Below are 72,089 nucleotides of genomic sequence, written 5' to 3' on the forward strand. Positions count from 1 at the left end.
ATCTATGTGGTACAATACGACAAAATCAGAGTGAAAAATTCCAGTAAAAACAAGACAGCTTTAATGTAATCTGGGCAGGGATGTTCAAAGCTGGATTAAGATAACCCAGGGTAAGTAGGAAATTTGAATTCAGATAAGAAAGCTTAAAAATCAAATTCAGTTTAATAAATTTTGCTTACAATTTGATGATTGGATGTTCTCAAAAGTATAGATGAAATTATTCGGGGACATGCTTTTGATCAAAAGAAAAAGAAACCCGAATTAAAATTTAACCTTGGTTTAGCGCTAATTGGCCTTCGAATAACTGGGCCCTGCACATTAACCAATATGAATCACACAATCCACTTCCTTATGACCCTTTACAGACTTTTTGGCAATAACTTCACGGCTTAACGCTGATGTTCTATGTCAGTAAGAGCCTTAATGAAAACAGTGGTAAACAAATAATTTTTAGGTTAGGTGAATTTAACGTTGATCCCATTATTTAGCCTTCTCTTCCTACAAAGTTATTAGAGAGGGATGCGGTAGCCTGCGTTACTGGCAGGATGCTTGTGCCCGGGGTAATTTATTGGCGAAGCGAGCGGTAAAGCCGCTAGGGTTCTTAATCTTCACGCGGCTCCGCCGCCAAAAAACTACAGCACTCCCGCTAATCCCGCCAGCTGCGAAGGCTAAGGGATGCGGTAGAAACAGATGTTACATCATCTTATATTGAAGAGGACTCGTTCTACACAACTGCAACTAACAATATCCGAGCAACACGACAACCTTAAGTCCTGTAGCTTCAGCCGTTTTCTGTCCTGCCACTGTCTCACTATTTCTGAAACGAAGGACAAAATATTTCGCGTAATTCGACCACAAAAATCTTCACTTTTTCCATCTATTTATTTTATATAGGTGTGCACATTTACCTTCCCGACATATTACCCCGACTCTCTAAACGTTCACTGTCCTTTATTCTGCCATAACATCGTTGAGATCGAGCACTTAACGTTACGAGTCCGTTACGGGCGACCATTTTAGTTTCGAATGTAACGAGGGTCGGGTGGTGTCGGGGTTTTAGCGGTGGTGGGAGGCAGGGAAGAAAAACAGAAATTTTTCTCGTCTCCTCCTAAACTTTCCCCCGCCCCCTAAGTGGATTTGTTACTCGACGGAAATCCCCAGGCCAGACCCAGTACAATTGAAACCAAGCTGGATGCCCCCAAGGGTAAGTACTCGATCTCGACGATCCTACTGAAAAATAGGGGTCTATGAACAGTCTATAAATCAAGAAAAATAGAAGAACAAGGCCATGACGACAAGATGTAACAGGAGCTTTGCTTTTATCGTTTGAAATTCTCCTTTTATAACCGAGACCATTATAAGACATGGGTGATGAGAATTATGGAATTGATCGCGGATTAATTCAGGACATTTGCCTGGGTTTTAGCGTTCCAGAACAATTGTGTGATGTTAGACTGTTATCAGTCAACTATTTCTTCGTAAAATCGTCGAAATCAGGCGGCCATCTTGGTTTTAAATGTTCCGAGTCCAGTCTAGGGATGAGCGTGAAATCTACTTACTGCGCTTTTCACAAACATGCGAACTCCAAAGTTCAAAGGCCGCCTTCACAATTACGTTTTTGGCTGCCGTCAATCATAATTACGATTACAAGCAACGAACCTTGAAACAAAGAAACATACGAAACGGATCGAAATCCTCCCATCACAAATCAGAAACCATGACCTTTTGAACCCGTTAAAGTAAAGTTTTGTTTCCTAAGAGGTCCGTTAGGATGATTGGCGGCAGCGAAAAACGCGATCGTCAGTTGGCTTGTGAACTTCAGAATTCGCATGTTTGTGAAAACCGCAGTAAGGGGCGGGGACCCGAAGCCCGCCCCCTCGGTACATATGAGACCCAGATGGTCGCCCGTACCGGTGAGAGCTCGGCCCTTAAGATCTTACCAAAAATAGGGGACTGTGAACGGTCGAAGGAGATGTTAAATTAAAAGCATTTTTTATAGGACATTTTATTACCGCAGCAGGATTAGCTCAGTCCTTGACTGCAGAGCGGGAGGTCGCGGTCGTCGCGCGTTCGATTCCCGAGACCGGACCAACACTCAGGGTCTTAAATTGACTAAGAAATGAAGGTACTCCCTTTGCAGTGTGAGCGGCTAGACCGTTGGGTGGCTCGGATGACCACGTAAAATGGCGGTCCCGTCTCCAGTAAGAGGCGTAAAAACAGTGTCCCCTATGGTACTTTCGTTCTAAATACATTGACACTAAAATAAAGTGCATTTATTTATTTACTTATTTTGTTTCTTGTCTCTTTACCTTAGATGCACCAAGTCATCTTCATAAGAACCCAGAAGCTGGACTTTTCTTTCCATTCGATCGTTCATCTGTTGAACTTTAGTGACCATCAGTAAGTACTCTTCTTTTTCGAAATTTGACATTATTTAGCCAGGGACACCAAACGACCGTTTTCTGTAAAATATCAGTTCGGAGAAGACGGCTAAAAATTTCTAGATGAACGTTCCCTTCATGTACAATTTTCGAGGCTTCTCTGATAAATTCCCTACGATTTTCTGAAGTTTGATTTTTCATATTTTAAGACCACATGAGAAAATAATCTAAGTCCCCTTAATGAGATGCATATTCACCAATAGAACCATTGGAATAGGGTGCTTTTCCATTGGTACCAATCGTAGCATTGGTACCAATGGAGACCCTTCTTATCACCACTAACACCAATGGAGTCTATTTGTGAGTATTTGACAACCCTCCTCGTCAATTTTTGTGGCCAGTTGTTCTTTGTATTCAACCTGTTCAGTTCCCTTCTTGACCGTGTCCCGCTTTTGCCTTACTAACGCCTAGCAAAAGTTAAAAACACTAGTCTCAGGCTCTCAGTTGAGTTGCAACAATCGAATAGAAAAACTACGGTGAAAAAAGGACGGGCAAAGACTGGGGAGAGAGAAGGTAATCTGCGGAATTTATACTCTTTTTATTTTGCTGTTGCCCTTTCATTTCGCTCCTCGCAACAAGTTTGCTTTTCAGATTCTAATGCACTTTTATGTGTGGGTTCTTTAACGCCCCACAGTTTTCATAACAAAAAAACCAAAATTTAATTTAATTTTATATTAATTAAATTACGTTGTTGTACCGCTTTATTTCTTTTGCACTGTACTAATTCAACCATTAATTCAGTTTAAAAGTTTTTTCCTGTAGTACGGTAAATGTGATGAACAATAAAAAAAACGTCCCAGAGTTTACATGTGAACAAAGGCTGCGGCTATACAGAGCAAACGGTTTTTTCTCCTTACCCGTTTGCAGATGACATAACAAAGGCAGCACTTTCTCCTCGTTTATTTGACGAGTGTCGGTCCGGCCGGGGTGTGAAGCCGCTCGGCAGACCGTCGTTAAGCCAACCGAGCTAATTAAGCAGCGGCTGGTAACCCGAGGGATCTTGAATCATATTATCCTGATCTGGACAGCACTCAAGATATTTTAAACATAATAATATGTGGTGTATTCATGGTCTTACATCACCACCAATGAAGACTCTTAGCAATAGAATTACATATCTTACAAATGTCACATACCTTTTGTTGTTCACTAAGTTTGTCTTCCCTGGAGTTAATGTCCTTTTGCTGTTCATCCACCAATGCAGACAGCTGCACGAGCTGTTTTCTTTGTTCTTCCAGCTCAGCGTCTTGCTCTAGTATCCTCTCCTCGTATTGCTCCAGTTTCTGTTTCTGTTTATCGCTTAATATAACTCGCCGGCCATATCAGACATTTTATACTGTAAGCCGTTCTTGCGAGCCCTCAGTCTCTTAGTTTGCGGTATATGGAATCCGTAACAAAAATGTAACGCGATCAAAATAACCCATTTTTTCAGAGGTTTTCGACGGGTTTTGATGTTCTAAGGGACGGACCATTAAAAAACTTATGGGGGGGGGGGGGGGCGGGCGAAGTACAAAAAAAAAAATTCGCGCAAGGGAAAATTAAATGAAAAAAAAATTCTTGCACGCCACTTAACCCTAAAAAATATTCATGCTATGGCCTAAAAAAAATTCATACAAGGAATTTGATAACGAAAAAAAATTCCTGCGGCTCGAAAATTCCCTTCCCCCCCGCCCCCATAACTTTTCTAATGGTCGGTCCCTAACGACAAACACATCTCCTCCGGACCCTGTGAGGGAGAGAAGCGACGACCGGAAATGCGTCTGCTGTTCGCAAGCTACAATAAATGCTGCATTTTATAGAGACAATATACTTGAAAAAATGGTGCTTAAGGTATAGTTTGAGAGTGTGTAAGACCTGTAAAAGGTTATTTTCGAGTTGCCTCAAGCCTCTGTTTCAAAGCGAGGCTATGTGTGGAGCCACTGATATGAAAATAATATTTTATTCCCATGCACTGAAATAAAACCCTTAGGGTGCTTCCATTTGTCAAAACTGAGCGGCCAGCACCTTCCCGTCGTAAGGAGAATTTCACTTTTAATCAAAACTATCCAGCTAGATCAGTCAAATACTGAATAGTGTGCACGAAAAAGATGGTTTTTCCAGGAAAACTCTTAAAAGGCCATTTCGTTTTCAAACTGACTGGTCCGGCAATGGCCCGGCCGCCAAGTTCGGGCAAATGGACTGAGCGCCCTTAGCTTCGTTTTGAAAGTGAGAGTTTTTTGGAACTCGGAAATTGCTTGTGACTTTATTCCTTTATCATGAAATACCACAGCAACTGACATATCTGAAGACAACTTTTTTCAGGGGGTACTTTGCTTTGAACGCGTTAAAGGAAAATAGGATTCAAGTATTTCGCTTTGCATTTACATACGGTCCTGCAGTAGCTGTTACCTTAGTAGCAAGACCAGTTGTTCCAATTTGTAGACATCTGACTGCAGAGTGGCTTCCACGCTTGACTGGGGCACAGTCTCCGTCTCAACTGATCTCGTCTGGGGTTTAGGTTCTTTTCTGGGAGACTGAGGTCTAGAGAAGTTCATAGGATCTTTCTTAGGGGAGGAGGGTCGGGATGATTCTTTGCGCGGAGATGTTGGTCTGATTTTGCGTGCAAAAAATGATATCTTTCACTCTTCTGTCCATAAACTTACGTTAACCAAAACGTCCTTATCTAATGTTCGCATCCACTTTTTTGTTTTGCTTCATCAAACAAGCAGTAAATAAACAGAACACAAACATTTTCTTCGTGCACAAACCTACTGGCCTGTTCCAGGCTCTCAGCTAGTAAGAATGACGTGCAAGTGAAAGGCACGCGAAATGTGAGCGCGTGATTTCAATTTCGCGTACCCGACTGTCTCGGATCATGGAACAGGCCAGAAACCTACTGACAGACAAAATGAAAAGTATTTACACTGAAAACTAAAGTTATATACAAACCGAATTTGCATAGTTAACACTAATGTTATGCAACGATTCCTTCATAGGGACTGTCTTTTAAAATATACATCTTTCATGTTTTAATTTAAAAAAGACAGAATTCGTCTTTCCTAGTTTGAAAGAAAACGGAGAGAATACTTATATAACAAATGATGTTCATTTACCATCTAAGTTTCTCACTTTTTAGTAGAACGATCCTGATACGAAATTAATTTCTAACAATGCCTAAGTGATACATAACGATTTAAGTGCTAAATAGATTACCGTTAACAGCCATTAAAAAGTCGTGCGCAATCAGATCATTTAATGTACAAATGCAAAGCAACAGAGAACAAAAGAAAGTTCTCTGAATTTTGCTTTCAACGTTTTCCAATACCAAAAGGGAGATACTAATTTTTCATAAATAGTTTAACATACCACCAAAATAGTCAGTCAAGGCCTCTTACGATACTTACAAAAGTTGACGTTGAACACTGTTTAACAGATCTCGAGTGTCGATAAAAAGAAACAAAACAATTTATATCTTGAATGCTAAGTCTGTCCTTAATTATTCAAAGCTTGATTTAGAAGCAGTCTTCATTAAATTTAGAACTCAAACTCAGACGTCTGAAAATAAAGCAGCTATAAATAATCTAAGAACAGATCTTTTATTTTTCGCGAACTGAAAAGAAGGATAAACGTGTCTTGAACATTGGATTATTTTAACGACTTTTAAAAACGCGCCAGAGAATGTGAGCAGAAAGAAAATCAATACTACAAAAATTGAAAAGCAGAAAAATGCGTTCTCCGTAAGAAAACCGATATTTTTTTTCAAACTGTAAAAGGAAAACAGGTTCGCTCGAATGAACAATGTTGTACTACTTTTTTGACTTTTCATATCTAAAACGGACGCGAGAGCAGAAAATTTGTTACGATTTGAAGAAATAACACAACAGTTTTCAATTAACAAGACATGTTGCGGCAAACTTATGCCATCTTCAGGTGTAGAAGCTCGTTACAATGTTATTTCTTCAAATCATATCTAAAACCAATGACAAAACACTGGTTCGAAACACGTGGGCCAAGTTCAACAGCTTTAGGCCCTATCCACACGAATCCGGATATTTTTTGAAACTGCATCCTTTTTTTGGCACGACTAAGCTTTTTTTGTGCACACGAAACCAGTGAATCCGCCAAGCGAAATTAGCTCTTGTTCGGTGAAAACGCTCGCAGTTCGCACGAATCAGGGTAAGAAAATATGCGGTTTCAAAAATGTCAGGACTCGTGTAAACATGGCCTCAGTCACAGCTAATTGTGAAAAGCAATGGAGAAATTCAATGGAACGAGCATTTTACTAACCTACGGTCTGTTTAGCGAGGATTGCCTCCTGTTCCAACTGTCGATTTTGCCGAGTCAGTCTTAACAGCCATACTTCCATTGCCACTATCGTGACTGCGTGTTGTCGAGTTTGTTCCTATAAGTATACATGCATAAAACAAATGATGTAATCTCTGAAATCTATTGCTGTCTTTTCGATGTGAGTTTATCGGGTAATCGTGCGAGGTCGCTGGTACTCTAATGAGCGCGCGCAGAGCTCTGTTTTTCCTTCAAAGGTGTCTCACATGTAAGTGATGTAGCCTATTTGTTCGCTTGACCTAGAATTATGACAACAGCAAAACGTGTCGGCGAAATTTTTTTTTTCTCAAAACTTAAGAGGCATTTCTGTATGATCATCCGCCCTCTTTAGCTTGAGACAACAAATTGACTCTTAGAATTAAAAGACTAGAACACACGAAATAACTGAAAAACAAAAATTAGCTGTTGACAGATTCGGACGCTCGTATTAAAAAATCGTAAGAATATCGACAGTAGCCAGTGCAATAAGCTTAAATTTGTTCTAGGGTTTTATGTATCTGCAGTTTCACTGGAACGCCACATCACTTGCATGTGAGACATCCCTGAAGGATCAATTAACGAATTCAATTCCTTTCAAGAACTTCTTCTACTTCTCAATTCTACCTTGATTCTGTTTTGTTTTTTTCGTTTAACACTGGGGGGAAATAGTAATTGCAGGCTTAAATTCACATTTCCAACAAAATCACTGAATTGCTTCATTGGGGTATTGAGTTAACTTGGGTTTCACCTCACCATTTGGGATTGACCAAGGAACTAAAGCAGAAATTGCAGGTGTTATTAACAAGTGCTTAGGGAAGATCCGACGGCTTTGGTGGCCCAAAAGAATCTGAAATGAAGAGTTGTGGAGACAGGAAGGGCAGCGGCCGATGGAGGAAGAGATAAAAAAAAAACGAACATGGCGATGGATTGGCAAAACACTGTGGGGACCAGACGAACATGTGGTCAAGACAACTCTTCAATGGATCCCATAAGGGAAGCTTCAGAGAGGGAGATCCAGACACACTTGGACGCGCACAAGAAACTTGAGGAGAGAAGACTTACGTATAGCAAGAGGCAATAGTCACTGCTCAAAATAGAGTCAAAGGGCAAGAATTAATGGGGTTTAAAGGTTTCAAGACTCATTCATAGTGGAAAGTGCACTTAGTTTATTCAGCTACTTTACAGGCACTCCATTCAATACTTAGAAACAAAAAGATTCAAATCAGTACAACAAACGATTATTAGAAATCCCAACTGGCAGGAGGCACCAATTGGCTATTTCCAAGCGTGGCCGAGGATTTGAACTGGGGACGACCGAGAACAAATCCAGCAAGTGTCCAGAGCGGGACTCGAACCCGGGACCGCGGGATTGCGAGTCCGACGGGCTGACCACTCGGCCACGAAGAGGGCTGAACGAAGAGGACTGATGAAGATGATAAAAACCCTAAATGATCGATCGTTTACAGAGTATTAGCCAGTCACTATTTAACGATGATGTACTAAAGCTACTTGAAAGAAGCGACCTCGTCTTCTTTATAATTCTGCAGTTCTTCTTTCTCACGTTCAACACGAGCCAGCTGTTCTTTGTAGGCTGCGGATTGTTCCTGAAGCTGACTTCGTAAGTACGCCTAAGGAGAAAGTTCGGTCATTTCGTTATTAAACAGCGTCTTGTCGCGCGTAACAAACACATACAAAAAACCCCTTTCTTTCAGACCGCGACCGCGACCTCCCGCTCAGCAGACAGGCAGCCATCTGGGCTTTAAATATATCGAGGGGGAGGGCCCCGGGGTTTACAATGGTGAAACCGTCCCTCGTCCCCTAAATAGCGGTTATTTTACAGTGTACTTAATTTGGTGGCAGCCCCCACTGTTGTTTTTAATTTGATGGCTCATTTCCAGTGACTGACATCTCCGCAAACAGTCCTGGTTGTTGTCCCTCTAAACTTTTGCTTAAGCATTGCTTCAATTTCTCTTGGGGCGATTATAAGTCACAAGAGAAATTGAAAACAATGCTTATGCAAAACTTTGGAGGGACAACAAAGAGTATTATAGTATTTTTGAAGTTCAGTACCTGTTGTAATTGGGTAACGCTACCATGTTGTGACTCCATGATCTTTCTCTCCACATCCACTGCTGCTTGTATCCGCTCACGCTTATTTTGTTTAAATTCATGCATCATCTCATGCTGTTTTTATTTTTCCTCGGATCTCACTTGAGCCACTGCGCGGGAAATGTGTTTTTCTTCCTCTCTCTTCATGTCCTCTCGTAACTTTAACACGACTTCCTGATGCGTCTCCTCCATTTCTGCAATCCTACACACAATGGAAAGAAGAAAATTAATGAAATTTGTTTTGCTTACAAAACTATTCTTCCATCGACACAAAAACAACCAAAATTATCGAATTTATGTAGTTTTCCCAGCTTAATGAAGATCTCTAACAGTCTTCTGTATTGTTTAACGCTAAGAGGTTTTTTAATAATTGTTAATATTATTATTATTCACTGATCTTAAACTGAGAAATCTATTGTTGTTTGCTATGAAGACGCTAAGCCACTCCAACATGTCCTTTTTACAATGCGCTACAAATGGTCTAGTCTCCTTTGCTGCCGTAAGAAGATTTTCGTAAGACTTTTGATCTTTCGTGACATTGAGTGGGAAGACTCACAAGACTTCAAAGGCGATAAATTGTAATAGCAGAAACATCATTTAAATAGAATTTTTAAAAACCAAAAACTCGAAAAATATTCTGTTTCCTTACTATGCGTGTTGCGAATTGCTTGTCATTTGCCTGGAAAATGAACATCCTTGGTGAAACGTGATCCTATGAACTACTTGGTTGCCTAGTACGTGACCCAAAGTCTACGCAAAAATTTCATTACACAAAGTAACGATACTGATGTTTTCACAGGAGTTGATTTGGAGAGGAGAAATCTGTTATACAAATATTGTGAAGATACGAATGAGAAGTGAGGATACGGTTCTTGAGAAATGATGTATTTCATTGCATTTTCATTCAGTTATACTAACTATCAAAGCAGACCACGAGGCAGCCGAGGATTTCGTTTGTCATCGAGGACCATCGACGAAAGATTCCCAAAAATTGTTATTTTTGTAGGCTGATTGACTCCGAAGTATACTCTCTTGTTACTTACTCATTTTCAGAAACCTAAGTATGCTAAATAGCTCCGAAATAACTTTAGGAAAACTACCCCGATGGCAATAGTGCATACGCAGTAGTCACAAAAAGCCAAAACGTTTTTCGCATCAATTGCATTCCAAAAATAATTGTCAAGCCTAGATTTAGGCATTGAAACTGTTTCCTGCCGTCTAATGCTACGGATGGCAAGTATGGAACTGGATTAAAACTTAAAGGTGGGCCAGCTTTTTCAAGTTTTAATGCTATGCCTGCAAAATTCAGGATGGTAAGTGATGCCTAATGAAATTTGTTTGATGTCTTTATCTTTTGTGTTTGGGGCAGACTGAGGCACCAAGTAATGACTTCAGCACAGAATTGATCTAAAACAGCCGATACCGCCCTGCCAGTATCCTCGTCACACAGTCCCTTTAAGAGTGAAAGTGAGTCCAGTGAACTTGGAATTCTTACTTTCCCTTCAGTTTCCGACACTCTTCCTTCTGATCTCTTAACTGGCGACACATATCTTCCACACTGTTAGACGTCTCTGCCAAAATTAAAGCAAGAACAGGTGAGTTAGTCGGTAGATGTGATACACGTTTTCGACCGTTTTTGCTAGTTCGAAATTTTAAGAAAATACTCCAAAACCTCACGGTAATGTTGTACGAAGATTTGCCGATGGCGATATTCGGTACCCGAAGTTTTCACTCACCAGAATCGGAATCCTCTGTGGCTCTCTTCAGAGCGTCTTCAGCCTTTTGCTGCCAAACAGCCTCGTTAGACAGCGTCTTGCAAACAAAATCCTGAAAAAATAGAAATAAAAAGTCCACGTTACAATTCATTCTAATTCATTTGTTGTTTGACCTATTTAGTGAAAACAAAGATGGCATTCTAGCTCGTACTGATACTGTCTGTTGATCTTCAGCTCATGCTACAAGTGTACTATTGCGGCCCTTTAAACCAACGAAGCTGTAGAGATCTGGTGGTAAGCAAGGCCGTTAAGACAATAGCCCTTGCACGTTCGATATATCAACATTCTAACACGACTACGAGGCTTTTGGGACAAAATTCCAAATTTTTCACGAATTCTTGATTGTCTCGCAATTTCCAGAGAAGACTTGAGCAAAAAGAAAACCAAACCAAAATATTAAAAAAATGACCAGAAAGTCTCGGAGTCATGTTAGAATTTTAATATATGGCACGTGGTCATAAGCTACGTGAAAACGGACGCAACAACACGCAACATTGTTAGCCAACAATGCTGTGTCCTGTTTACACGGGCTTATAAGCTACGAGCAAACGGATGTAACAACACGCAACATTATTAGCCAACAATGTTGCGTCCTGTTTGCACGGGGTTATACGCTACGAGCAAACGGATGCAATTACTTCCAACATTGTGGCGCCAACAATATTGCGTGTTGTTGGGTCAGTGTTGCACTGTTGTGCAAACGGACAAAACATGTAAAATCCAACAATTTTGGGAGTTGTTGGCCAACAATTTTGCGTCCGTTTGCACGAGGCTAAAGCATCATGATAAACTTGATTAACAATGGCAGTGTTGTCGAGGGCGATTCGTTTTTAATATCTCCTTTATTAATTGTTTTAACTACATCGAGTCCTTAATGTAAAAACTCTGTCAACCTATTTACAAGAAATTCAAACGCAATCTAATAACAATCCTAATTTTGACCATAATAACTGAAAACATTTCAAAGGATGGTACATGTCCGACCTGACTTCGATAGTCGTTTCTATGGATGGAATATACAGCAGAGAAACAAACGATCTTTCTGAATACGAGTCTAAGAAATAAAAAGTACAGCTTTTTTGCTGTTCAGACCGTCTCCGGAAAACACAGCATAGAAAGATATGATTTTCTTAACATGAAGTTTAAGCAACAAAACGACTGCTAGTATTTCTTACAATGAAGTTCCCACTATCGTCACAAACTTACTAGCAAAACTTCTGGAATGTATAATAACCCATAAAGCGCGATCCAAGAAGTGAAATTATGAAAATTCAATGGTATGGTCTTTAAATGATAATGTATACATTTCTAGCATCGCTTTAGAGTGAGATATGTAATCCCTGCTTTATGAGGGGGGGGGGGGGGGGGGCGGGGGGGAGCATTCTTTGTCGCCATAAAATCGGTAAGTTGTGACATTTTTGTGACTGAAATCAAGTTTACAAAGAGATTTCCCATAAGAATGTGAAGACTTGTTGGCTGGTTCAAAGTTAATGAAATATATAAGTTTACTTGTATCAAACGCTCGCGAGGTAACATCTATCCTCCTCTCTTTTACATAAGATGTCTGAGATACTTGACACTTTCGCGCGTTCAGATTTAGAGTTGTGAATTGAGTTGTTACCTCGTTTGCTGTATAATCTTATAATGACATACAATGACACGGTAACCTGCAATTCTGTTCTTGCAAACATCTCGTTAGATTTTACTTATGATTGTTGAGAAATGTTGTGTACCATAAAGGCTGGTTTTCACTAACGACAGAGTCGGAGTCGGAGTCGTAATCAGAAGCGAAGAACTTTATTCTGCTTACGACTCCGACGCTCACGATCAAGTGAAAACTAGGTTGTCGGAGTCGAAAGCTGAAGCGGAAGAACTAAACCAATCATCAAGCGTGGGAACGTGCATTATGATTGGTTTATCCTTCCCCTTCTTCTTCCAACTCCGACAATCTGGTTTTCACTTGATCATAAACGACGGAGTCATAAGCGGAGTCAGAAGAAAATAGAAACATTCTGATTCTTCCGAATCCGATTCCGTCGCGCTCATGACTCTGACGACTCAGATCTTTGATTTTCACTAAGTCATAATCGCTCTTGCGACTCCGTTTACGACTCCGACTACGACTCCGTGAAAACCATCTTTAAGTGGTACAATGTTGGGTGTCCTGTGATTTACTCACCAGCATGCCTTCTAGATGTTTCCGCAGTTCACCCGTTGAATCTTTCAAGTCTTTGTCTTTTGCTTCTTTCTATCATAGTCAAAGAGAGCAAAAGCGTAAATGATTGAAAAAGAGTATTACGAAAAGAGAAATCCCATTTAGTTCTAAAAACATTACTAACTATTTCAGATTTAGCAAGCTAGCTGTCGTACTTTCATTAGCGACAACATAAACTGAATTAAGAGACAAAGAGCTGCGGCAGAAGGGTCGCTGTTGACCGATAAATTTAAGGGTGTGGAGGGGAGGGGTAAGGAACTTCAGTTTTCAGTTTTTCAGCCTTTCATTAGCAGTTACGTAGGAAGCCGCGGTTTTTTTTAGCTTAAGGGTGACATTTTGTCCAAGGCTCAGCGATCACTTTACCACACCCACACTAATAAAATCTCCACACAAAAGAACTGTTACCAAAGAACTCACCTTCTTGATAAAATACAAATAATTCATTTTTCTTTTATCCGAACACTCTCGATTATTTCTTGGCGGTGGGAGTGGGGGTGGGGGGGGGGGGGTGGACGGAAAACCTCCTTCCATTTGAGGGAAAAAGCCGCGAATTGGGGTGGCGAAGCACAAAACACCCCCTCATTTTATAAAGGGGGAGGGGAAAGGCTCATTTGGGAAGTTTTGAAGAAAATGAAACATGAAACAAGTCGTGTTGGGGGTAGGGTTCACGAAGCACTTTACACTATCACACTCGAAACTAACATAGTCTCCTCCGCAGCTACTCGGGAAGCATTGCGTGAGGAAAAGTAACAAGGATCTTCGGAAAACTCTGAACTCACTTCACTTTCCGAGTTTGCGTACTGCTGGACTTCTTCCACTAGAGTTAACTTCTCTTGAGCCAGATTCCTCACGTGATCAAGCAATTCATCGTCATCCAGTTCATGATCAACTGTTCTTTGAACATCGCCGCGGAATGTGTGTTCAACCAACTTTCGCCGGAAACGATCAAACTACCGAAGGACATAAATACACAGGCATTTTGAAGTTATTTCTGTAAGCCCCACCTATTCCCATTTTGAGAATCGCTTTGGCGGCTAGCTTGCACGTGACCTGATTCCCGTGATACCCAAATAAAATGGCCGCATGATATAACAAGATGCCGGGGGAGTGTGAAGTGTAACCTTTAGCAAAGGACACCTTAATACTGTGGATTTTATCCAAGAAATTTGCCTCTAACTGTTGGCTGAGAATGTTATTCATTATACCAGCGTTTTGTTGCTTACTTGCAAGCTACAAGAAGCTGAGGATGGGAAAGGCTTTCCTTAAATATATTTCAGGCAAAATATTTGATTTTTCCTGCTCTTTTTCAAATCAAGTCTGTAGAATGGCGAATGATGAAAGACACTAAAGGATACACAATTCCACAGAGAGCACAAAACCATGCCCTATATCAAAACCAAATGGTTGAAATTCTATTTTCTGTTTTAAACAAAAAAGGGGACTAAAAACTGTACCCTTTACCCATAAAGCTGATGTAAGGGAGTAGTCCCCCCAGCAACATTGTTTCATTGTTTCAAAAAAGCCATGCCAACAACGCTTTAACAAAATGCGTTACTGTAAAATCCTAGTTCACTTACTCTTTTTTCCAGTTGATGAAAGTCAACCTTGAGCAGTTTCTCAGCTCTTTGTGCGTCCAGACACTGAGCTCTAGCGTGATCCAGTTCCTGCTGAATCGCTTTGTCGCTCTTTTAAGAGAGAAGGTTTGTTTACTGATTACCTGACTGGGTCATTTTCAAGTTTAAGCGTGGGTGGGACTGGGTCGGTTTTTCTCGAACTGCGTTATGGGACTGATTCAAGAATACAAGGTGGGTAAATACAAAATAAGATCGACCTAAGGGAGGTTTTTGAGCCCGCAATCAAGACTGAGCAACCACCACTAACCCTTATTTTTACTAAAAACCGCTGGACACGAAACCTCCCCTGGGTCGATGTTACATTGTCACAACCTACAAGGTGTTCCTCAGTGAACCCAGCTCAATGGTCTTATTGTCCTTGAGTTGCTTGAAGCTCAGTTGTAGAGCATGTGGACTACCCTATTTTAGGTAATTAAAGCTTCATAAAATTATGGTACAGTCAAACCTCTTTAATACGGACACCAAAGCTACAGAACCAAGTGTCCGCTTAACAGAGGTGTGCGTATTATAGAAGTAGGAAATGTATGAGTTCTGGCTTTTCTGGGACCAAACGAACTGTCCGTAATAGAGAGGTGTCCGTATTATAGAGTTGTCCGTAAGGAGAGGTTAGACTGTATTGGAAATTAACGCGACTTAGAGAAAACGACTTTGAAATAAAGGAAATTAACGAGGAAGAGAAGATAATATTTCAAAATGGAGAAAATTGACGCGATGCTCACAAAGAAACTAAACTTTTCGGGACAACAGAAACAAAGCCAGGCCCAGTTCAAACGTCGAACTTTGTATGTACCAAACTTAATACCTATTTGGGTCGGCCCAAATCACAACAATTCGACGGTTGATTCGGGCGTCGAACTTAATTAGTCGGACTCAATTAATTTTCACAACGTACAATGGTCTACAATGTTCATCAGTGAAAATGAATTATAGTAATTTATGCATTAGTTTCGACACATGAAAAGTTCGACGTTTGAAACGAAGTCGCTCCACAGTCCAAAATCATGTGGGCCGCTCGATCTTAATTCATGGGTTGACCCAAATTAAATATGTCGGACTTAATTGCTTCAAATGTGGATCTCTTCATGTTCTTAATAGAAGGGATTAGAATCGGTACATGAAAAGTTCGACGTTTGAACTGGGCCTTAAACGTATAATCTGAAATGGAAACTTTGTTCGAGGTACTTTTCCTAACGCACGAAGGGAGTCTAACGAAGAAATCTGGCCACTTCGAGGGTTCTTGACGGTTTCACTGTTACTGGCGGATCTCCACCTTGATAAAATACTCCTTTTTCCTAGGTGTCAAGAATGTCAGAACTGTATCCAAAATAGTGGAAATTAAAGGAGCTGTGTCGCGAAATTTATCAAAACTCAAACAGTGGGAACTGCCACCAAATTGAGTGAATCATAAAAATAACAACTCAAAACATTAAAAGAAAGTATAAATACCACAGCAAATACAAAAGAAGGCAAAGATGGACAAACTTGAAGATTAAAACGGATTGCAATTGTGGTTGTTAGCCTAACAGTTTTTCAGAGTTCATTTTTGTTGTTTTTAGCGTTTGATATAATGCATGGTGCATACATTTGTTTGGCACAAAGCTGTGATTTTGTCACTTCGAGTAATTTCTCCGCTAACGTTAAGTTCAGTTGTAAGTTCCATAGCAAATAAGAACGCATAATTGGCACTAGATATTGACAAAATGAACCGGACAGCCGTGACACAGCCGCTTTATGATCGTGGAAATCAAAGCTCCACATTAACGGCGGGAAAATTAACGTTTCAAGAAATTAACGCGACTTTAAAATTCGTGAGGCGTTAATTTCCTATGAAAAGGCAATAACCAAAAGGTCATGGGTTCGACTCCTGTTTGGAGAATTATAAAATCTGGTAATATTATGAACTTCTGCAATGTAGTCGGACTTGCTCCGATTCAGGCACAACATCCGAGATATTCAGGGCTAGGTGCTATGGCAACTAACCTGTCTTCCTTCGCTGAGATGACCTCTCATCTTCTCTAACTCGTGTTCTAAATCAGCGATGGTTTTAATCCTTTCCTTCAATTGCTTCTCTGTGGTCTGAAGTTTCTGAAAAGGGCAAAAAAAGAAATCAAAGAAGTAAAATAACATAATTGGTACTCTCATTCACAGGAGCAGACAAGAGTCGACACTATGTTTGAATACAGGCTTGGGTAAAAACGACTGTGTAGCAGACTAGGGTAACGATGCACAAATGATATATCTCAATGAACTGCCTCAGCAAGCCGTTTACAAATAATCCTGCGGCTAAACTTAATGCATGTAAAACCGGCAGAAAAAGAAAAAGCTACTTAAACGAGCAATTAGTTACAAGGAATTACCTGAGCTAACGAGCTTGCAATACAAGCATGCATTGAAATTATTACATGTATAACTACAACGAAATAAAACTGTGATTACTGTTGGTATTAGCTTCTTCCAGTAGCTGCTTTCATGGAAACTTGAACGCTTCACTTTCCACAAAAATTCAGACTGTGACTTTCCCGATAAACCAAAAATATTGCGTGGCTCTGTGCAGAAAATTTCCACGTTTTTTTCAAGTGGCTTGACATTCATTAAACTTCAACGGACTCTGAAAACCTGTCAGCCGCTCAGACCAGATCAAACAATATAGAACGAATTATGACCCCATTAAAAACAACGGAATGAGAAAAAAAAAACAGACATTTTGCGAAAGACAAGAGCATTAATAGAAACAAGGATATTTAATTTGTGATAAAACTTAATTTTGGACAATCCAGACTTCTTTGGTTTTAACTAAGAAACTACAGGGAAACATAACTATTCAGTTTATTGACATTCCTGAAAGGATATTTGTCTCGTTTTGTTTTTAAAACATGAAGATGTATCAACAACACAAAAGCTCAAAAGCCGAATCCATTACACTAAGTAAACAAGTAAGCGAACTTCCTGCTGCACGCATTTGCAAGCGTAATACAGTCACAGCGAAAGTTTAAGAGCACACAGTAATTTTCAAGGAGTTATAATAACTGCTCTAGTGCGGTTAATTTACCTCCTTACAGTAGAGTTATTTTCTTCGGAGTTATTTTAACTCCAAAAAGGAGTTCAAAGAACTCTTTTTCAGGAGTAAAAATCACCCCAGATTTGGAGTTAAAGAAACCCCCCAAAAAGGGGTTATCCTGTACCTAAAATTTTTACTCCATTTTTGGAGTTATAATAACTCCCTAAAAATTACTGTGCACGAAAACAAAATGGCGGCTTACGAGAATGAACTGGACAGAAAGGAATATGGGTTTATCAATAGCCTTCGTATAAAACGTGTTAACAATGACGATAAAAGGATATTTAATTGTCTTGGCTTTACTTATTACATGTAACTTTGTACAAAAACATTGTTGATTAGAGTTATGTAAGGCTTGCCATGAATTAATCCCTCATAGCGTCATAACTCTGCGAATATTTTACCAAATTATCAAACCAAATTATCCGGTAAACATCTGAAAAATATAGGCTTAACAAATCTCTAACACTCCGTTGCATTATGTATGTAATAAAAAATAAATACTAAAAAGTTTTAAGTGTTTAAGAATAATAATAATAACTTTGTTTTATTGTCAATGTATTTAGCTCAACAGTTATATTAGCTAATTGGGGACACTTTCGTAAGAACTGGCCCTAATCTATTACATGACTTTTAAATTAATGATCTTACCTAAAACCTAAAACTATATACAAATGTTCATGACTCTGAATTTACACAAGTCACGGCAGTTACTATTATTATCTATATGGCTAGAAAGGTCCACACCGCGTATATGTTTCTTGAATGTTTTGAGGCTTGTCAAGTTTCTCAGCTCACTACTGACGTTTGACCAAATGAAAGGTCCTTGGTAGCGTTTGAAAAGTGAATTTAATATGTTACTGCGGGCAATTTCAATGAAGAGAATCACATGATTTAGAGCCTGATTACACGGAGGTGGGGGACCCCAGGTAGGTGTGGTAACATGTGGCGGGTCACCCCACCCATCATGTAGACGTGATCAAATTAAAATGAGAGATTATATGGACAGGCGGGTTACCTCACCTCCCTAGGGTCCCCCACCTCCATGTAAACAGGCTCTTAGAAAAATGGTTAAGATAGTTAAATTAACTAATTATTTAGTACATCCTTAACCATTATTCCACATGATGGAAAATGAAACACGATGGAAACTGTACCTATGTACGGGCTGTTTACTAATTATAAGACCGATTACAAGGTGTTAAACCCAGAACTCTAAAATAAAAAAGGTGATGTTTCAGATGGGAAGACCTTTATAACAGATCACTCAATTCTTACCCCTTTTGCTGCATAAAGCTCTTGTTTTAATTTTTGTGCCTCTTTCTCCACTTCTTTAGCGGCCTTCTGCCTTTCCAGCTGAAAATAAGAGAAAGAAAGCTTGAACGTTACATACAGTTTGTACATTATTTATTAACCCAGGGGCACCCAACGACTGTTTTCTTTAAAATATCTGTTCGGAAAAGCAACTATTCCCTAGAATTTTCTATCAGTCACTTGGACGACGGCTACAAATTTCTAGATGACTGTTCCATTCATCAACAATTTTCGAAGCTTATCTAATAAATTCCCGACGATTTTCTGAAGATTAGTTTTCGCATTTTACTTCCCAAGTTAGGTTATTTTTCATAGAAAAAAGGAGACCCAGAATTTTCCGATTCAAAAATATGATGGAGAGATCAATAAGAAAATGTCTCACTTTCGTAATACGTCAAATTTCATCTAAAATTTTCGGGAAAATAATATTCAAGCCCTTGTAATTTCGAAAAGACTCAATTTTCCCTAGGATGACCGAACAGATACAAATTTTACAACGCCGCTTAGAATGCTTTTCTAGATATCTTAAAGTACTCTGGATAGCCTAAAAAGTGTTTTCAATGTATTTAGGAGCAAACCGTCGTTGGGTGCCCCTGAATAACCCTTAAGTGAAAAATACTTTACAGAATGTTAAAAGGAGATTGGGCACTTTGAACGTTGTCGTTTTTAGTGACATATAAGTGAGCTTAAGCAAAGACGACGGCAACGAGAACAGCAAAAAAGCAATAGGTTTGGATTGGCAAAACAACAACTTTGCACGTTTATCACGCTTTTTTGTACATTTCTTTGCCGTCACTGCACGACTACGACGTTAAACTTCCCGATTTCACATTTTGTGGAGGACGTCAACACAAGACAACGACCTTCTTTTTCTTTCTCTGAAAATTTGCCAATATATTTGACGAATTGAACGAGATAGAATAAGCGCGATAAAGTTTAAAGCCACGCGAATTCACTTTTTAAGTGATGTTTTCGTAGCCGTCGCCGTCGTAGTTGCTTAAGCTGCCTTGTAGCTTTAGTTCCAACGGTTCAATAGTGAGCTTAAGAAGGAACATTCTGAAACGATGCACGTCAACTGGAAGTAGCGTTTTTGCCTTTTCGCTAGTGGCCTCGCCCAAATTATAGGGCAAATTGTCTCTATAAGAGTTAAAACACTTAACAATACAAATCTGGTGTCGTCAGGGCATTAAAAGGGAAACGGCCTGACTTCCGATTGATGTGCAACGCTCAAAACGTCTCCACTGAAACTACCTAATATGTAGTCGACTAACTGTACAAGTGACTCTTCTGTGTGACTCTGCCCGCGAGCAAGCTTTTCAGTCGAGTTACATTGTTTGAAGCCACATGCAAGCGACACACGACAGGAGACACGAGAGAGTAGGTTGAAGAAAGAAACAAGGGCTCTACTTTCCTCTGCTTCACACGTGCTCGCTTCGCTCGCCACACAAAATGGAAAGCTTGCTCGCAGGCTGTTTTTATAAAGTTTCATATAAGACAGCTATTGGCAGTTTAAAGGCGTCTATTCGAACTCAAATCATCACATATCTTTGCATTATCTTTTATGGTTTAACCTAAGAAAGGATTTTGCCTACACTAGGAGCGTTGCGTGACGACACTAAAATGGCTGCGAGGGAGACTAGCATTCCGTGCACATCTCAGCCCCATTTTGCTTTAAAATGACAAATCCCGGCCCTCAAATACAAAGGCAAATCCCGAATCCCGAGATTCAAATAGGGCAAATCCCGGATCCCGAGATTCAAATAGGGAAAATCCAGGATCCTGAGATTTAAATAAGGCAAATCCCGGATCCCGAAAAACCTATTGGGAACCCTCGATACAGCCGAACGTGTAACGCGGAAAAATTAATGGTTTCCCGTCGTAGCCTGCGAACAAGCTCTCCAGGCCATTTGGTGGCCAGAAATGGAGAGCTTGTTAGTGGCTTCTCCACGTAGCTGAGGGCGCCTCTCCAAACATTCAAACGAAGGGGGAGTGTTGAGAGACAGCTGTACTCGCAGGCTACGATTAAAATTATCTTTGACGTTAAGGCAACATTAGTTTCGTGTATTATATCTAACCTTCGTCGACATGGTGGAAATTGTTGAATCCTTTTCACGTAGTTCCTTCTTAAGTTTTTCAATCTCTCTCTTCGCCTGATGCACTAAGGCGTCCTTGGCACAGTTTTCTCTCTGTAACCCGTTGAGCAGTGTCGTGGACTGCATTTTTTGCTTGTTTAGCTTTTCATTTTCGTTGGATAGTTGAGTAATTCTTCGCTCCTTCTCAGCGATGTCAGTGCGCAACGATGCGATCTTGTTTGTGGTTGCGTTTGGGTCCGTTTTAACCCAGCGGAAGCCTTAGGCTGTGAATAATAACCACAAATATCCAACTTCCATAAGCTTTTACAGTGAAACTCTACTTAAAATAGAACGTTTTCCAAATTGTCGAGGAAAACTTGCTTCAGAAAATCAAAATACATAAACAAGCGCCCCAATAAACATTAACAGGTAAAGGTAAAGAGTCCTTAATTTATGTCGGTAGCTCGAAATAGTCATCTGACTAAGGGTTGATTTCCACTGTCGCGTAATGTTTCCGTGTGAACACACGTAAAATTTACGCGCGTAACTGAAATATAGACAGAAAGGCCACGCGTAAACGTGAAAGTTGAGCAAGGATCAACTTTTACGTTTAGACGTGACCTTCCGCACATTGTCTCTATTTTATTTACGCGCGTTCGCACGATAAAAATTACGCGACTGCGGAAATCCACCCTAACAAACCTGAGGCCGACGATGCGCTCGTTTTATCCGCCCTTTCTCCATCAGTGATCCGTTTTAGGCATTTTTATAGCTACTTAAAGCTACACGGAAAGGGAAGAAGTCGAAAAAAGGATTTGAGGTCACACCTGGGAATCGTACTCAGGACCTCCCGCACAGAAGGCCGCGTACTAACCAGCTGTGCTAATCCTTCCTCCTTCATTGAAAAGAAAAAAGCCTTGGAAAATTCTCCCCTTAAATTTTCTGCAGTAAGCCTACTTTCTGTGTAGTTTTTCATAGAAACTAAAGTAAAATTCCGGTTGCCATCGCTTTAAGCACATGAAGCAACACACAGATTGAAAATATTCTGCTTGTAGTCATTCCCTGTTTCATCACACTTCGGCTATAATTAATACTCTTCCACCATGCTTTTGCCATCCCTCATTGAGAACAAGTACGATGTTTATTAATCAGATATAATCTTGCTTAAGACCAGCTAGTTAAAACACCCTCAAAACCCTTTTCATAATTGTAGAAGCAAAGCTCATATAATCAGCATTCAACAACGTTCCATAGGTAAAGGCCTTATCCAAACTGTTACCTTTTAACATACCATTTTTGACAGAAAAGGTAGTCCTTTTCGTATACCTTCCATTGACAAATGGTACCCCTATCTCATACCTACTATCAGTTAGTCTTCTTGCTTAGCGTTTAATAAATTAAATTGATACGGCTGTAAGATGCGTCGGCTGGAAATATTCAAGTTAAAGTCCCTTCTGAACACCTATAAAAAAGACGATTTTCTCTACCCTTTCATATACTTCAACTCACGAAATCCTTACCCTGTACATATACCCGAAGCCTGAAAAAGGTACCCCTTTTGGGCGGGGCCTTCCCGTATAGGCATCATGGAGAGTATCTCCACTGGCAATATTTAGGACAAACCTGTGCCTGCGATTGGTCCTTTAAAGTAGCAACTTCATTGTTTTTGGCGTGCAGTTGATTCTGGTACATCGCAAGTTTCTGCGCTGCTGCCTTCTCGTTTTCTCCCTTCTCTTGTACAATCGCTTGCAACTGCGATACTTGCTCACGAAGCTGATGAATTATACTTGCATTAGAAAACGCTGAATCCTCTCCTCCAGCTCTGATAATAGTAAAAATAGAAAGCATCACATAATGGTCGTGAAAATATTTCAAACAGCATTTTGATTGTTTAAAGTGATCAAAAGCGGCTTTGCAATCGCTTAGCAATCACAAAGGCGACAGCTGCAAATAAGATGAATTTCGCATCCTTTGAAACATTGAATTGTCACCGAATTTTTCCAAATTGTTCAATATGTCAAATGCAGGTGACTTTACCAAGATTAGAATTCCTTAACGAATGATCAGCTTACGGGTTAACACCCCATAAAACGTTGCATTAGAGAACGTCACGTCGTTGCCGTGCAGTAAGCCGTGGGCGGCTACACACGTACCAAAAAGTTTGATAAACCTGACGAGTTGTTGTTTTTGGTTCTTTTCACTGCGTTTTCTGGGAGCGGTGGTTTTATTTCATTTTGCCAATATTGCAAGTTACGCGTCCTAATGCGCTATCAGGGGCACCCAACGTCAATTTTCGGAAAATAATGAGATCTAGAATTTTCGGAACATTTGTTGTAAAATTTCTTGCTTACCTGCCTCTCCCAGGATTTTCGAACATCTAAAAAATGATATAATTGCCTATTTTTAACGGATTTGTACCCTAAAAAGGTCACCTAGAATTTTCGGGAGCCTTTTTTCTGGCTCAAATTTTCGAAAAGGTAAGTTTTGATCCCTACAATTTTCGGATCACTAGACTTTCAGCTAGGAAATCCGAACAGATGAAAAATTTTTAGGGGATAAAAATATGCCTATATCTACAGTTTAAATACTAAAATACGTTTGACAATGTTATGTTTAAGTGGTTTTGAACTATATTCTCGTTTGGTGCCCCTGCGCTATGGAACTTAACGTTAGCAAAGAAATTACTTATAAATTACAAACTTACAACTTCTTGTCAAACAACCATGCCTTCTAAGCAGTTTATTAAACGCTGCAAACAACTTTGAAAAACTGTAAGGCTAATAAGTTTTCAAAAACCAGAATTGCAATCCGTTTCAATCTTCTTAAACTTTGTCCATCCGAGTCTTCTTTTACATTTGCCTTGTTACTTGTACCTTCTTTTAATGTCTTGAGGGGTTATCTTTAATGTTTCACTCAGTTTGGTGGCATTTCTTACTGTTTGAATTTTCATAAATTCTGTGGCACAGCTCCTCAGTGGTTCCTTCAAACCCCTGTTAACTAAGGATTAATATGAGAGGGGCTCATGCTTTATTTTATCCCTAAAGAAGACCATACTCAATCCAACATGGTGTGACGGAGTTTTAGATTTTTCACACAGATATTTCTTTGCGCACAAACCTGAGCGACATCTATACGAGAATGACTAATGTCATTTCATCTTCAGTACCCTACGTTAACCCAAAATCTGCATTTCTATCCTTAAGCGAGACGACGATTACTCCCGTTATTTTCATTTGGGAGTCCCTTGCAGCACTTCTACGCGTAATTTCATGACCGAGAAATTTTATGTTGCTTTGTTAGTGACATCAGAATTAACCATTTTTCTCCGAATCATGGCTCAAATTAAGAGAGAATAATTCTCGAATCTAGCGACCGTACACAGGTAGTAGTCTGTATGATAGGAATAGTGTCTTCCGTTATAATAAAAACCGCGTTTCAATGCGAGCAAAACATCTTTAAAGAAGGACTCTAAAAGACAATTTCTATTTACTCAAAACCAGTCACTTTATCATCTTGACTAGAACGACAAACCAGAATTCGAATTGGAAACAAAAGATGTGCCGTTAAGGTATGCGTCACTGCATGTCAAATGCGGATACCAAATCGACATAAGCAACGTTAGCTGGTTTTGGTCTTTTTTATCGCCAAGTTGAATCAGATGTCAGTTACTTCACTGACTGCATGCAAAGAACCACTTTCAACCCGACAAGATTACACGACCATGGTTTCTGGTGTACATTTTCAACAAATTTGTAAAGGCTATTCAGAACAAATTGCAATAAAATCTTTATTAAAAACCGGGAACGGGCTTGTTTTTCATTAAAGGAAAACCTTCATCATGAAGGCGGATCACTCACTGTCTAGCCTGTTCCAGGCTCTCAGATCACTACACTATCAGATGGTAGGGATGACGCGTAAGTGAAAGGCACGCGAAAATAATTATGAGCGCATAATGGGAAAACGTTTTTTTTTTTTTCAGTTTTATTTTCGTGTACGCGCTTTCTCACGGACCCGACCATCTCGGAGCCTGGAACAAGCCAACCTCTGTCTTAAGTGGACATTAACAAGGGCAAATGTACCTGAAACTGCCATTTGACTGCAGAGCTCCTTTCAGATCAACAACCTCATCTCTCAGAGCTGCAATGACGCCACCTTTACGGTGACACTCTGCTTCGTATGAAGCTAGTCGGCTGAGTTCATCACCCATGCGTAACGGACGCTCCTCCTGGAAAATATGAAAATAAAAACAAAAACAAAACAAACTGTGACACAAGATAGTCAAGATAAGGATAAGATTTGGTAAGTTGTGACAAAAATAATTTCCAAGGGTATTTGGTGGGAAAAGTAGGCAGATAAAATTTATTCAATTGTTTTTACATTAAAATTGAGAACCCTACAAGATGCAAAAAGTGATAAATTTCAAGGTAAGAAAAGATCTTTGCTGAACCCTTGTCTTGAAAAATATTCAGCATGCATTGCGGCTTCCATAACGCACCAAGCTGAAGCAACATTATATTCTAATTCGCTACCCCGCTCAAACGAATATAAAACATTTATCATGTAACAAGCAACCTCAATTGGGGTGTGTCAACACGAGCCGTGTGCGACCCTCTTTATTATGCCTTCATCAACAGAATGGATGGAAATAATACAAAAACAGAATGAAAACTCGGAAATGTAAAAAATTACAGCAAGAAAAACAACCCAACAAAATGATCTAAACTATGCTCGTATAACAATGATTCATACAAAACGTGCTAAACTTTTCATATAGCAGCATGCAAAAAACTACGTCTAAGAGAAACCCCTGGTCACTGGGTATTTAATTTTGAGGGCGTATGGACGGTCGTAAGACGCGAATGAATATAAATGAGAACAACTAAAATATATATAGCCTACCGCTAATGAAGCAACAGAACAGCATACCATGTAACACCCCAAAGAAAAGGTTACATAACCCATGATAAATAGATTTATATTCTAATTCGCTACCCCGCTCAAACGAATATAAAACATTTATCATGCAACAAGCAACCTCAATTGGGGTGTGTCAACACGAGCCGTGTGCGAACTAAAAGAACGGGAAATACGGAAAATTAAATACCCAGTGATAATGAAACCGACAACAATGAATGAACACTATCCTTAATGTAACCGTCTTTTGCCTTGTCTGATTTCCAACGGCCGTGTCTTTTAAACAATCTGTCAGGCACTCGAGCATTAGCAGCAGCGGAGGCGCCTCCGGCCCTAAGGCTATGGAGACCGTAGTCTTGCTTGGGAAGACCGATGGAATCGAAAGCGCTAAGCACTATCTCCCGCGCTCTAGTATAAGACAAAGGAACAGACCCGCGCAATTTATAAGCTCCGGTACTGTGAAGAAAAACAAGAGGGCGAAAAATGAACTCTTCGCTGTCTGCTGAAAAAGAAGCGGCCACAAAATATCGTTGAACTAATAAATAAGGACATGTATGCTTGAAAGTTTTAGCGATAACAACCCAAGCCCCATCCCTGTAAACGTCAGTCTTACTTCGATGAACAAAGATTCTCATAAAAGAATCTTCAAACTGAAAATCACACCTGCGTAACTGAACCAACTCGTTAAAGCGAAAAAACCCTGCATAACCTAAAACGCACAAAGTAAGCACTCGTAAATCAGACAAACTAGCTGAAGACGATCCATACTTAGAAAATAAAAGCTGAATAGCCTCGGGGGTCACAGGCTCTTTCTTTTTAACAGGGATACTGAGAAGCCTCTTAGCAGATTCTATTAAAGGTAAAACTAACGAGGAATTACAGGGGTCGGGTAGACCTGCCAAATCATGCACCCACTTGAGCCCATAATGGACTTCGTCAATAGTACTGCAAGAAGCAGATTCTTGAATCAAGCTAAGAAAGAACAATGAAACGTGCACACTAGAAGCGGGAAATATAACAATTTCTTTAAACTGAGAAGCCCATTTTCTCCACGTATTGAAGCCCTTTTCGTACTTCCTCGCGGTACTGTCGGCTTTGGATTTAAGAAGAACTGCGGGGAGATCTTGAACCAGTGCCCGGAGTCGCCCGTCTTCAACCCGTTGAAAATTAGGCTGCAAGGCATCTTTGAGAACTTCTACGAGGATAAGAACAAAAATATATGGCAAAATTCCTCAGTACACGCACTGGGAGTCAATACAGCAATAAAAAATGGACGCTCAGGTAATGCCTCTGACCGGATGCAAAACTATTTAAGGCCGAATGGGCCAACTAAAAAACGACGGTAAACAAGCCACTCGGCGAGCTAGTTTCATGCGAAACGAGGACAAATGAACCGACGAGCGGAATAAAAAACACGTGAGCCAACATAAAGCCACTCGGCTTGAAAAAACTAAGGCCCCTTAGCGCCAATTCTGACTGCCAGCACCGCGCTGTTAAACCTGTCTGAACCAATGAGTGAATCTTTGTAACACCCAAGGGCAAAAATCCCTGAGGGATCGGGAAAATGAATGTACTCAAGGACGTACGGTTGGAATTGAACAGCATTTGCGAACAAGAAAGGCCAAAACACATTAGACGGCCAATAAGGGACGACTAAAGTACCAACCGCACCGCATACAAGGAGATGCTGAACCGCCCTAGTAATGCAGTGGACGGGAGGGACTAGCCAATTATTCTCTCCATTCCACGAGATTGAAAATGCGTCAACAGCTTCAGTGCCGGGCACGCGAAACCTAGAATTGAATCTGGGAAGATGGGCGTTGGCAGCATTCGCAAACCTGTCGACTGTATGTGGGCTCCAAAGGTGGTCCAAGTGTGCGAAGAACTCGGGGGTTGTATACCAGTCATCGAAGTCTACAATGTGGCTAATCGCATCAGCACAAGCATTAAGTTCCCTGGGAACCCACTGGGGAATAAGTGTAATATTGTAAGTTCGACAAAAATAGAAAATATCAAGCGCAGTAGAATGCAATTCTGCACTAGGACTCCCTATCTCCACAACACGAACGGCCCCTTGGCTGTCAGAATGCCACTTTACACACTTACCCCGAACCGAGGCTTTGAACGCACTTAAGGCAAATTGTATAGCCTTAAGTTCTCTCCAGGTAGAGCTCTTAGCTGCTTCGCAAGCAGTCCACATATGATGGGACACCTCATTAGTGCCCACAACAAAAGCCCCGCAGGAGACGTTGCTAGCGTCCGAATAGCTAAACAAAAGGGGAGCATTATAAGGCAAAATAGGTCTCGTATTAAGACTAACGATATTGTTTTTCCAGAAAAATATTTCAGAGAGGCAATCATTATGAAGCCCGATATTAAAACGGGAATCCCAACTACGGCGGGATTCTATGACCTTGTAAAGAAAACGGGTTTTGAGACGAGTCAGGTTACCCAAAACTTACGACATGGACATAACATGACCTGCGATAACGGCACAATCCCGAGCCGTAACATAAGGTGCGGATAGAAGAAATTTGTCAATCAGAGCGATAAATTTGCAAATACGTCTATCGGTAATAGAAATGGTACCGATAACTAAATCCCAGTGTAAACCCAACCAAACAAGCACCTGAGTGGGGTTCCATAGTGATTTGGCGGAGTTGGCAACAAATCCCGCACTGCTTAAGGATGATTGCACAAACAATGAATTTTCCTTGGCCATAGGCAGTGAATCCCCTTTTCCGCACCCATCGTCGAGGAACACAACAATTTTAATCCCGTTAGACCTCCAAAACTTAACGAGTGGTCTGAGACACTTGGTGAAGACGTATGGGGCTGAGCTAAGACCGAACGAAAGTGATGCAAAACAAAAACACCGAACAGTACCAGAAAAAACCTAGGAGAAACCCAGAAACGTTGGGTGATCCGGAAAAATATCGATATGATGATATCCAGACTTGAGATCGAAACTGAAAAGGTAATCGTCCTTATTAACATATGATAATAAAACTCTCCAATCTTCACACCTAAACTTCTGTTTCCAAATAAAATGATTGACATGACGTAAGTCCAGAATAAGCCTCTTCTTGCCTGAAGACTGTATCGAGACAGAGAGTGGATTAACGACATGTGGAATAAAGGGCACCTCAACGACGGCGTGAGTGTGGACTAATTCAGCGATAGCCGACTCCACGAAAGACGCATTATTAAGAGCTGACTGATTGTTAGAAAAACGCGCCTGACAAGGTGTGCTAATGAATGGGATCCGATAATCGAATTTAATAGTATCGATAACAAAACTATTGGCACCAATAGTGTGCCAATAACTTAAACAGGACCTAAGTCTACCCTTAAGTACTGGCAATGCGGAATTCTGTTCAAATTCAAATAGATTACGATCATAATCGAAATCGACTAATGAACTAGAGTCCCTTTCCCTGAAATACTCCAAATAAGAAGGATACATGTCTAATAAATTGAGTAAAGCTAATATCTAACCTTGGAGAACAAGTTTTTAATTCTGTGGTCCTATTTACCTCCAATGCCCGAAAGACCAGAAGAACTAGAAAAGGACGGCCCCGAGCTTGAAGATCTGGCTTGAGGATTAACTTGACACTGAGATCTCCAATGACCTTGCTGGCCGCAGGCGAAACAAATATCACTTGATCTTGGTTTGCTGAAAGCGCCAAAAGTACGAGAAATAGGTCTGGAGGATGATGAATGTTGGCCAGCAAACGCGGTGGTTGCGGTAGATGATTGGAGTTGTGAATAACCTTGCTTGGATGGCTTCGCTTTCTGTTGGCGTTGGTTGCGTTTACGAAGGGCCCTCTGCTCGGCACGGCGGATACGCTTTTCGTCCTCTGACCCGCTAGCCAGCTCGTCTGATAAATACTCGTTCACCAAATCCCAACCGGCGGCGGACTTGTCTGCCAGTCTGATAAGTTTGTTGCGCTTCTTGATGTCAGAGTCTAGTTCTTCCAGGTGAGTTTTAACAAGGACTAATTTTCTCTTCCCGAGAGCAACTGACGCCGACTTCACCTTCTCTGCAAGGTCGGAGTTGAATTGAAACTGTTTCTTATTACCTTCGAATCTAAACGTGATCTTGGATTCTTCTTTAAGCTTTTTGGCCACAGAATCGGTATTACTGCACGACTCGTCTTGAATATCGCGCTTCAAGGCGCCCAACTTCTTGTCGAAATAATCCTTAAATAGAGAGAACGCGGACGCTATATCACTGGATTCTGAAGACTGGATTGGTACTGAAGCTTCGAGAGGTTGAGACAAAGGTTGTTTAGGGAGCGAAGGCAGCAAAACGTCGCTGCCAGGAAAATCTGTGCTCGCTGGAGTAACGTCTTCAACATCGGACATAATTTTGAGGGCGTAGGGACGGTCGTAAGACGCGAATGAATATAAATGAGAACAACTCAAATATATATAGCCTACCGCTAATGAAGCAACAGAACAGCATACCATGTAACACCCCAAAGAAAAGGTTACATAACCCATGATAAATACATTTACTAACAATATTCATGGTCCTAACTCGACACTATCACCATGACCAGCAGTATGCAGTCTATGGAAAAGACTTTTGTGAGACAATTTTAAACGAATTTGAAATTTTAAACAAAGCAATCAATGACAACCACTTTTGTGAGACAATTTTAAACGATAAATGAGCTTACCATGCAGCATAATATTTCTATGGCATCCACGCCCTCCCCCAAAACCATTCCAAATACCTCATAGCCCTACACAAGGACTTGGCTTCCGGGACGGAAAGGTACTGAACAAATGTTTATACAAGGAGGCTCTACTCCGAGGTCAAACCCCTTACCTTTTTATGTACCATTTTTTATGAAAAAGTTACCCCTTTCGTATACCTGGTACCGCTTTCGCATACCTTGTTTAGACGTTTGCATCCCTTTTTAACTGCACTGTCTTTTGAATAGCTATCAATCACAACAATAAAACGTTTTCTCGACTTTATAAAACCATAAAATTCATCTGTTAGATCTTTTGGGCCCATTCACAGACCCAAATGACAGATTACCCTACCCTTTTATACACTTCAACAAGTGAAATCCCTACCCTTTTATATACCTGAAGCCTGAAAAACACACCCCTTTTGGGCTGAGCCTCCCCGCATAGGGAGTACCCCCCCCCCCCCCGGGCTTGGCTCCCCAGCGTACATACCATCAACCCTCCACTAAAAGAAGGTTTTGAGACAACAAATTTCACTGAAGCTCAAAGAAGCTTACCAGATCTTGAATGCTTTGCTCCCCTGTTGTCTGCACTGGACCATTAATTCATCCACCTGTAAATTCAGGAGACAATCTCACATGAAAATCTCAGCATTATTATCAGGGGGGACAGGAGGGGGTGCTAAACTTCCTACCTCCCATACCTTGCATTACTGGCCCCTGCCCCTTTTTCCTTGCCTTTCTTCCCCGGTGGGGTATTTCTGGGAATTCTTGGTGGGGATGTACCGCCCGGTTCTAAAAATCTTGACCCTATTTCAGACAAAAAATTTCATTATCCAAACCCGATTTCAGACCTAAAATTACTTACATAACATTTGTTTAAAATCCATTTCAAATTTGCATATCATCTTGCTTTCTTGTTCATTTGGAATAAAAATGACTAACACATTTATACACCCCCCTAGTTCCGTTGAAAACCATTGCTGGTTCCAGACCAAAATGTGCAAAGTCTATACCTTTTTCAGACTGAAACGGCCCAATAACCCTACCCTTTGAGGCAGTGCATACCTATACGGCTTCTAAAAGGAAGTACCATCCCCGGGCTCCCTCCCTATAGACCTTTTTCAATTGCAAAATATTACATGCAAGCTCTGACTTCGAAGCACTTTTAGAACTCCCACCACTCATATCCCTCCTGCAGCCTATACTTCTGGGCTCCCTACCGCCCCCCCCCGCCCCCCCCCCCCCACTCACATCCCTCCTGCTGCCTATCCTTCTAAGCTCCCTAACCCCCGTCCTCTCCCACCTATGAATGCTTTAGAGGAAAGTATCACACAGATTTTTCAGTGCCCTTAATGTCAGCATACAATTGTAAAGAAACATAAGAAGTTTGATTTCAATCTCTGACGACGGCGACGACGACGACGACGACGACATACATGTAATTGTCATTATTCTGTGTTATGTTTTTTTGTTAAAATTCTCACATTCATATGGTTAAGTCAGTGTGGTAAAAGCTACCAAAAAATTGCTGCAATGATTTCATTTTAATAATGGTCTTAAATAAACCATGAAAATCCACTGAGAATATTGGTCTGGTAACCAGAAGGTCATAGTTCTACTCCTGTTGGGAGCACTCAGATTTTTTTTCAGAGCTGCCTGTGTTGACCACTGAGTGAATAAACACCTTTCTTGTATATTTGATACAGGTCAAAATTAAATTCAGGTTAAAATTTTTCAAGCTAGGTTGGTTCTCAATTTTTTTTGTCTCCCAGCTCTAATGCATTAATATTATTACGGTTAGGAGAAAAGGAAAACTAGTCTGAGAATCAACCTTTTACCTGAATTTAATTTTGACCTGTACCATACATATCAGGCCACGAATTCGCCATCACATTTCTATCACATATCAATATTCTAGTCCAAGCAGTATGCAATATATTTGTCACATGAACCCAGCTTAGTAACCTTAGCTCCCACGAGTCTCATGTAGTTTAGTGTTAGAGCATCTGAACTAGTAACCACAAGGTCATAGGTTCCATTCCTAATGGGAGTACTGGGTTCCTTCTTTTGAGCTGCAGCTGTGTCACCGACTGAATAATCTACCTCGGTTTTTTTAAATTTCAATTTCACCAAAAATCTTCACTTGTCTGTCAAGCAAGTTTAGAACAGAATATACACTAGATTGATTGCAAAATCTACCACCCCCAAATTATCACTAATTAGACATGACTTTCTTTACACGCTGGCATTCATAACAACTTACTAACCTTTGGATCAGATGGGCCTCTTATTTCTGATACTGGGCCACCAGTCCCAGGCAAACTGACTAGTTCAGTGCTTGTATACAGTGGTACACCATCAGTACTCACTGATGTCACAGGGTTGATATAAGGAAGGGAGGTGACTTCACCTGACTGTGATGTTGCCATCGGTGATGACAGAACACGGTGTCTGTATGATTCCTATGGCTTAGACAGACCCAAGGATGGGTAATGAAGTGTTGAAGATGAATCAACAAGAAATTCAAAACCTGCATTTCCTGTTTAGTTGTACGCATGTTAAGGAAGTTCTGCAATCAAATACATTAGGTATGCATTGTTAATTCATTTAACTATATCGAGCAAAATATCAAATGTCATCAGCTGAAAAGATACAACTCACTTTGACCCTGACTGACTATGACTTAAGGTTGTCGGTTGTCGAAACGTCAGTCACTGTCAATGAGCAGTCATATTGGGGCATTAATTAGGACTACACTCACCACACACTTTCTTTTACTGTTGTTATCATTTTTAAAAGGATACCAAATCCAAACCTTATTACATCAACGGAGGCAAAGTCTCACAGCTGCATTCAGTACACGACAATCATTTATATAAGTACCATGTGCTGAGTTTAGATCTTGAACCACAAAACAGCCCTCCACCTCATTGTATTCTATAACAGCATGCTGCCACTCTATGTTAGAACACTATGATAAAAAATAAAGGAAAAAGGTAAACTACACTGTAAATTTCATTGCCTTCCATACATCCAACTGGGCACCTGGAAGTTACAATCAGTCGTAAATTACATAATTATTATTCATTAATAAATAAAAACTAAGAGTGACCAACAACAATCTTTTACCAACAAAATTAATGCATTATCAAGAGAAGGTTATGAGAATTAGTAAAATGATCACCTTAAAGAGAAATGCTTTGATCCTTTATCAAATTCTCTCAACTAACTCTTTAACAAAATGACTGGTATGGAGATCAGTCCAGAGAATTTGTGTTCGAAAATAATTTTGAGATTCAAAGGCCCTAAGTTCCAAAACAGTATAAAAATTGGTGCCAAACGAGTATATCGTAGGGGTGCAATTTTACCTGGTTTGCAATGTTCTGTGTTCCGTGGAAGTTTCCAATGTCACCATTCCAATCTTCAAAAACAAAAAGTGAACTAGGCGCGAGGGGCCCATGGTCAGACACGTTTTTCTTCAAGTGTAGCAGCATATGATCGATGGTTCATCAACACATATCTTGGGCCTATGGAGAAAAAATGAAAAGGTACAAAATAATTACTTTCAAGAAAGGAGAATTCTGACACCATATATATAGCTCCTAAAGAATTCCGAGCTCCAGGTGAGAATAGAACTCACGACCCTCTGAGTTCTAGTTTGGATGCTCTAACCCCTGAGCTACTGGAGGCTTTATGGCAAGCAGAGTCGAAATTTAATTCTAAAAAAACCAGTCATAGAGGACAAGGTACATAGTAGAATTATTTTTATTACGAAACCTTTGTTATGTTAATCATTATAAGTATAAAACTCACTCAGGCTATAATACAAATCTATTTTTTATGACATTTCTCTATTTCTGATTGGCTTAATTAGTAAAGCAAATTATAATATTATTCAACTCGCCTTTTGTATAATTTAGGGATTAGTGCAGATCAGTGGTATTATCTGATAATGTATGAATAAAACTTAATACCCAATCATTAGTGTCTACTCGTGATATAGAAACTGAAACCAAAGGTAAAAAGTCTCTAATTCCATGTCATGAAGTTACTAACCATAGTATGCATCAAACATCTCAACAAAGTGCATCAGAAACTTTCCAGCTGTTTCAAGTTGTTCAGGAGAAATTGACCTGCCAGACAACAAGAAAATTCCACCAACCAGTAAAGCATTATACTGTTGATAATATTCCTCACTGAGAACACCTTTCATGCAGGGGACGGAATAGTAAAATAACCAGTTGCGGTACTCTGTTGCTGCAACAATAATTACTGAAAATGAAAATATTATTGTTTACTTCAAAGTTAAGACATTTCAACTCTAGCTAAAAGACCTACAGTTTTTTTCTTTACAGCCATAAAAAATGCAACCTTTTTTTCATGCGTTGTTAAATTCTATATGTTTGTTCTCAATATAAATAAAAATAGTAATAATAATAATATTAATCAAGCAGATCTATAAATTTTAACAGTATGATAATAATTATTACCTTTCCAAAATTTAAGGTGATGTTGAACACTTCTAAGGATTCTACTAATTACACCAGGGGGCTTGATCTCCAACGGACGTTTGTCAACTCTTTCAACACTGTTACCACAGTACCACCTCTTTGAATTGAACCATGTGATGATCGAAATAATGCTACACCATCTGTATTGAGCTTCACTGAGAGGTTATATTTCTCTGAAAGGAAACCACCTGGTCCACATTTGTTTTGATAAAGGGCGCCATCACAGACATCTTCAATGTTGTTTTCACCCCTTTTTACTCATTGAAACCGGTATTGCAGGCTATTTGCAAATTCTGGGTCTGAAAGAAAAAGCAAGGACCATGGCCAAAATTAGAGAAATGTATGAAAATTAATATATGTAAGTGCATATATATGCAGGGTTCATACAGAGTCTTGAATTCTTGAAAAAGTCTTAAAATTTGCCCAGCAAATTATCCCACAGAACAGGGTGAGGATCATATGGTATTGCTATGGGGCACACCATACCATTCCCAAGCAAAAAGCTATGGAGAATGTATGGACCTTTATTAGTAAGCAATGTAGTCATCCCATAGCAATAGACAACAGAGCGAAAGAGAGAGATATCTATGAGTTTGATATGTGGGGCTGTAGCCCATATCAAATCCACATAATAAAAATACATGGACCATACCTTCTTCCATATCACTTCCAGACTTGGGCCATATATGTCCCATACCATTTAACTCAATAAGGGCAATATGTTTAGACAATAAACTTTACAAGTCATGTACATTGTACATGTAAGTGACATATAAAGATTAAAAAACTACGCATAGCTAGTTTACCATTGTTTGTCATGAGGACTGAAGTAATTTATGAGCCTTTGATCAACATGGCTGACTAGAGCTTCTTTTCCAGGATAAGGCAAAACTTGACCTTTAACACAGACATCTATGTTTGCCAATGCCTCTTTAAAAAAAAAAGAAACATGTAGAAAAGTAAGTAATTTACAGTGGATGTTTCTGAAACAAAGACCTTTTACCTGAGACCGTTTGGACTAAAAAGAAAACCCATGGACCAGAACAAAGACCCAGTGGACTAAACCAAAGACTGTCTCAAACATGTACTACCATCCACCCCCCATGATCTGTAATGGCTTTCCCCAGGGTCTGGAAAGGTATTTTTTTGGATCTCGGGTTTGACCAAAGTTCGGTGCATGATTCGGAAAAATGCAAAATATCCTGACAGGAAAAGGGATAAGACTGCTGCTACCTGGGAAGCATGATCCAGCAAATCTGGGCATGGGAAGCAGGATTATTTGAATGTCTGTCGGGAAATCTTAGGTTTTAGCAGCAAATGTGAATCAACCAGGTGAGCGTTCAGTGGTGTCTCCTATCAAAGCAAGAGCTCTATACAGTGTAAATAAAAATCGACCCAGGCTGTCCAGTAATAATTACAAACAGACAAGCAGACTAAAGCCTCACTTTTACAACTGGATGTCAGGAATGAGCTTGTGGTCCTAGCATACTAGTGATTGCTCAAGCTTTTACATCTATCGTTAATCTCAAAATTATTTGATCAGATAAACTTATGGGAAACAGTACAATGATCTCAGCTCTGTTCCCTTAAATCAGACGAGTCTTCTAGCCCCAGAGAATAGCGTGTTCAGGCGTTCAAAGAGGTGCAAAGAAAAGTGAGCGGGAAAAAACATCCAGGGGATGGGAGTAGGGAGATGGAGAAAAAACCCTCCTCTCTTCCTCTTCATTTCTTCCACTTTTTTCCTTCCATTCCATCATACTGAGGTATAATTCAAAATATCTACATCATACATTTACAGGGTTTTGCAGCAATTAGACTTTCAACTATAAATGTACTAGGGAAACAAAAAATGGGATTCAAGAAAGCAATGATAAAAAGTGTGGGATGAAAATGTGAAAATGGAGTGGGAATACAGGAGCAGAATCCCCCATTCCAGACCTAGCCTGCGTAGCTGGCGGTATTGTGTGGGTGCGAGATTAAAGTTTTGGCGGCGGAGCCGTGTTCCAAAAAAAAGGAGTAGGGACGAGGCGGTTGAAATACCGCCTGCCAGAAAACCCCGGTATTTTGAATGGTCCGCACACCAGTGTGCGGGGAAACGGATTGGTCGAGGGCCATACATATGTCAATCATGTTAGATGAGCCTTTACGTATATTTCCCAATTTAGGGAGCAGATGGCAAACTGGAGAAGACGTACATGTAAAGTGATTATGATTTCCGCTTTAGAAAGAGCATAATTGATGACCAAATTGCCGAAATGGCGTCTTTAAACTTCACAGCGCTAGAATTGCCTTAATTTAGCCGTAAGAAACAAAGGTCAAAGAAAATTAAAACACTTTACAACTGCATCTGAGATCAAATCCTATCAGGAACACCTACAGAAGAATAAACCACCAGAAATGGTTACTCAGTATGCGTGTAACAAACCAGCTTCATGACCTTTTAATGTTAAGCCTAGTGTTGCAAAAAAAGATTTACTCAGTCAAAGTTTAGAATGATACATGCACTGTGTAGTGCTAGTAACCTTCGAGCGAGGGCCGAGAAAATAAAAAAAACCTCTGTTCAAGCAAACTAACAAGGTCACGTTTCACATTGTCACGAGCTTAGGAGTCGTGTTTAGCCTGTCAACGCTTATTTCTAAACTGGTTTCTCTTTGATTGGCTGATTTAATTGGGATCAGCTAACGTGACAAAAGTGGGCGGCATTCGAAAAATCATGGTTCTCTGGCAGGCGGTATTTCTCGCGGCTTCGCCGCTCGTGACGGCTCTGCCGTCAAATCTAACTCGACTATATTACAACGGCTCCGCCGCCAAATCTCACTCGACTACTACACAATACCGCCAGCTACGCAGGCTATTCCAGACCCTGTTTCCCCTTAGGCCAACGGTCATCTATTGAGTCATTTTATTAATGACAAACATAGACTGCAAAATAGTTGTATTTTGCTCAATAAAAATAGTTTCCTTTGCACAAAGCATGCACAAAGCATGCAAGCCATCTCTCTCACATCTCTCCCCAGTCTCGCATTCAATTCATTCACAATGTTTACTAACCTAAAAACCAATATATTAATTTTTTTGGCCCCTATCTCTCTCTTCTTCTGTTTCAGCATAGAGAAGCAAAAGCTGGAACAAACTTGTTCGCATTTTACTTTTTACACCTACATACAATGTTAAACTTTTACGACTGCCAAAAGCCTTGAATATAGCATTGTGCATGTGCCCAAAAATATTAAAGGCACTATGACATTACAGTCTAACCTCTCCTTATGGACACCAACACCACGGCAAAACGCACTGCGCATGAGCACAAAATTTAACATCCGGTCAGCTTTTTATTTCTGGTCTAGTATATAAACCAATTGCGTAAGCATAACATTGCCGTCGCGTCAAGTTTAAAAGCAAAAAGGGAGAAACAGACAAAAAAGGGGGCGAAAAAAATCACGCCATTCGAAAGCTTACCTTATTGTAGGAAATTAACGCTCCAGGAAATTAACGCGAATCGTTACAATTCGCGTTAATTTAAGTCGCGTTAATTTTGTTGAGCGTTAATTTCCGCAACGTTAATTAAGTGCAGCGTTAATTTCCGCGCTCTTAATTTCCAGTATTTTAACCCCAATTTTGGAACCTGTCCAGACACAAGTTGTTGACACCTAAAAAACATTAACTACAAGCTTTCTTTCTTTCAATTAACCCTTTATTTTTCATCTTTCACAAAAGCTAAGGCGAAGGTTTACAATATTTCGAGTTCATCTTCATCGTTGTCGCTGTCAGAAGTGATGTCAGCTCAGTTTTGTTCAGTTTTGAATTTTTTTGCATCCAGTGTTGAAATAAAATAATTTGTTCCAGTTGTCACCACCAACTGTGTCTTAATCGCGTTAATTTCCTTCATTATGAAATTCTGCCTCCTCTTTTGCGTTAATTTTCTTTATTCAAAAGTCGTTTTCCATTAAATTTGCATTAATTTAAGTTGCGTTAATTTCCAATACCTTAATTTCATGGAGCGTTAATTTCCTATAATAAGGTATATATTTTTCTAGTGTCAAACTTTTGCACCACATGGTTATCTGTTTGCACCAACGGTGAAGTTTGCAGGTCGCGAGCGCTCAACAAGACGAATTATTTGTTTTTACTGGCTTTCTTGCATTCTACTGGTTTGGCATAAGTTAATTTGGGAGAAGGTGATAACTACGAAAAGAATAACAATACTTTATATGAAAGAAACCAAAATAAAGACATCATCATCATCACAACACCAGGAAATAAAATTTTAACCCGTTCAATAATTTTTTTCATTATCAGAGAAAACAAGAACTCAAAACAAAGGATGGGCAGGATTTAATAACAACTTCGACTTTGATGACTGCAGTCACGAACAACCAGAGCTTTCAGTGCCGGGAAACTAAACATGCCTATAAATGACTTTCATTCAAGAAAATGCCTATTCAATTCTTTTACATGGTTGTTCTTTGGTTGAAAACTTCAGTAATTTCAGACTGTGCGGCTCGGCTGCATCTCATGCAAACACGAAACTTCCAGCTGCTAAATACATGACATGAAAATTTCAAAAAATAAATAAATAAATAGAGTTGTCAACTTGTTGCCAACCTCAACAGTATAATTAAGCTTATTTTTCATGGCAATCAACTTTGAAGAGTTTCGTTTCAAAACACGGTAAAACTCACTGGTAAATAAAACTACAAAGCGATTGTCTGTTGCCGTTTTCCAAATCAAGCTCGAATCGGCTTTAAGACATGAAGACTGAGAAAATGAAGAACTGGAAATTAGAACTACAATACACAAGCTTGCAATGATAACTTTTTATGCCTTAGTTTCAGCCAGGTTAAGTGAAAAATAACAGTCAAAAACTTTGTTTTCGTGAATGAAAATCAGTTTACCTGACACCCTAGCCAAAATTAAACGCTGAGTTATCATCAGCTTACCTTTTCTGAATCTAATCGACTAATTGTTTGAGTCATCTGTGCCTGGTTATCCATAAAAGCAATTTCAATAACTACAAAATAGTCAAAAACACGAGCAGCATGAAGCAAAACAACTGAACCACAAGCTGCACACAGAATGAATCCGAGCACACGTGGAAGCTGACTTTGATCTGACTGGAAAGTGTGACTGAAAAAGAGACCGGAAATGTTCAAACTGGCGCATGCGTAGGTGTTTTGCTACGGTGTTACGGACAGCTCTCTATTACGGACAGTTTGTTTGATCCAAGAAATGCCAATTAATATCATGCATTCCCTACCTAATATGGACACCTCTGTAATGCGGACAATTAGTCCTGTCCCTTTGGTGTTCGTGTTAAAGAGGTTTGACCGTATTATTCTCTTCTGTACTAAGTTTCTAGTTGTATTTAAATCTCTACTCACTTGCTAATGATTCTGTGATTCCATTAAAACAGGATACCATGATAAGTGGTGCTGAATAGTTCAATAGATGTTGCTTACTCACTGCTTTTTATTCCTGTCCAATAAAGTAGGAAAATTAATAAACAAGGATACAGTGGTAGTAACAGCAGGGCACAAAGCAGGTTTTGGACTGTTGTCAGTCATGTTGACCAGCCAAACAAATTTAAGCATGGTCATGGCTCATTAATTTTTGTGACGGGTCAAAACAATGGGTAATTGTGAAGAACAACTACCCTACACCGACAGATGACTGACAGTTAACTGACACATTACCAAAATACTATAAGCGACACTTTTTGTATTGAAGGTCAGACCATATTAATTTTTCTGATACATGTATGCTAAAAAACTCTTTGCATTGCAAAATGGGGACAAATATTGAAAGAAACATTTAACAGTTTTTGAATCCAGGTATACAGCTGGGGCCCAAAACAAGGATTTCAGCGCTGTTTCACAGATGGACTTAACCAGAGTTTAGTTTCATCTGTGACGCAGGTAACAACCACTACATAAGTAACTAAACTGTGCACAAAAGGTTTATAGGGCGAGGACCTGGTTCCTTGAAAGATGAATAAGTTTAACCCAGGATAAAGCAAAATTTTAATTAAAGTTTTCTTGTCTAAGAAAACGCAACTCAAGCCTACAAAATAGTGTTGAGCCTTCACTCCAAGATATGGTAATGATAAGACAAAAATTAATGTTACTCTAAGCAATACACGGGAAGGTTAATACAAAAACACAACAAAATTTCAATCCTGGATTAGCACTAATCGGCCTTTCAGGAACTGGGCCCAGGATTTCATTGGGTGTTCCAACCCAGACTTTGCCAACATCAGAGAACGTTTACTATTATTTTACCACTAATATTAATCATAAAAAAAGTTGACAGGCTGCAAAGAAAGCCAGTTTTATAGCCTGCCATTTGGGCAAGCTGTAGCTAGCATGACTACCAGCCCACAAGTCATTTTAACTAGCCCCAAAACCCTTTTGATTAGCAGGATTGATTACAATCCTTCTGTAATTTGAATTTCCCAAAAAACAGCACTTGCCCATCGGGCAAGTTAAAGGCACGCGATCACGGTTATGCGCATGCGTGCTGTTTGTCTATATTCAGAATAACTTTGTCGGGTCAACACTAAATTCGAAATCGCCATTACCGGTACAATCATTGAAAATCCTTCGTTTTATTCGGACATCCATCGCTTTGGCTGGTCTAGTTATACTTTGGTAGTGGTGATTAACCTGTGGCTGTGTTGTTTGACTGGTTACGTTTTAAGAAGACACAAAAACTAATGTTTTGATCATGGAGGTTTAGAAGAGCATCGTGGCCGTCTGGCAACAGGAAGTTCTCAAGAGTCTTTGGAGATAGAGAAGCTTAGCCGATCGATCTGGTATAGTTCTAGGGGTAGTGTGTGGCTTACGAAAAGAATACACGACACTTAAAAAGTGGTTAAAGGCATGAGTGCGTTCAACTTTGATTTGATTTTTGACTCCGACCTGTAGTTATACCACAAGAGGCCACGCGATCTGCACCGATCTGGTACACTTGAAATGTTCCTTGTATCTTTGCTTTACGATCGTATATGTTTAAGAATTGATGTTTTTAAAATAAATTAATGCCTGAATATTCTGTTTATAATCTAGTTTCTTTATGTGTTCTACTCGATAACATTGTTTTGTGGAACACTGACCCAATGCAACGCAAATGAATTAATTTTGTTCATTTGCTGATAAGCAATTAAATTTATGCTCAATTAAGGATAATCTTTATACTCATATGTTGTGTGTTTTTGTCACCGGTCAGGCGCTATTTGTAGGTATTTCTGGGTTTATATAAGGCGAACTGAGGGAACAGTAATCAGGTATTTGTTTACAAATTTTGTTTGCCGATCCATATCGTTGACTGCTTTGTTAGCATGGGTACGACCTCATAAAAATACACATTGGTAAATGTCTGTTTCAAAGCAGCACAGGGCTGTAAATCTTTTTCTTATTGGCCGCAACATATAATCTGAGGAGAAGCATAGAATAAACTTGAATTATGGGGATAAATAAAATCAAACCAAATGCCCGGAAATACTCTCGCGTCGCGAACAATTAATTTGAATTTTGTAAATTTACTTTCGTGCATCTAACTCGCTTCCAATTGGTTTAAAAACAATCAGCTACTGTCAGAACTCACACATGCGCATTATCGTGAACCAGTCCCTTTAAGAACAAACACCACTAGCCCGATAGCAAAATCAACTAGCCCCAGGCCAATGGACACGACCTTCTGACTTTGCACGCTGAGTTGACTAAAACTGGGTTTTTCTAGTTACACTGTACCATAACTGCTGGTTGAATATGCTTTTGAAACAGTAGAAGCATAAAAAAATCGAAACCCCTTCTACACATTAATTTTTAGCTACCTTCAGATTTAGATTTTTCACTCTTCTGGATGACCGGATGGGACTTTTTTCAAGCCTAGCTCCTACTCTTTAAGAACAACCATGCTTTCACACCAAGAGGAAAACATTGCCTTTTGAGGATACCTCTGGGGTCAACATTAAATTCTTCTGTACACACACAACACACAGTACCTTGGCTTGATGGACAATGTCTTTATCACTAAAGTCACCATGACCTGTATGTATAATTATCACATAATCAGCACATTTTCTCAAAATTAACATACACACTGTAGCTAACCTTACAATGACATTGACAATAATAATCCAAGGGCTCAGCATAGTACTCAAGTTTTGTCTTTAAAAAATTTAAAAGTGTTAGAAGCTTGGAGTACAATTTTCACCTCTGGTGAACTTACTGCATGCAATGTAAATCAATTTTTTCAATTTACATCAAAGACGAGGTCACTGGTTCATGCATCTAGCCATCTCTCTTGGCAGGAACAATCACCAGTGACTAGTGCAAATGGAACCGATGATTTTCATCATGGTATTAGAGATGTGAAAAATGATGTAATTTCATTTGTGTTAAATTCCCCACCTCAGTAAGAACTACAGTATTAGTTGTCAAATTCCTGCATGACCCATTGATGTCCCCAGGGTTTGCCAGAGGGAGACATGTTGACCTTGATACGTAAAGTAAACCCAGTGGTTATTTGTACGGGATCCATACACCAGCTTGTACTTCCTAATCATATGGGATTCTTTCTACAGAAGTATATTTGTGTTTATATTTTATGAGTTAAGTTCATATCATTTTCACTAGTAATGTATTCTACCCCCATTGAAATTCTGCTCAACAAAATGTTCATAAAAGAAGTCTGTTCAATTTTAAATGAAAAAAAAATTAGAGTAACCGGAGTGGGATTCAAACTCAGAGTATAGGTCTGCAGTCTCTACTGTACTACATAAACCAATATCTAGAGCACCGTGGGGGGGGGGGGGGATACTTAACAAATTTTTTAGGCTCCGCCCCAAGGTCCAACCCCTTACCCTTTTATATACCACTCTTCACAATAAAGGTGCCCCTTTCGTATACCTTCTACTGACAAATGGTACCTCTTTCACATAATTTGTTTAGAACTTTGCATCCTTTTTAACAGCTGTAAATCCACTGTTATTTAAATAGGAATCAATCACAAAAACAGAACGTTTTCTCGACTTTTATCTGTTAGCCCTTTGGGTCCTTTCAGAGACCCAAATGACAGATACTTAACAAGTGTAATCCCTACCCTTTCACATACCTGAAGCCTGAAAAAGGTTCCCCTTTGGGGCAGAGCTTCCCTTCGCTGCTGATGTAAGTTTGATTTGAAGTTACATAACAACGACCCCAACCCTAAATAGAAGCCTACTATTTCGAGTCAGTGCTTAGCCCTAATCTGACTCTTGTCAGGGCAAATTGCCATTCAGTATTCAAAGTAAATGGCATGTGTGATGCAGGGTTTTCAATAAAAGCTGGTGGCAGGCTAAATCGCCAGCTATTTCACATGAACTTACTGCCTACTTCTCTTTGCAAATTACCCCAGTTAAATAGAGTCACTGAATAAAAAAGCCAAAATTTAATGATGTCTGTGTTCTGTTCAAACACTCTAAATTTTGCTCCAGAATGCTGAAAATGCATTCTAAGAGGCCCAGATTTCAAAATTTTTCCAGTAACTAGTGATTTTGGGTACTGGCAAGTTGCTCCTTTGCCACGAGTTTTTTTCCTTCTCCACCTACTCCAAAGCTTTTGCCACATGCTTAAAATCTTACTGAAAACCCTGTGATGGCTTTTATATTTAAAACAAAATGTACAGATTGTTACCTTACCAAGTCCTATGGAGTGCAGATGCATTTCTTGCAGTAACCGTAACCCAGTAATGTCCATTGTCGACAGCAACATCCACTACATTGCTCAACTCCCGTGTGATATCCCAAAAAGGCTTGAAAACAGCACACACATCTTTCTCTTGTTCAGCTGTTGCGAGCACAGCTTCGAGAAATAAAAGGTTTGTGCTTATCATGTGCGAGTCTTTCAAAGGCGTTGTATCAATGTTTAGCTGAAAAAAAAAACAAAACATGCGAATTGTTTCAGAACACTACACTCTAGCACTACCAAGGCCACGTTACGTTCTTCAGATGTACGGATCAAGAAGTCAAGGATGCTGTCTACGACAGAATCAATTAACAAACATGCATCTGAAGCTACAATTGTACGTACATGTAGGCTGATTGATGATAATGCTAACCGATTTTAGGAACTTAACTTCAGCTAATATTTTCCTCTTTAATTTTGACAGTCCCTCCCTTGATTTTTGTAAATTTTGGCTTCTTTCGAACAGTTTCTCTTCAATTCTCTTCTCCACCATTTTTGCCGCCATGTTGAACCAACTGGTATCCAGTACTTTACGAACCCAATGAGCCGCGCTCCTCCCCTCGTTTCCAGTCTATGACGAGTTGGGGGGAGTAATCTCGTAGCTTGGCGGGGTATTTAAATTTCGTGCCATAAAGTTAAAAAGCTTACGTGTACTTTAGAGCCTCGTTCGATTGTTGGACAAACCTAGTTTTCCTTTTTTTCCACGTTTTCTTCTCTCTCGGCCGGTTTTTTAAAACCTGAGCTTTGCCCGTGCGTTTTTCAGTGATGTAAGCCAACAATACGTGGGGCGTTGTCCCTTTTTAAATGTGTTGAAGCTAACAAATTTGAACTTTAATTTCATAGCGACGATTTGCCCGAAAGCTGGGGCCAAACCACTGCCAAAGAACGCAAAACTTCCACTTCCGGTTCACGTGTTTAGCTCAAAAAAGCCTTTCCTTAAGCTCCCTGTCAACAACTATTCTGCTAAAGGGAAATGCAAAGCATTCGGTTTGACGCATGGAGATTTATAAAACAAAACATTACGCAATATGCTGTTTCTTATTGAAACAATACCACTTTAATCAAGCACAAAAGCACACGTACCAACTCGCACAACCATATCACCCAGGCAGTTTATTTGGCCCTTATTGGTGCTCATCAGCATGGCATACGCATTGTCGTGGCTGCCATCTTTGACTTTATCACTGAAGAAGAATGGGTAGAGCGTGGGCGTTTAAGGGTGGGGGGAGGGGAGGGGGCGAAACAACCAACAGTGGGCAACAAAATTGCATACACATTGTCCTTAAATGGGTAACTTCTGAGAACAAAACAATTCACACCCACCCACCCACCCCCCACCCCTCCACTAAAAGTTGTTTGTTTTTTTAATATTTCTTACGAGTAGCTCAAACAGCTGCACGACATTGCATAGAGGGGGTGAGGGAAGGGCAAGCTTAATTTCCCCTTTGAAGTCAGCAAAGTATCTGAATAAATTTTGTCGCCGATTGAAGAATTAACATAACGGCTAGGCAACTCAAAACATTCCTGCATCCAAAGAAAACAAGACCAATTTCAGAGCTGAAGCACACATTCAGAACAACTCCGCGCTATGGCCAGTACCTTACGCATGCGCACATTTATATCACCCGGACAGTGAAAGAAAACGTCTGTAGCCTGACTGATGGGAAGCGCGAGATTCAGAGCGAACCGGCAGAAAAATTGGAATTGATTCTAGCTATTTCAGTTAACTATTGAACTTAATAGGCTGAAAAAAAAAAAAGAAAAGAAAGAAAGAAAGAAGAAGAAAAAGAAAAGAGAGAAATATAAAAACATTTCTCTTTCTTGAGTAAGTCACGCCGGTGAAGTCAGTTTTTGACCAGATTTTTTTCTCAGCACTGTATTCCTTCTCCCCCGGGAGGAGGAATAAAGTGCTGAGAATTTACAAGGAAAGGATATCGATGCACAAACAAGAAGGCAACCGTTAATTACCAAACGAAACCAAGTAATCTGTGTATATTGGTTTAGGGGAAATTCGGTATTATTAACTTATTATCTGCTTCTACATGGCTTGAAAAATCTTGAGAAACTAATATTTTTTTGAAAAAAAAGACAAACAATAAATAAGAATCCAGTCGAGGGAATCATAAGTCACAGACCATACAACTACTCCAAGGAGCGCGCAAACATTAACTATTTTCCTGTAACATTCACTTTTCTAATTGCGTTATTATATTGTATCTTTTTAAACAATGCATGAAACTCCTTGATTGGAAAATTTCAACATTAATTCTATCCATTTCTATTGCTTACGATCAACATTAAAGCATTTCTATATTTCTCTTAAAATTTTCACGCTTGCACACACTACAAGACCTTGATTTTTCATTATTTATTAATTAATTTCATTCGTACGAGTTTTAAATGTATTTTTGACTTGTATCATCTCTATAATAGTCAACAACCGTTACCCTTTCCCTTATTAATAATTCTGTCAAGGCAAAATCTGTAGCATTCTGGATTTGAACTGAGCAAGACTAATTTACTTAAATATTCACTGATCTTACTTATAAGTAGCCTTTGAGTCAAAAGTTTTAATAACGACCAGCAAAAAATGCCAGCAATTTTAGATAGTCAACGGAGGCTGAAGAAGTTTAGTTCAGACCACGATAATTTGCACGTCTCCCCTTTTTAATCATTGATTTTTGAAGAAACGCCCTCGTCAACTGCCAAAAACATTTGAGGGAAATGTTATTCAATGAATTGCAGTCATTTAACTTTATAGTAGTTTGACAAACATGCTGATGTTATGCACATAGATTTGCAATATTGTCTGATCAACATTAAAAACTGTTTATCTCGATATAGGCTGCTTCACTCCAGATAACAACGTACTTCATTTTTGCCTCCTCCATTTCTGTGAACACAAATTTCTCGAAGTCAAAGGTCCGTATCTTCAAAAACGTGAACCCTAAAAATGAGCCCATTCACCTTATATTCCCTTGTTCGTCCAACTTCTTGCTCTCGAAGAATTTGAATCAACATTTTCACCGGCATTTTGAGCGGGCCTTGACTTTTTCTTTGAATCGGTACTTTTCGATAGAGTCCTTCCAGTTTTTACTTATATGAGAAAATCTGGAGACTGACGGACAAACCTCTCATCCTCACAAGCTTGTCGGTACTTGTTGTGAATTTAACTTTTGTGCAATTCCGCTCTCTTTCTTACATCTTAGAATTTACCAATTCAACAACGTTTTTTTTCCCCAATGTTATTTTCAAAACCCAAAATTGACAGGTGCCAATTTCGGGTTGGTTCATTATGTTTATGCTCTTCATTCAGGTGATCGACATGTTTTTTTCAACCTGGTATGCTGGTTACTTCCGATGTTGAGATAAATTCAAATTAATATTTTTTTCTGTAAGAGCAACGCTTAAAAGCAAACCCGTTAAATAGTACAACTTTTTTTTTATCTGGCACTTTGACTTACAGAAGAGAGACAACTTGGATAAGATCTATACCCCATTAATGTAAATAAAATGTAGGCTTAGAAACTGGACGCAAGCAATGGTGGTGGAAATTCACTTTCAAAACATTTCAATTTCTGCATTTCCAACGTTTTCTTAAAGCTGGAATGGAATTCGAAACAAATCATTTTGTTGCACTACAGAAGATGGCGTCAAGATAATATAATATATCCTTTTCTAACTCTGCGGCTGTGAAATTTTCGCCTATGTAGCTATGACATCTTAGACTAAAGAAAAACAAAAGTCAGTTGCCTCCTCATCAAAATTGATCCACTATTTAACAACGTGCTGTGTCTTTAAATTTTCAGTTAGGTGTCCCATGTATTTTCTTATTTTTGAAAGGTCACTACTGACCAAAATTCATTTATCTTATAAGAGCCTCAGTCGTATCCAAGACTCTGATAATGGAGTTCCAGCAACAGGTATTTCGTGCTTTTCTTTGAGAGACTTTGAAATTTAACCCGCGTAGCAGACGAAAAAAAAAAGCGGGGAGGAGAAGAGGGGAGGGAGAGAAAAACTACTACCAAAGTTAAAGGCCGGGGTGTATTTGAAAAACGGCAGACGGAAGTATTCCAAGGGACAAAGCAGAGGATATATGCCGTGAACAAATTAAAGACGAACTGAAGAAAGAAGAAACAATAACGAGACCTATATCATTCACAAACTCAATGAGTAATATTATTGCTGATACATGTGATATATACTAATTAATTTGTAAAATTACACTGAACTATTCTTAAATGATTACACTATGAAACTCTTTCAGTTGTTATTTAGATGTGAACACGTCATTGGGATCCTGGGTACTAGTGTGACAATGAACTACAGACCACCAAGGAACAAGATGAACTAATAAAGACTTTTTAAAGTCATTAAAAGAGGTATGAGAACACTTTATTTCAAACTTAATTTGTACTTTCCAAGTCAAAGATTATTAATTTATTGCAAAAATAATCGCAAATTTCCTCTACGGTTTATTCAATACGCAAAAACTCTTCTCTTTTGTAGAGAAATAAAATAATTAGGTATATAAACTAGAGCCGAAATGTACAGTCTTACTGAGAATGTAAAGTGAAATATTGTTATTTCTTATTATATCAAGATACAAACCCACAAACCTCTAGTTTTTTACTTTTAACATGTACAAATAAACATGAAAACTATTGAAATATGTTGGATTGTTGTGGGTTGATTTCAAGAACCAGCTCCCACAAAACGCTCTGACTCAGTAGTATTGTAATTTCTTAGAGTATTCTATTTCTTACTTTGAAATTTGTTTGTTTCGTTGATTTTGATTTTCCAAGCATAGAAATGTTCATTTTAAATTTTCTGAGTGAATCCAGCCCCAAACACAAACAGAGGACTGTGGTGTGCCTGTGGTTTTGCGACTGTTTATTTGATAACTTCTTTCTCGGCCTCAACAAAGACGTATTCGATAATTTTGTGAGAGAAAGCCGTTTTAACGCTAATATCAATCATTGGACCTCCCACGTAACCGACGAACGGACCTCTCATGAGAGGTCCGTTCGTCGGTTATATAGTAAACTCCGAAACCTTCTCTTCATGCTCTGTAAATGCCATCTTGATCAAAGACTCCTGCATCATAAGATAATGTCGTTCACTAATGCTGTAATTAGCCAACATAAAATCTTTTCAGAAAAGTATCCATAATTAAATCAGCGCCATATTTTGCCAAACCGCAGGGGTCAAGTACTGACTGTACTGTCACAAATGTCACAGTATAAACATAGTTACATCAATAAGGGAGGTCTATTAGTCCCACCAGGGGAAATCATAGTTCACCGAAGGCAAGGCTTACCCCTCAGAAATTCCCCTCAAAACCAAGAGGTTGGAACCTTTATTTTTTACTATTTTGGAATGCACCACAATACCTCTTTTTGCCCCCCTAATGTTGCATAAGTTATTGTATTGGAATTTACAGTCCTCCCTGGAGCATCTGAAACGATAATTTATGCAAAGTTCGTGAGGAAAACAGAGTGTATTATGGGGGATTCCAAAATAGAGAATACACCAGGGCAGAGAAGGAAAGTGTAAAGTAGAGTTAACTCGTATAATGCAGGCAATGCCAGCAGGTCAAACGATCGACTCAAGATTCGATATCCGGAGCAAATGTTGTGAACCAGAAGACAGACCCGCAACAAGCATGGCAAAGAAACAACGAATTTTATTTTTTGTACCCTCTTTAAAATTAGAGCTTTCCCTTCATAGAATCACTAGGAACTGCTGTTAATAGTTTTACGCACTTGGCTCTTCATCACTGATGATTGTAGGTTTGCAACTCCAGATGTATGATTTCGCGGGATTCTAAGTTGAACACAACCGCTTTGAACAAATTTTGTACTGGATAACTCTGACGACTCTCCCACTTGCCTTGACCGAAAATCAGAAGAAAAAACTTAAAGGAAAAACACGAAAGATTATATTCTTGAACACTCTGACTCACTCGTTGTCATCCAAAGAAGTTACTGCAGTGCCTGATTCATATTCAACTCTGCGAATGTAATCTAATCTATAACTTAATTTTATAGACTGGTTATTGTGTTTCCGAGATGGCAAAATTCAATTTTGCGCTAAAGAACTTTCACTTTTCATGCAAATGAAGTCTATATTTTACAGTCGTTCGTAACAGCAAGTGGTAACGTTGCAAGTATGCGCGAGCCGCTGAACGATCTTCGCGGTAGTATTGGATCGCAGCGAATGCACCAAAGAAAATGGCGCCTGTTTTAAAATTTGCCATGGTCTTAGTTATCTGTTCTATCTTCGTAGAGTGCAGAAAATACAAATTTTTCGGTGTAATATGAGAGATTGGTCTCAAGGCTAATAAGTCGCAGATCATTCATAATTTTGCGCGGTTTGTTGTCCATGAGTGATATTGTTTCGTGTTTTGGCTTGCACGCGGACTCGTCAATCTTAGATGGGGTTCTGTGTAACAGCTGCAAAACTCCTATATTAAAATACTGGATAACTGGGAAAAATCTCCTCATGTAAGTTGCGACCGAGTACAAAACGTTTACCGTTGAGATTTGAATAAAACGCTGTGACAAAAATTCTAAATGCTAGTCTGTTTATGTAGTAATAATTACAGTTCTTGCGACAATGAACTTTCACGTCAGTTATGGTTCAAGAACGCCCTGTTGCTCAGAGATGTGCAACCTTAGTGCAGTGATTCTGCCAGTGATTACTTTCCAGAGATACCCCACCCTAGCCACCAGTGTCCAGACAAAGTCCAGTGCCCTAGTTCTGCGACTGATAAAATTTCAAAGATATCCCACTCCAACTCCCATTTTGCACACTAGCTGCAGTGCCCTGGTTCTGTTAGTGATAATATTTCAGAGATATCCCACCCAGGGCTATGAAATTTTACGTTTCCATTTTTGACTAGATGCTATAAAACTAAACACCCAAACTCTAGAAATAACATCTGTTAAATGTATGTGATGCCTTAACTTATTCACGGGTGTAAGCAGAATTTTGTAATATGGAGAGTCTTGACTCTAAGATGCCCCCTATACTTCTAAAATAAAGAATTAAATGTGCCAAAAGAAGGGTGTGGTACAAGATATCTCATATTACAGATGTATTTTATCGAGGTAACCCAAACCCTGAAAAATCTCCTCCCTTTACTCCCTACACATCTACATACTAGAAAATTAAAAATATGCACACAGCAGGGAAAACACTTAAAATAGGAAAGATCAGAGTCATATCTATAACTGAATTTTCTTTCTGAGATATTGAAGTGAATTTTCTGTTTCTGGATTGTCTCTCTTTTCCATTTTGCTTGCACTCATTTTTGCTTTTCATAAATTTTGTTGATGGTATTTTCCACTGCACATGTGTTAATTATTTATATTACTAATAAGGCTTAGCTACCTTGACTAGCCCATATCTATTTGGGGCCAAGTTCTTCTCATGGTCCAAATTGTCTAGAAAAATGTTTTCATTAATGCGCACTACCTAACGCAACAAAACTATTTCCAAATCAACGGCTTTGCGTAAAGAAAACCCTCTCCCCCAGTTCAAAGTTGCTTCTTACAAACGCTTAGGGATCCGGCTTTCTTTTGAAGACCCAACAACACTGCTGCCAGGGGAAGGGGTGGGGGGGAGGGAAGAATCGGTCAGCTACGAAGTTTAGAAAAAATGCCCCCCAAGTATGCAATTTCTCAACAGTTTTGTCCAAGATTATAGACACATTATCGGCTTTCAAAACAAGTATTCAGAAAAAAGACCATTCAAGTCTCATAGCTGAGAAAAGATGTTCAAATTGCAACTTGTGTAATACTTGAGACTACTTGTTAATTTACTTTAAGATTAATTAGATTGTAGACTATTTTATTGTTATTATTATTATTTATTCATTCATTTATTTATTTATTTATTCATTTTTATATATAATATTTTAACGTTATTAATGTAACTTTATAGTGAATATTTATTGTAAATATTATCAAACGTAATCTTAAGCTTATTAAATAGATTTTATTAACTAGGTGTCCCCGATTAGTAGGCTACTTGTAGCCAACTAGAAGAATTGGAAACGTTAATAAAGTTGTTATTCATTCATTTATTCACCTAAATAGATGGGTAGGCTGTCCTAGGGTGTCTGCGAATCCCCCCCCTCCCCCCCCTTACACCAAATTAATATGAAACTTATAGTGCTGACCAAAGTTGTGACTGAACATGTGACTACATGACTGAAATACTTCTTGGCCAACAGAAAATACACAACTGTCTTTTATGAGATTGTAAAAAATGCTGGGCCTTTCCTTAAGAGCTGATGAACTTAAGGGGAGGGGGGCAATTTATTATATATTAGAGGATGCCTCATAACACTGAAAAATGCTTTAAACAGGTTCTCAAACAAGTAGAATAGCGTGTTTTCTCAGTTTAAACTGCTGGTCAATAAGATGTAAAAATTTGTGCTTCAGGTTTAGTCAAACGTTATATAATTCTTTTGTAGCTCTATGGTTTTACTTTGGTTAAACTTATTTTGCTTTGAGCTAATTGAAAATTATTAGACTGGTTTTAATTCCTGACGTTAATGGCTAATCTGTTTGGCCTAAAGCCAAGTTGAATGATTCTTAAGCCTAAAATTGAGCTGTTTATATTGCTTCTCAGGTTAATATGTTTATGACGAAGTATGGTCTAATATCGTGACCTACGAGACCTAATATTGAGCGAGTTTCAGTGTTATAATCCCTTAAGAACCATGGGCTCCTGGATTTGATTAGCATGCAAAACGGTCTGTTTTCTTCTCAAAGTTTTTCAAGGGTCGAGAAACCGGCGTGGGATTTACGCGCGAGGCGCGCGAGCTTCGCACGCCAATTCCGGTCTAAGTTTGCGATAAAAGATCTTTCGCGTGAGCTTTACTGAACTTGCAATTCTCGAGTCAGGAATTCTGCTTCAGCCACATTGCTGTCAAGTAAACTTTTTAAGGCTGCTGATGTATACACGAGTCCCTCGACTATCAAGTTTTTGCACGCAGTGAACATGTTCTAAGATTAAGGCTTCTTTACACGGCCGGTTTCCCTGGAGGACAAGTTTCTAAAAAGATAGATACCGTTTTCTTATGATCATCTGTACAACACTTGTACACGTGGCATTTGGTCAGTGTACTCACATTGTGCGTGGGCCAGTTCTCCTAATATGCTCTGTAATTGGTATAGAATTTAGTGGAGCCGCGACAAATACGGAACTGCACGCAATTTTGGCATCGTGCTAATAAACAGTTATCACAGTTAGGTTTGTAATTAAACATTGAAAGGGGACAGAATATAGACGATTGTTGCTCTTGCAAATATCCATCAGTACAGCCTCCTCCCGCGGACATAGCGTAATATCACTAATTTCTGTGAGAGTGGCCAATTTTCTATGCTTAAAGATGACAAGGAACAGTTATAAGACGCACTTACGATCCGTGACGGCTGTCCATTTTATACAGTTTTCTGGTTAAGCTACGCGTTTCTCTAATATCACCGGGCAAAAAAGGATCAAACCCCTTAAAAGAGTTTTCATTTTACAGGCTTGTTTAGAAATGGAAATAGCATGTGTTATTTTATTTTTTATGTTGAGAGAAACGTTAAAAGGACTTTCCACTGAAAAGAAATAAAGGATTGTCCTCAGCTTTCTTTAAAGTGCTCATGATTCAAACATTTTTTATGTTGACTGAAAGAACAAATTACGTACTACAAGAACTTCTTCGAAAAAAATTTCGTTTTTAAAAAGTGAGATTTTTTGGGAATTTTTTTGACGTCTAACTTTGTTTGGCGCACTTAATTCCGCTGATGACGCAATTGACAGGCTAATATGTCACGTTATGACAAAAGAATTCAAAAAGTGAAAATTGGAATTGCGTGCGTGCTTATCCCTTTCTTGGGGTCGCCAATGTTAACAGTGCTGTTGCATATAATTTCAACGCACGCTTGTTCACTTAGCTTGTATCTTAGTGAAGTGACGTGTTTCTTAATTTTAGTTCCTCAATCTACGTCACAGTTCCTTTGTTTCTGAGAGGCTTCCGAGAGAAAGCTAAGACACTGGATAAATGGGAATAAATGGATTATATATCATTTCAGTGCAAACCTTAACATCTTCTCGCGTTGATGATCCTTTTATTATCAATCGATTGGTGGCATCCTAAGTTGTCATTATTACGCGCTTTTGATCATATTTGCATGGAAAAGGCGCGTTATAAATTTTTAATTATTATTATTATAATCCGTAAATTTTATATAAAAAAAACAAAATCCAACAAAACCCTTTATGTTGTCATGAACTCGCATTTTCCTCTAGAGCTGTACCCTCAATAAACTGCTTTCTATTGTAGTTTTATACATACATTCTCAATGGACATTTTTTCTTAAGCTTCAATACTCTTTAATCCTATAATGGAAAATTTCGGTTTTCAAATAGGTAAAAAAAGGGCTGTATATGTAAAACTCTCTTTCACGGCCTATACCGCCTTTTCAAAACAACATTTTCTGCTGTGTTTTAAGAGCGTTGTGACTTACCTATAAAGTTTTATTGAAAGTGTTTTTCCTGAATCCGGCAAGAGTAGGATCATTGAGAGTACAGCTAGAGAAGGGAAATTTATGTTCATGACCTCGACCTCAAAAGTGAATGACATGGAATGGCGTCATTGTTTTATGGTGTAAAAGTTTATGCTAATTTAATGGGTTTTATTATTGATATATTAAGACACCACTTTGAGCGATAATGGAATGTGGGAGAACTTGTAAGCAGCTTGCGTTAGAACCTGGCTTTTTTCTGTGATTAGAGAGCCCAAACAAATAAAAGCAGGCTACTTAACCGCAACAAACAGAAGAATGCATCTATATTGTACGGCAGCGCTTCGTTCCTGACTGTGTAAATGTTCTTAGTATGCGTACTGTAAAAAAGGTTCTGCGCAAGTGACGCACTACTACATTTGCTTTTAAAGACCATTTCCCCATTGTTTGCACTTTATTCCTTCGCCTTCCTATTAACAGCCCGTTCAAATGTCATTAACAATAAGTTTTAACTGGTGGAAGGTACATTTTCTATGTATTTGCGATAAGGGTCAGCTCACAGGAGGGCGTGCATGGCTTTGCTCTACGTACATCAGTACATGCATGAACATGCCTTTTGGTCCAAAAAACTAAATATATGCAAAAACACCAAACATTTACTCAAGATGTTCTGAAAATTATTACAATAATAAAAATAATCATTCAAAAATACTGATATCAACAAGTTGGACAACAGTTTTTTTTGTTTTTAGCATGGAAGCAAATGTACATGTAGCATTTCAAGTTTTACATTTGAAAAACTTGACTTTATTAACTTATCATACAGCGCAGTAACTTGTGGCTGGAGTTTAGTTCAGTGATCCAGCTAACTTGGATAAACTTTCTGCACCAACATCGCATACACTGTATCAAGGAGATCTGCTGAATAAAAAACAAAGCAAAGTGCTATTTAAGTAGCTGTTCTAACTTGCTCTATGAGCTATGGGACAGCACTAATGTCACGCCCTGAATATGTTCGCAGTTAAATTTTCATTACAGTTACTTTTTCTTTTTCCTTTGTTTTTGTGTATGGTAGTGCATGGAAAGAAAAAACAAAAATTAACTGAAATACATGTAATAAGGGACTGGTCAAAAAGTATAGGGGAGGGGGGGGGGGGTGGGCCGGAGCATTTGGAAATGTGGTTGATAAAAAACACATGACCCACCCCCTCCCTTCGGCACAAAAATGACTGACCCACCCCTAAAGCAAGGTTGGAAATTGCATGACCCACCCCCTAGTTAAAACATGGATGTTTGGTTTCCTCTAAGGCCATCCCCTTTTTTCTCTTCGTTTACCGTCGAATGCGTTTCCTGATATTGGGTCGGTCGGTCGGATTGAAAAAAAAAACTTAAAAAAAACTCACAAGAAGTGTCGGAATAGTGGGCCCTGGTACCCCAGGACGACGTTAAAAGTTAACATTCACATATTTGGATTAACAAAATGTAAAATATACTGTGAAAAATGTTCATGTTTTTGTTCTTGTTTTTCTCTGTGCTGTTACTATGCTCATTTTTCAGATTAAAAGAATTATTTCAAGTGAAAAATGGTGTAACTATGTCGTTACTTTTTTTAAAAAAATGCCAAAAATTTGGGTCGGTCGGACGACGGTAAACGGAGAAAAAAAAGAGCATGGCCTAACCTTGTTCTGTGCTTGAAAAAATTTGTTGATACACTGCTACAACCAATATCAAAATCACAGAAATCATACCTTTCACTGAAAAGACAAATGTGAAAAACCGAACATTTCTTGTTTCGATGGACGTTATGAGTCTTGACACAAATATACAGCAAAACGAGGATATTTTGAAATTGTCTGTCACAACGCATATGAAAATTTCTACAAAGACAACCCATTCCTACACATTACTTGCCGGAAATTCTTAGATTAATCCTCAAAGAAAATTTCTTCCACTTCAATGGAAAGCACTACCTACAAAACCATGGAACTGTAATGGGCACAAAGACAGCAGTTTTGATTCCTTTGCCAATATTTTCATGACATAATATATTGAAACAACAACTCTAAGCAAAACTGTCTTTAGAACAACAGTTTGGAAATGCTACATACACGATGTCTTTTCCCTATGGGACATGAGTAAACCAGACATCGAAGCCTTCATTGAACAAGCAAACTTACATCACCCAACTATTAAATTCATGGCCGAAACATTTGACACTGAGATGCAGCGTTTTTAGACACGGTTTTATACAAAGGCACAAGATTCAAGAAAAATCTATCCTTGATGCAAAGACACATTTTAAACAAACGGGAACCTTCTTGCACACACATTTCACCTCGTGTCACCCTCCAAGTGTTAAAAAAGGATTTGTCAAAGGAGAAGCCTTGAGAATCCTACGAAAAAACTCCTCAGAAACAACCTTTGAGGAAAATAATTCAAAAAACGCTTGATGGACGGAGGCTACCCACAAACTTTGATAGAAGACCTACTATCAGAAATAAAATTCACAAAAACGAGTCTAAACTCCTAAAACAAAACCTACAAGGAGGAAAAAGATTTATTGCCATTTGTGACACAATACCAACCCTCAGTGTCTACTATAAAGGAAGCTTGAATAATAAAAATGGAATCTTATACAAAGCCAACCATAACTTTAATAAATTTTTAAAGAACCACCAATCATTTCCTTACAAAAAAGGAAAATCATTAAAGGACATGCTCGTTAGAGCCAAAAAAAAAAAAGGTTAATAAAGGGTTCACAGGATGTGCGGTCTGTCACCCGTTGCATTTTCTTGCACAACAGGTTTGTGAGTATTTTAGCAATAATTCCAGCTGGCTGTGTTTTATATAACAAGTGTGGTCAACTGTCTTGTAGTACTTAGTGTTTATCTATGTAATAAAATAGGGTGACCCACCCCCTAAGGGTAGCTGCAAATTGCACGACCCACCCCTTGCACAAGGCTCAAAACCTCATGACCCACCCCCTCTCTGCTCCGGCCCAACCCCCCCCCCCCCCATACTTTTTGACCAGTCTCTAAGTTACTTGCAACATATGCCTGTAAAAAGGTGTCCTCCTTTCCTACATGTATAACATGTAATAGACATACTCCCACACATAAGATACAAATTATATACATCATGCTGTGAACTAAAAAAAAGAGCAGGGAGGCCCCCAAAAGCTCGAAAGTTTTGAATTCCGATCATTCACTTGTGCACATGCACAATGGTAAGAGACTCAGTTCAACCTACATGTATGGTATTAAAGCACATGTATCAGTTGTGTAATCCAATAAGCAAGATCAAAATTTATAAAAGATACAGTGATTTTGCTATGCCAGAGCTCAAAGTAACAGCCGGTCAATGTGCAATGTCTGGCCAAGAGAACCCATTTGTCCAGACAGACTTTTAGTTGCCTGGTCATTTTAACCAGTTAAGTGCATGGCTTTTAAACAAATAACTGAAATTATGCTACTAGTCTACATGAGAAATTTATGCAATTTGATTGGCTTAAAGCAGTGGTATTTCAGCTTAATTTGAAATACCTACACTGTACATGTGAAAATTAAAAACCTTTTGCGGGTACAAGTATTCACAAAATAATAACATAGTTTGTACCACTTGTGATATTTCAAAATTGTCTCAAACTTTACTCGCCGAACGGCTCATGAAATCATGTACAACTGTATAACAATTTCTAAATACCACTTGTCGTATTTATGCCAAATATCACTACAATATTGCAGTTATAAATTCAACGAACAAATACGAGTGGTCTTGTTCTACGGCTTTGTGAATGCCGTGTAGGTTTGCTAGTCAAAGCTGCAAATAATATTTTTTCAATCAGCAGGTCATTTGTCAGGCCAGCGACTAGTCCTGACCTGACCAGGAAGCATTCTGGTGGGACAAAAAACAAAACAAAAGAAAAAATGAAGAAAAGAAAAAACAAGTTAAAGCAAAAAATTAAGAATTTACTGCTTCAAAATTTGGAGTTATTAATTTTGATTGTCTTGTAGAATTGTGACCACACAGAAACCCGAGTGTCCGAACCACCATGATCACATTTGACACAACTTGCCACCGTGTCATTTCCAAATCACAATGTACAGTTATGTGTTGAGAATTTTTACTGGTACAGTTTAACCCATTCGCCCCTGAACCGCCCGTAACCGCCTGTGCGGATCCAGGTCCTTTCAACCCATTGTGACGTCATCAGTTTTAACGGTCAAGGACGACTTTCTTCACTAACTTGTGCAGGGTGAAGAGATCTTTCAAACCATACCAGAATGAGCACAATTCAGTCAAGGACACCGGAGAAACAAGCAAAAAACCACGTGACATTGACCTGAAAATCTGCATGAAAATCTTGTTCCATTACCCACCTACCTTTCCTTTCGCCTAATCCTAAGATCCTAAAAGCTTTCCTAAAAACTCTTCCCACCAAAATCAAGCCTACTTAAAATGCCCAACAAGAGAAAAAAAAAATGAGGCAAGAAAAGCAAAAAAAGAAGGGAGGAGAGAAAGCGAGTTACTAAGTTACTTGCAACATATGCCTGTAAAAAGGTGTCCTCCTTTCCTACATGTATAACATGTAATAGACATACTCCCACACATAAGATACAAATTATATACATCATGCTGTGAACTAAAAAAAAAGAGCAGGGAGGCCCCCAAAAGCTCGAAAGTTTTGAATTCCGATCATTCACTTGTGCACATGCACAATGGTAAGAGACTCAGTTCAACCTACATGTATGGTATTAAAGCACATGTATCAGTTATGTAATCCAATAAGCAAGATCAAAATTTATAAAAGATACAGTGATTTTGCTATAGACGCCAGAGCTCAAAGTAACAGCTGGTGAATGTGCAATGTCTGGCCAAGAGAACCCATTTGTCCAGACAGACTTTTAGTTGCCTGGTCATTTTAACCAGTTAAGTGCATGGCTTTTAAACAAATAACTGAAACTATGCTACTAGTCTACATGAGAAATTTATGCAATTTGATTGGCTTAGAGCAGTGGTATTTCAGCTTAATTTGAAATACCTACACTGTACATGTGAAAATTACAAACCTTTTGCGGGTACAAGTATTCACAAAATAATAACATAGTTTGTACCACTTGTATTTCAAAATTGTCTCAAATTTTACTCGCCGAATGGCTCATGAAATCATGTACAACTGTATAACAATTTCTAAATACCACTTGTCTTATTTATGCCAAATATCACTACAATATTGCAGTTATAAATTCAACGAACAAATATGAGTGGTCTTGTTCTACGGCTTTGTGAATGCCGTGTAGGTTTGCTAGTCAAAGCTGCAAATAATAATTATTTTTTCAATCAGCAGGTCATTTGTCAGGCCGGCGATCAGTCCTGACCTGACCAGGAAGCATTCTGGTGGGACAAAAAACAAAACAAAAGAAAAAATGAAGAAAAGAACGAACAAGTTAAAGCAAAAAATTAAGAATTTACTGCTTCAAAATTTGGAGTTATTAATTTTGATTGTCTTGTAGAATTGTGACCACACAGAAACCCGAGTGCCCGAACCACCATGATCACATTTGACACAACTTGCCACCGTGTCATTTCCAAATCACAATGTACAGTTATGTGTTGAGAATTTTTACTGGTACAGTTTAACACAGATTTATTTCTTTTTAACTGTTGGATTGTAGATCATTATTTTTTCATCAATGTGTGTTGAGCCAATATTATTGTAACAAAAATAATGTTTTGCCACAAGCACCAGTAAAGTACAATAAGTGTCTGGTCAGAGTGAAAGGCCCGACTATAAAATATTTTGCTGGTCTGTCTTTTGCAGCCTTGCTAGTTTTCACCATTTTGACAAGCCAGAAATGAGCCAGCAGGACTGGTCTAAAATTTGTTTGGCCGGTCATATTTTAACCGGTCAGAAACGAGCCATGACCGAGATAAAATTTGTTTGGCTCACTTAACATGATGGGCACTGCCCATATTTGTTTAAGCCGTGTATTCACTTGAGAAATACAAAACAAAATAACACCATCAGTCATAAATGCAGTAGTGAAAAACTTTTCAATGCAATTAATTGATTTGACCAATTTGGTAACCCCTCTGAATCAACAGAAAGTAAAGTACTTAACAGAATTGAATATCGATTTTGACAATTTTAACCGTTTTAGTCTCTAACATTTGTTTAAAAAGTACAGCATGTAACCACATGTAAAAATATAGTGTTTGTAGAAAATAAGATCCAAAAACAGCTCTCTGTACATGAATTTAAAATGAGGCAACTGCCTTTGCTTTTCTTCCAACTGGGGCATTTATTTCTTTATTTTATATTTTATACATGTATGTACTTCCATATTTTCATTTGACAGTGCAAAACAAATTTTGAAATGTTTCCTTTTTTAGGTCTTACATGTACATTGTATCTTTTAGATTAGGAGCATGGATGCATAATATTTGTAATGCAAACATAAGCTGAAATCTTAAGTATTTGTGTACAACTGTATAGGTAGACTAGATCACACCATCTCAGCCAAATGATCGGGTAAATTTAACATTTATTATCATTAAACACATTGTTTTGAGAAAGATGACTTTAAGAAGTTGTCATTCTGTTAATTCTTTCTTTTCTGTTGAGACAGGAGTGAGGAATATGGCTTGAGCGAAATCTTTTACCAGTTAGAAAACCTTACTATATTAAATGTAGATATACCACTAAAATTTAAACATAAGTTAGTTCGTGCCTTGCGGACACTCCCGCTATAATGGACACCTCAATAATATGGACAGGCAAAAAATAAAATTGCAGACATTCTACTGAAATAAAATCCTGCTATTACATCTAGTACTAACACAGTAATAGAACATCCAATCATCAAAGTGCAGACCAAAAGAATTAAACTGAATTTGCTTTTAAGGCTTTTACATGTATATCTGAATTCAAATTTCGCACTAACCTTGCCAGGTTATCTTAACCCTGCTTTGAACAACATGGCCCAGGGCCCAGTTGTTCAAGGGCCGATTAACATTTAACCCTGGGTTAATTTACTTTTTACATGTAAGCTTTCATATCTGAATTCAAATTTGGCACTAAACCTGGGTTATCTTAACGCTCTTTGAACAACCCAGCCAGCGGTTTAATGCAGACGGAGGGCGCAGGCTAGGTGCAAAATTCAGAATGAGAACAGCAGACTTTTTTGACTCAACTTTTTTGAGAGACCTTACTGTTTACCTTGACATATAAAGTCAACTCCCAATATTAAACTCAAACCCTCAAGAAAAATCGAAAAAAGTTCGAGTGATCGGGAGTTCAAGTTATTGGGAGCTCGAAGAAAATAGCCGAGAGTAAGGAAAAAACAGTTTTTACTGTGAAGTGAACATTCAGTTGCAGAAATGTTTATAAGTGAAAATTGAAAGATACTTCCAGATTGTAAAATCGGAACGAAACCATTGCCTAAATAGAGCATGCGTTTCACTGTTTTGAGAGGCAAAGCTGTTTCATGCTAAAATTGTGACAAACAACATAGCCTTCACTTGTAAACTATAATAAATGTAAATGTATGCCTACAACACGTAACTGGGAAATACAAAATTCAACGTTTCAGACGTCAGAACACCGTTTAATCACTACTTTTTAAGGGCTCAAAACATGGTTTGAGTTATCGGGGGTAAAATCATGTAGAAATGATCTGAGGGGAAACTAAAATTACTTTGAGTTAGCGGGAGGTTCGAGTTACGGTGGGTAAAATTACTGTAAATGTACAGTATGACAGAAATCCAGGGGAAATCAATTTTAGTTTGAGTTAGTGCGAGATTTGAGTTAGCAAGGGTTCAAGTTATCAGGAGTCAACTGTAGGTTATATACACCATGTAGCATACATCTAAGTTCCACAAAGATCTAAGGTAACTCAAACCCTCGATAACTCAAAGCTCCTGCTAACTCAAAGTAATTGTTGTTTCCCGAATCCCCTCAGATCATTTCTATACAATTTTACAGCTTACGCTTAAACAGTGGGAAAAACTGTGTTCTGGCATCTGAAACATTGAATTTTTCATTGATGTATTGTATGGATAGGGTTTACTAGTGGAGGCTGATGCTCTTTGTCACAAATCTAACATTGTGAAACAGCTTTACTTCTAAAAACAGTAAGAGGCATGCTCTATTTTGGCTATGTTTTGTTATGTTACAGTCTGTTTTATAATCTACACGTAGAAGTATCTATTACATGTAATTATTTTCACTTAAAATTTCTACAATGTGACTAAAATGAAGGGGTGTATAAAATAACGATTCATATTCCTTTCGATTTGATTCGCTTTTGATTATTGCCTTTTGATTTTGATTATGGTTTGATTATGTACAAATGTTTCTTAATTCTTATGACATACAGTGTAATGCATCATGTAAACAACATGCAACCAAGGCTCTAAGGAAAATTGAAGGGCGCCCAGTGCTCTGAACCAGTAAAATCCAGGGTGCCCAGCATATGATTTGTATGAAAAATCTGAGATTTTCTAGTCGCCCAGAAGCAAAAGTTGGGTGCCAGGGGCCACCGGGCTCTGCTAGAGCACGGCCCTGGCAACCCTAAACCCTCAATTTGAGAATAGTAACAGGCACAGGAGGATTCATAGTCGATTGGTTGTTCATTGCCATGTTTGAGAACCTGCATGAAAAAGAAGTATGTCACAAATGGCTTGCTTCTTATTTGGAAGTTCTCAATGGGTGCTTGAAAGACAGCATTAATTTTTTTACCAGGCAAAACAAAATGGCGCATGAACTGCAATTGCCTTTGCTCAATCCAAAATGCTCATTTTAAAGAGTTCTGGATTCTGATTTCACAATATAATAATGTACTTGAGTACACCCTGGAAAAGGTACATACATGTATGCAACCTAGCCTGAATTTCATCCGATTACTTCGAGTTGTTATTGATCTCAGAAAACTTCGCGTAAACAAAATCACCAGCCGCCGAAACCACAAAGCGGCTCTAAATGAAAAACCTACCGACTCTCCACAATGATTCTTCATTTACAGTTCAATTAAGCATTTCAGTTTTGAAGACAAGGGTAATTTTGCTGTTTAAGATAAAGATTAAGCTTATTGAAATGTTTGAACTACATGAAAGAATGCCAGGGATGCGATCTGCTAAATATCAAGCGACAATCCTGCTAGAATTTTTCATAATTATACATAATTATGCAAATGTGTCGACAATCAACCAATCAAAATCACTACCCGGTTTTTGGGTAGTGAGTGACGTCACTGGACGGCATTAACGGCCGGTCGATTCAGACGTTACTGAGGGAGTAATAACAACTCAAAGTAATCGGATGATGTTCAGGCCAGTATGCAACCCTCCAAGTTAAAGCTTTTGCTTGGTCACCATTTGGCAACCAACTCTTTTGGTTTAGGGAGGCTTTTTTACAAATCAAGTTGCCAGCTGCAAAATTTTAGGTGCTATGGCGACCAAAATGGTCCCAACTTGGAGGGGTGGTCTGCAAAAATCAAACCAAAATCAAAGTGAAAAGCAAAGAATCATAAATTGAACTGAACCGTCATAACCGTGATTACAGTAATTGAGAATTCAATTAATTGTTACACCTCTACTAAAATGTTCACTGTACAGAAAAAAACTGGTTTTTGTCCTTATACTTCCGGCTATTTGCTTCGAGCTCCCGATAACTTGACCTACCAATAACTCAAACCTTTTTCGATATCTTTTGAAGGTTCGAGTTATCAGGAGTCAACTGTACTTAAATCCTGGTACACAGTTGGGGCCCCAGAACAAGGACTTTGGCACTGTTTCACAGACACACTTAACCAGAGTTTAGTTTCATTGTGATGCAGGCTACACTGTAGGTGTGTAACTGGTATCAGTTAGCCTTTTGGCAAGATCAATGGCACAAATTTACATACTCTCTATCTCACAATTCCAAGGGATGAGCTTAGATCTTCTAATAACAGGTGAATTTTACTGCTAGTCTGCAGTCCTCATTCTGTTTTTTGCACCTAGGCTGTATTTCCTTTCATTCAGCAGTTTTCACTTGACCCTCATTCTGGACAATACCCCTGGTCCGCAGTCAATCCTTCCCTTGCATTGACCAGTTTTTGAATGCCATTTGTTGCCTGTAATTCCTGAAGAGCAGTACAGTGTAACTAAAAGCCTATTTTTTAAGTGCCCAAAAGAGAAAGTTTAACAGTCCTTTGTTGCACATACACTATCTACAGGTTCTATCTTGCATAGAACTGAAAGAGTAATACGGGATTTATTTCCGCTGTTGGGTTCACTGTCCACAAAAATGAAGACTAAATTACTCAGTACTAAGTATAATGAAGTGGAACAAGCTTAAATTTGGTAGGCAACAGACAAACCAGTGTAGCTTACCTCATTACTGCATTCTCCATCAAAATCTTCTGTCTTGGATGGACTAAGTATAATCAAACACTCCAACTTTCAAATTATGCCTGCACATGCATCACGATGTTTTTGTCTCACATTCTACTAATCGAACTGAGTCTCCAAGGGCTGGTTTTGAGTGACGCAATCGATCTCTTAAGCCTAACAATCCGTAACAACTCGTAGAATTCCTTTGGTGCTTGGTGCTATCACGAAACAATGAAAACAGATGGATCACACTTTCAAAATGGACGCCGAAAGAACGAACTCTATAAGCATGCGTGAAATAAAAAAACCGCTGCCTTGAAGTCCGTTCTTTTCTAGTTCCCATTCTCTCCAGTTTTCTTAGTCTTATGGCTCAAGCACGTGATATGAAGGATTTGCACTGATTGAAATCAATCAAATATCGACAGCTGTTGGTATTCTCTCTCTGAGATTTCGAAAGCAAGGGCAACCTTTACATGTAGCTAAAAATGTAAACTAGCGTAAAGCTGTTTTAGCAACTTTGTGGTAGAAGTGCACTACCTGTATATGTGGGAGCTGGTACATGGTCGGGAACGATTATTAATCGTACTTGGCACACCTCAACACAGGGGCACCCAGAGGAAAATTATGAGGAAAAGACCTAAAAACAATAAAGCTTTATGAAGCCATTTTAAGAATTTTGGAAGATTTCTGGGAAAAATTTTTAATGTTTCCCACGGCCCACTCCTAGCAAGACTAAAGGAAGAGTTCCCAGACAGCTACAACCTGCAACCATACTTACTGGGGAGTTTCCCAGCAGACGCATCTCCAGACATTACTGGCCACTTTGGGTGTGGTCCAAGCGCAAAATTAAAGGAGAAAGAGGTTGCTGAAAAATAGCCGAAGCAGCTATTGTAGACATGAAATCCCCTCACATACTCTGAATTGTATTTTTCACAGCAACACTTTCGTTCAAGGGACACATGATATATTCCACATCTCCCAGCTAGCAAAAATTTGCCTGAAGAACAGACATCGCGACGAACATATTCATTCGGTTTCCTGTCAATACTTTCTTATCCCTATCCTGCAAACATCTTGAAATTAGTAGGTATGGCCACAAACGATCATTAATCGTACTTGGCACATTTCAATACTTTCTTAATCCTAGACTGCACACAAGTTGAAATTGGTAGGTATGGTCAGGAACGACTAATGTCTACTGGCTAGGGATAACAAAGTGTTTAGATGTGACAGGCACGATTAGTAAGCGCTCCTTATCATACTTTCCAACTTCAACATGTCCACAGGCTAGGGATAACAAAGTGTTTAGATGTGACAGGCACGATTAGTAAGCGCTCCTTATCATCCTTTCCAACTTCAACATGTCCACAGGCTAGGGATGAGAAAGTGTTAAGATCTGCAAAGTACGATTAATAAGCGTTCCTGACCATACCTTCCAATTTTCACATGTCCACAGATTAGGGATAAAAAGGTATTGAGAAAGACCAAGAACGATTAATTATGGTTACTGACCATACCTACTAATTTGAACATGACTGCCGGCTAGGGATAACGAAGTATTCAGATGTGCCAGGTACGATTAATAAGCGTTCCTTATCGTACATTCCAACTCAACATATCCAAAGAAAGAAAGTATTGAGATGTGCCAAGTGCGATTAATACTCGTTCCTGGCCATACCTACCATTTCAACACGTCTACCGGCTAGGGATAACGAAGTATTCAGATGTGCCAGGTACGATTAATAAGCGTTCCTTATCGTACATTCCAAATCAATATATCCAAAGAAAGAAAGTATTGGGATGTGCCAAGTACGATTAATAAGCGTTTCTGACTATACCTTCCAATTTCAACAACTCCAAAGAGTAGGAATAATACTGTATTGCTATGTGCAAAGTATGATTAATAAGCGTTTCTGACCCATACCTACCCATTTCAACACGTACATTGGCTAGGGATAACAAAGTATTTAGATGTGAATGGCGCGATTAATCACGTTCTTTATCATACATTCCCATTTTCACATGTCCACAGGTTAGGGATAAGAAAGTATTGAGAAAGACCAATTACGAATAATTATCGTTACTGACCATACCTACTAATTTCAACATGTCCAAAGGCTAGGAATAAAACTGTATTGCGATGTGCCAAGTATGATTAAAACGCGCTTCTGACCATACCTACTAATTTCAGCATAGCTACAAGTTAGGGATAAAAAAATATTGACATTTTCCAAGTTCGATTAATAAGCGTTCCTGACCATACCTACTAGTTTTAATTCCCCGCGAAGCGAGGCGCAGAGCGCCGAGCGAAGTGAGTTTATAATCTCGTCGCGCGCGAAGCGCGTGAACCGCGTGTGGGTCCTAGCGAGCTGCAAAGTCGCAGCTCTCATCTTTACTTGTATATATCCGATGGTGTCCGCCATGACGTCAGACAGTAGTTTGACGTCACGAAGCATTTTTGTTTCTAGGCAACATTGGACTGAAAGCGATTTCGAATTTTTATCAATGACCAAAGTGTTCATGAAGAGCTGTCTTTTCGTCGTCTGTAAAACAATGTTTATTATCAGTGAATCTCAAGCCATTTTTCATGCAAACAGAACAGCAAACACACGAACGCCGAATTGTCAATCCTCGCAGGGGAAGATTTGGCACCGAAAAATCCTCTGGAGCGCGAACGCCGACTTGAAATTCAACGGCGCAAGCAACAAAGATGGAGACGGCATCAACAAACAGCGGAGCAGAGGGAACATCACTCAATGAATTTCGAATGCTTAAGTACTTTAAGAGCAAATGGAAGCGATTTTGGATAATTAGCCTTAACATATGAGCGAACATAGCGGTCACAAAACACGTTTTGCTCGCAGACGAGTTTATGCCGTATCGGCCTAGACTGTTGGGCTTCCATTCTTTACATGTAAATGCGATGTAATGCATCTGCGTTGGGTTTTCACTGTCGAAAATGCAGTCGTTCTTCTGAAAAATATCTTTGAAATCACGTTAATAAGGCTTAAAGGTTTTAATGACAAAATTTCGCGTAAAGTGCTTGTGTGCTTCACGTGGCCTAGTGGTAGCCTGTTCCAGGCTCCGAGATGGTGGTGGAAAGTCGTTCAGTAATAAGAAATGTAAAAAACGCGCGGGGGCTGGGGAGAGACAGGGCGGCGGAGTCTCTCTCCCATTTTTCCCGCCGCCACCGCACCCTTTCCCAAGTCGAGCGCGTCTTATTTTCGCTTTGCTCGTTTTAATACGTTCCTACGATACTATCTGAGAGCCTGGCACAGGCTACCTAGTGGTAAAGCTTTGGCCCGGGACGTCAAAGGTCCTGGGTTCGGTTCCGCATATAATTTTTTTCTCTTCGCTTCTTTCTTTTTTTTTTCTTTTAGTTGTCTTTTTAGGTATAACAGTTTTGTTGTTTCTATATATAGCTTACATTTTTAGATTTACAAATTTTCTTCTCGGCTTTACTTGCCGTTCCCCCGAAGTCCTTCGCGAGGTCCTGCGATTTACGTATTTCTAGAGGGTGTGAATGGGGTTAACCGACTAGCAACAAAGAGCGAAAAATATTACTTACTACCGACAAAACGAGTAAAAAATTACCGACTACCGACAGGAAAAATATTAACCGACTACCGACATGGGCTGACATTATCAATACTTGTTTCAGAAAAAAGAGCATTTTGTATTTTTTTTCTAGCCGTTAGCTATAGGAAGTAACCTCTTTAAGTTTATGACTCACCGAATGGTCTAACAGAAAGAACTTCCTCTTTTGTTGATACGGTACATAACTACAACTAATATCATAATCACATAGGCCACACCTTAAATATGCTACCGACTTTATAAATTTTATTGAAAAGACAAAGTCGAAAAACTGAACGTTTCTTTTTTCGGTCCGAGAAATGCTTAGATTAATCCTCAAAGAAAATTCTTTCCAGTTTAATGGAAAGCACTATCAGTAAAAAACCACGGTACCGCGATGAGCACATACAGCAGTTTCCTTTCCACGTCAAATTTCCGTAGCTTATGATTGTGTTTGGCCTGTCAACACCGAATTTCCTGCTGTTTGATGAAGTACAATAGCACCGTCATTTGCTCGTTGTGATTGGCTCCCCCACTGTCGGCGCATGAATTCTCCCCTGGGAACCGTTCTTATTATAAATCTACTCGGGAAAGGGTTGACTCCAAGTGCTTGTATGGGAGATGGAGGCTCCATTTGATGGGCTCCTGCTTTCCAACATTTTCATGGCCGCATATATTGAAACACAAAGTTTAAGCAAAACCGTCTTTAAACCAACTGTTTGAAAATGCTACATAGATGATATTTTTTCGCTAAGGGACATAAACCAGACATGGTAGATTTCTTCAAATTCACGGAACAAGTAAACTTACTTCTCATACTTCACCCTACTGCTCTACTGGCTATGAAATTTACGGCCGAAATATCTGACACTGAGACAATCTTTTTAGACCCGGTTGTATACCAAGGCACGACATTCAACGAAAAATGAGAAAAAGCTATCATTGACGTAAAGACGCATTTTAAACGGAAACCTTCCAGTATATACATTTTCACCTCTTACCACCCAATTATTGTTAAAATGGATTTGACAAACAAGAAGCCTTGACTATCTTACGAACAAACTCCTCTGAGGAAGTATTTCAGATTTCAAAAAGCGGTTGATGGACAGAGGCTGGCCACACAATTTTGAAAGAAAAATTGCTATTAGAAGTAAAACTCACAGAAGGAAAGCAGCGCTCCTGAAACAAAACAACAAGGAAGAAAAAGAAATATTGCCTTTCGTGACACAATACAAGCCCTTAGTGTCTATTATAAAAGAAGCCTTAATGAAAAAGTGTAATCTCATACAAAACCAACCACTACCTTGCCAACCTAACCCACGGACGTACACGCAAAATCATACCCCTCCACCATGGTACAAGAGGACGGTAGATGGAAGCCCTCCCCAGAGTTTTTGATATGTTGCAGTATTTCCAAGCGATTTTGCCTTCACTGAAAAGCCTTTGATCTTCTTAACAAGATGAGGTATATTTTATGAATGGTGGCGCTGCTGGAGGCCTGTTATGTCACCAACAATGGTCGCCATCTTCGCCGCCATTACAAAGAATTAGAAATCAGGTTAAAACAACGAGAAATGGTAATTGCTTGACATGAATAATAACACATAAATAAGCATTTTTGCATGATTTTAGCTACGAGATTCATGTTTTATTGTTGAAAAAAGTTGAAAAAAACGTACATTTTCACTCATAATGGCTTGACCACCTGCTACTTATTACGTCATACCTCGTAACCATAGAAACTGATCATCACTGAACTTGTCTCAAAATGCGTGCGAGGGATAAACGAACATCTACTGAAAACGTCAGGTGCTGATGTTTTATCCTCTTGGAAAAATCCCAGAAAAACATAAAGGGGGGAGGGTGGCATCCAACCCCCCCCCCCTCACCCCTTGTACGTCCGAGGGTTAAAGTGTTATTTCTTTGAGAAAGGAAAATTATGGCAAAGGACATGCTTGTTAGAGCCAAAACATTAAAGGTATAGATGTGCAGCCTGTCACCCCTTGCAGTTTTTCACTAAGAATACTGAATTTAGTCCAAAAGGCTGGAGTCCATTACTTAATTAATTACTTTTACTATGCCCTGTAATCGACAGGGAAACCAAGTTCGCATTTACAATAAAAGGTTTGGTGATTCTATCAGTACTCATGATATTCATTTGGCAAACAATGGTGAAATAAACGATCATGCTGCATAAACAAACAAGAGTTAACGAAGTTTAAGTGCAATCAAATGATGCATTCTTACAAGTTTTACTCTTTCCTTAGGGATCAAAGTCTTGAAACTGGGTGAAATACATAAAAAAATTAATAATTAACAAGCGTTTTTACTTATTAACTGAGATTTTCCGACAACCGATAAAAATCCAAAAGTTTAACCGACTACCGACAAAGTAATTGAATTTTAACCGACTACCGACAAGTGGACCCCTGCATTCAGACCCTCTTTCTAGTATCTCTACAGGCTAGGGATAAGAAAGTATTAAGATTTACTAGGTACGATTAATAAGCGTTCTTGATCATACACTTCGATTTCAACGTGTCCAAAGAAAGAGAGAATTGAGATATACCAAGTACGATTAATGAGCGTTCTTGCCCATACCTAGCAATTTCAACATGTCTTCATGTTAGGAATAAGAAAGTATGAGATGTGCCAAGTAAGATTAATAAACGTTCTTGCCCATACCTTGCAATTTTAACATTTCTGCAAGTTAGGAATAAGAACGTGTCGAGCCGTGTGTCAAGTACGATTAATTATCGTTACTGACCATACCTACCAATTTTAGCATGTCTACAGGCTAGGGATAAGAAAGTATTGAGATGTGCCGGGTACGATTA

The 72,089-nt window shown here is 39.0% G+C and overlaps 1 protein-coding gene and 3 long non-coding RNA genes across 4 annotated transcripts in view; all 4 read right to left on the reverse strand.

Annotated features, from left to right (window-relative positions):
• The window catches only part of LOC140946250 (uncharacterized), a 2,574-nt gene extending 106 nt beyond the window's left edge, over window positions 1-2,468 (reverse strand). The window contains exons 1-3 of the long non-coding RNA XR_012166827.1: window positions 2,310-2,468; window positions 766-817; window positions 1-2 (exon numbers count right to left, since the gene is read on the reverse strand). The exon at window positions 1-2 is cut by the window's left edge and continues 106 nt beyond it. This is a non-coding gene — a long non-coding RNA (uncharacterized lncRNA). The remainder of the gene's footprint in view (window positions 3-765; window positions 818-2,309) is intronic.
• A 5,417-nt stretch (window positions 2,469-7,885) lies between these two features.
• LOC140925746 (uncharacterized) lies at window positions 7,886-21,067 on the reverse strand. The gene is made up of 10 exons (XM_073375632.1): window positions 20,924-21,067; window positions 18,813-18,890; window positions 16,457-16,561; window positions 14,420-14,527; window positions 13,622-13,792; window positions 12,807-12,875; window positions 10,589-10,679; window positions 10,348-10,423; window positions 8,814-9,054; window positions 7,886-8,371 (listed from the first exon to the last, which is right to left on the reverse strand). Exons 1-9 carry the CDS (start codon window positions 21,065-21,067, stop codon window positions 8,934-8,936), a joined length of 963 nt encoding a protein of 320 aa, XP_073231733.1. The 3' UTR covers window positions 7,886-8,371; window positions 8,814-8,933.
• A 14,790-nt stretch (window positions 21,068-35,857) lies between these two features.
• Window positions 35,858-43,068, reverse strand: LOC140935906 (uncharacterized). The gene is made up of 3 exons (XR_012165271.1): window positions 43,054-43,068; window positions 40,433-40,526; window positions 35,858-35,981 (listed from the first exon to the last, which is right to left on the reverse strand). It is a non-coding gene; the product is annotated as an uncharacterized lncRNA (long non-coding RNA).
• Window positions 43,069-56,068: 13,000 nt separating this feature from the next.
• LOC140935912 (uncharacterized) lies at window positions 56,069-65,936 on the reverse strand. The gene is made up of 2 exons (XR_012165273.1): window positions 65,677-65,936; window positions 56,069-56,223 (listed from the first exon to the last, which is right to left on the reverse strand). It is a non-coding gene; the product is annotated as an uncharacterized lncRNA (long non-coding RNA).
• Between the last annotated feature and the right edge of the window lie 6,153 nt (window positions 65,937-72,089).

Source organism: Porites lutea, chromosome 1 (assembly GCF_958299795.1).
Source record: "Porites lutea chromosome 1, jaPorLute2.1, whole genome shotgun sequence".
NCBI lineage: Eukaryota > Metazoa > Cnidaria > Anthozoa > Scleractinia > Poritidae > Porites > Porites lutea.

What these genes read in the sequence shown, in the direction of transcription:
- LOC140925746 (XM_073375632.1), bottom strand. Translation starts at nt 21,067, where the DNA reads ATGCAGTCCACGACACTGCTCAACGGGTTACAGAGAGAAAACTGTGCC. An exon ending in ATCTCAGCGAAGGAAGACAG is followed by an intron (nt 14,528 to 16,456) that starts GTTAGTTGCCAT and finishes CTCTCTTAAAAG; the next exon opens with AGCGACAAAGCGATTCAGCA. An exon ending in CACAGAGGATTCCGATTCTG is followed by an intron (nt 10,424 to 10,588) that starts GTGAGTGAAAAC and finishes TAATTTTGGCAG; the next exon opens with AGACGTCTAACAGTGTGGAA.